This window comes from Marmota flaviventris, chromosome 16, assembly GCF_047511675.1.
Source record: "Marmota flaviventris isolate mMarFla1 chromosome 16, mMarFla1.hap1, whole genome shotgun sequence".
Classification (NCBI taxonomy): Eukaryota; Metazoa; Chordata; class Mammalia; order Rodentia; family Sciuridae; genus Marmota; species Marmota flaviventris.
The window spans coordinates 58,668,335-58,740,423 of NC_092513.1; the positions used below are offsets into that span (position 1 = coordinate 58,668,335).

At 46.6% G+C, this 72,089-nt stretch overlaps 1 pseudogene; it reads right to left on the reverse strand.

The window, feature by feature from the left end:
• Positions 1–10,645: 10,645 nt before the first annotated feature.
• LOC139702161 (E3 ubiquitin-protein ligase RNF213-like) lies at positions 10,646–49,513 on the reverse strand (annotated as a pseudogene).
• Between the last annotated feature and the right edge of the window lie 22,576 nt (positions 49,514–72,089).

A 72,089-nucleotide genomic window follows, 5' to 3' on the forward strand; every position in this document is an offset into this window, starting at 1 on the left:
TGGCCCTGCCTAGGTACCCACTTATGCTTCTTCCAAAGGCTGCATGAGAATGACCCTCCAAGTTCCTCTTAGCGTAGAACAGCACTAAGGTGACAAGGACCTCATCTGTTCTCTGCCTGGCTTGCAGGGCAAAGTCAGTATTAATCAGAGTGTCCTTTTTGCTGCTGACAGACAAAGTAGATGCATTCATAACCAAGAACTTCTCACCAAACCCTCAGGGCTTTAAACCTTTTTCAAATAAACTGCAATTTGTAAAGAAACCCCTGAATTAATGTTATGCAAAGAAGTTAAAGTGGCCAGAGAAGGATGGAGTAACATTTCACCATCTGCCTGTGATAATAATACTGCCTCCACCTTACAAACGTCTAATTGATTGGGTGACAGAAGTGCAAAGATCCTACCACAATCTAACAAACAAAGATTATTTCTAAATTGTACCTTCACATAGGAAGTCTGCCAAGGTCGTGCTCAGAAGGACCAATTTTGAGCATATGAACTTTCTAGTAGCAGAATGATAGGAGTCCTGGGACACAGTTGGGCATGATTGAACCATGCTTTATTATAGTTGCTTAGAGAAATGTTGAGCTAGGGCCACAAAGAGAGCAAATAGATACAAAATGACTTCAAGACAGTGTTTCCCACTGGCAGTATGGAAAATGCCTTAAAGCATTATGAATGGACATCTGTCTGTGTCACCTGTAAAGGAAGTCTGTGCTCTGGGCCACTTTACTCTCTCAAGTGTTGAGGCAGCAGACTTTTTTCTGGTGGAGTCACATTAAACATAGTGAGTTGGAAAACAGATGCCCATGCTTAGGTCTAATGCTAGACTTTATGGGGTGCCATGGTTTTCTATAGTGGCAGAGCTCACGCCTGAACTGAAGGGCTTGAGAACAGTGAACTGGCAGAAAAGAGAAGCAGTTTTGATTACACAAATTTCTTAAACTTCCTTTCCCTGCAGAGATGGCCCCAAAAAACATTCTGATCCAATCCAAATAGAAATGTGACTTAGCTTATTGTGTCTTATCCAGGTCCCCATGATTGAACAATCAGGGACCACTGTTAAGTAGCTAAATTACAATCCAGCTTTTAAAAATTACTGTATTTTTCCTATAGGTATCATATATTTATATCTATATATATTTATATATATTCCATATGTACCACATATTTGTATAGATAAATATATTTGCATAAATGTTGAGATTCTTGGAACTGATTAATATTAAAACTGGGGGAAAAAAGTCATCATTTCATCTTTTTCTTTAAACAAAGTGTTAAGGAGCTAAATATCCCTTTATTGGTAAATGAATATAAAAAGTTCTACTCTGCTCACAGGAATCCTATTTTCCAGCATGTATTTCTGTAAAATCAATTAGATTTATACTTTATTATTTATTTTTATTCTTTAAAACATGAAGTAACTTCTTTATTTTCACTATATACATTATTACTTTCTATTTAAAGCAAATGATATTGGTCTTGCATTCAAAGTGGGGATTCACAAATTCTGTTCTTTTTTGGGAGGGGAAGGTATTGGGGATTGAATTCAGGGGCACTCAACCACATCCCCAATCCTATTTTGTATTTTAGTTAGAGACAGGGTCTCACTGAGTTGCTTAGGGCCTCACTGAGTTGCTTAAGGCCTTGCTAAGTTGCTGAGGCTGGCTTTGAACTCATGATCCACCTGCCTTATCCTCCTGAGCCACGGGTATTACAGACACAAATTCTGTTTTAATAAATGAATTTAAGTAAATAAAAGCAAGCAAGTTTAAAAATTCATTAAAATATTTTTATTGAGATAATAATAAAAGTGGTCTGTAGACTTAGTCCAATGCCACACAGTCTGGGAACAGCTCCCTATTAGCCTTATTTCTTACCACTCCAACCAGTTTTTTTTTTTTTTTTTGTATCAGGGATTGAATCCAGGAGCACTTAACCACTGAGCCACATCCCCAGCCCTTTTTAATATATATATTTTTAAAGATAGAGTCTCACTAAATTGCTTAGGGACTCTCTAATTTGCTGAGGCTGGCTTTGAACTTGAGAACTTCCTGCCTCAGCCTCCCAAGATGCTGGGACTAGAGGTGTGCACCATAATGCCTGGCCAGCTATTTTTCCTTCAAAGCATGGATTTAGTGTGAAGGTTCAGATAATAACCCTTCTAATTACTTAGAAGATCCTTTGCAATCACTTTGTCAACATATTTGGAAAAGGTTATCTATGCAGAAAAGGTCTGGTTTTCTTTACTGGAGAATAGCAGAATAAACAAAAAAAAATTGGTTTTTTTATCAACAGCAAAAAGGCAGGCAATCTTCCCACTTTCCCATAAGTTTGTTCTTTCTGCTCTTTCCAATGGTTGTGCGTGTCTACAAAACAATGACCTGGTTTAGCAGAAAAAAGGCCAAGGTTCCTATGTGGAGACATTTTAGTGTGTTTTGTTTTGTTTTTCAATCTGTGAAACCCTTGTTTATTAGCATTGTATTCTTGAGCAAATGACCCTGAACCTGAATATCTATACTTCACAAATGAGATAATGAACGTCAGACATTCAGCACAAAGCCTAAGATCAGACACACATAAGTGCTCAAGAAGAGGTATTATGATTATTGTTGATGCTGTTATTATTTTGTTTGTTTTGATAAATGTATGCATTGTGAAATGATTACCACAATCATATATTCATCCCTTAACACAGTTATTTTCATGTGTGTAGTGAGAACATTTCAGGCCTATTGTTTTAACAACTTCCAAGTATATAACATATTAATATTAACCGTGATCACCATGCTAAACAAAATATTGCCAGAATTTATTCCTCCTATGTAAAACTTTGCCCCTTTCATCATCCGTTCTCCATTTCCCAATCCATTCTCAGCCCTTGGCAAAAACCATTCTACTCCCTGCCCCCTCCCATAAATTGTTCTTTTCCTTTCTTTCAAAAATTTTATTTTAAGCCAGCTACAGTGGCACATGCCTATAATACCAGAAGCTTGGGAGGCTGAGGCAGGAGGATGGCGAGTCCAAAGTCAGCCTCAGCAATGGCAAGGTGCTAAACAAATCAGTAAGACCCTGTCTCTAAATAAATTACAAAATATGGCTGGGGAGATGGCTCACTGGTTAAGTGTCCCCTGAATTCAATCCCCAGTACCAAAAAATATTTTTAAATTATAGCTGTATATATTGATCATGTACAATGCTGGGAGCCATTAGCCAAGTAGGTATGACAATTTCCTTGCCAGCGTACCCCATGTTGCTTAGTGGAAGGACTCGTGGAAATAGGACATTTTGCAGAGACATTGCATGTAGGTGACCTTGCTCAAGGACCAGGGCAGATTAGGGTGTTCCCGGTTTAGGATAATCGGGTTTAGGGTGTTCCAGTTTAGGTTCCAGGTTTAAGGTTTCAGATTATTCCTGCTGGGAATAGGGCGTATCCTGCTGCCTGAGTTCCCCTTGAGTTCTCACGGGATTCAGACAGTATTTTTTGGGAGACAGAAGCCCAGTGGGTGTGGATTTGGGCAGAGAACGTGGATTTCCCCAGAACATGATTGTAAACAGCTGGTGTGAGTTCGGGAATAAAGAGTTGCTGTTTGAATCTACAAGCTGTGTGGTGGCTTGTGATTTTGTGCCCAGCCAGACTGCGGCATTTGTGCCCAGCCAGACTGCGGCAGTACAACATGTCTTGAAATACGTTTACACTGTTAAAAGACTACATTGAGCATAGGCATAGCCTCACATGCTTTACTTTTTGTGGTAAGACACTTAAAATCTATTTCTATAGCAACTTTCAGAATAATACATCATTAGTAACTAAAGTCATTATATTGTACAATAGATTTAATTTATTCTTCCCACTTAAAATTTTGTATCCTTGAACTAATACCTCCATAGATGCTTCCCTCATACTCATCCTAAAACCCTGATACTCTGCTTCTGTGTTCAACTTTTTAAGAGTCCAAGTATTCGTGAGATCATGCAGTATGTTTTTCTATGCCTGGCTCATTTCACATAACATACTGTCCTTAAAGTTCATCTGTATTGACTTAAATATCAGGATTCCTTATGGCTTGAGAGTAAATAATATTCTCTCTGTGTGTATATGTGTCACATTTTCTTTGTCTGTTCCTCTGTCGATATTGACACTCAGGTTGATTCCTTATCTTGGCTACTCTGAATAATGTTACAATGAACATGGAAATGTAGATATCTCTGTGATATTGTAATTTAACTTCCTTTGTCTATATTGCAGTGGTAGAATTGCTGGGTATATGGTAGATCTATTTTTAATTTTTAAGGAACCTCCATATTACTTTCTATACTGGTAATACAAGTTTACATCCCCATCAACAGTTCATAAGACTTGCCTTTTCTCCACACCTCACTAACACTCATCTATCTTTTGGTAATGTAAGGGTAAAAGAAATTGAAGTTAAAGTGTAAAAGTTAAAGGGTAAAAGACCGGGTGTTGTAAAGTTTCTAAGCTGCAAGGTCTGAGTTAAAATGTAAAGGATTAGGTATTGTTAGGTTTCTATGCTACCTGCAAAACCTGAAATTTCTGTAGCTGTTAAGACAATGCTTGGATCTGCCCAGTAAATATTTCCCCTGACTATTTGGATTGTTTAATAAGGGCTCTGTGTGGTCACACATAGGCATTGCAGGGCCTGGACCAATCAGTTTAAATGTAACCCCCTCCTTAGGAATGACCTATCACTCCAGCCTGACCTGTTCCCGCCAATGAATGAACCAATCATGTTTAGGAGTTGTTATTCAATTTTCCCGCGCCTCATGATGATTTGTTCTGATGTATACAAGGCCCTCCGCCCTCCCCAAAAAGTGTACTTAAGCAGTGCTCAGCCCCTGCTCGGGGCTCTGGGCTGCTTTCCCTTCTTGAGTGGGCACAGAGCCCCAGCATGCTGGTTCAATAAATCCCCTTTTGCCAATTGCATGAGTGGTCACTTGGTGGTCTCTTTCTCCGACGTTTCACGGGACCCTTACAAAATAAAATACAAAATAGGGCTCGGGATGTGGCTCAGTGGTCAAGTGCCCCTGAGTTCAATCCCCAGTATGCAAAAACAACAACAACAAAAAAACAACAACAAAAGTTTGGTCCTTGTCCCTGATGCCAAACCAATATTAAGGACACCATTTTGATAAAAAAGGAAAAAGAAGTTTTACTGCTTTGTTAGCAAAGGAGAAACACAGGGTACTGAATCTTGTCCCAGAGGCTATGATTCTGCCTATCATGGGGAACAGAGGGGTTTTAAGAGATGAATCAAAGGCTACCCTCCCCGTGTTCTCGTCAAAATAGTAATTCACTTGTTAATTTGGGAGACAGTCATTTCTGAGATCTTCTGGTGCCGTCCCAAGTCTGAATTACTTCATTCCCATGGTGAGTGTGCAAACAGGTAACTCTTCCTAGGATGGGGAAGAAAGGTAATCCTGTTTTCCCAAGATGGGGGAAGAGGAAAGGAAGAGAAAGAAACAGGTCCATTTTAAAAATAAGTCACAGTGGCAGACCAGGAAGGGCTATATTCAAAGCACAATGTGGACCACTGTTACAGGGTGACTGGATGATGTACAGAGGAAGGTTTCTCTGAGGAACTGACGTTCGATCTGAGATGCGAATAAGAAAGATCCATTAGAGATGATGTGGACCCAGGCATGGTGGAGCACGCCTGTCATTCAGCACCTCGGGAGGCTGAGAGGAGGACTGCATGTCAAGGCCAGCCTCAGCAACTCAGTGAGGCCCTGTTTCAAAGTAAAATACAGATAGGCTGGGGATGTGGCTCAGTGGTTAAGGGCCCCTGGGTTCAATCCCTACTACAAACAAACAAACAAACAAACAAAACCAGAGATGATATAAAACCAAAGCACAAGGTGTAGCAGGTTCAGAAGAGACTCTGGGTGGGAATGACCTTGGCTGGGAAGGAAAGACCATTCAAGACAAGGTCAGAGACAAGCCACACCCAGATCATGTTAAAAAGAATAATTTTAATCTAAATGTACTCCTTTTGTAATTATTGCACAGCTGCCTTCTAAATGAGGAGAGAAGACCCCCAGGGCAGGGGTTTTACTGCTTTTGTTCTCTAGGTCTGGTCCAAATTGCAGAGAATCGGTATTCAATAGGTGTTTTGGAATAAGAACTGCAGAAAGAAACCCTTTAGGAATTGTGTCATTTTGGACAGATGTTTCCTAATAAGTTCATTTTGATGGATTTATTTTTAACATCTTCTTCTTGCCCTCCATCATCAACTTTAATCATCCATCCGTGCTCCGTGGGCACAAGCTATCACAGATAGATGGCAGTGGGATTAGAAAGGATCCCTGATAAAATGTTTGTACTGGAATTTGGCTGAAGTAAAGAAGTATGTGGTACCTTCTCCAGATGAGGTGTTCAGCATCTGATAAATATTCTGTCGTGTGGGGTAATGGAAACTAGATTAATAAAGCCCCAACTCTGGTGACTTCTTTAACTTGAAGAATGGATTATTGAACTAACTAGAACTAACTTCAATGAAGCTGCTTTGTGGTGATTATGAGGGTTACCTGGGGTAGGTTTTTTTTGTTGTTGTTTGTTTGTTTTCCCCAGTGCTGAGTATCAAATCCAGGGCCTTACACATGCCAAGCAAGATCTCTACCACTGAGCCACATCCCAAAGCTCTTGCTTGGTTTTTGTTGTTGTTGTTGTTGTTTTAATAAAAAGACTTAAGACAGATTTAGAAACTATTGTTGGATATATAACCTTATGGAATCCAAGAGTCAGATTATTTGTAAACAAACCTTTGAAAAGACCATTTTAGAAAGCAATTCAGGGCTTTCCTGTCAGCAGGGCAGACACTAGATAAACAAAACTGCTGAACAAAACAAGTAAAAAAGCTGGATTAGAAACATAAAATTGTCTGCTTAAGTGCTTCACTGGATTGGGAGGGAAAGAAGGATTCCCCAGAGGCCAAGAACAGAAAAGCAAAGTTCCTGGGAAACATTCTTCTGAGATGAGAGACCTTGAACTTGGGCACACAGCTGCTCAGAGTGGGCACCTGAGCTGTAGGGGTGCAGAGGGTGCTCATTGGACATCCCCACACAAAGTTGAGACTCTCTGTGCAAGAAGCAAGGAGAAATAAATCTAGAGTATTGACAGAAACCAAAAGAAAAGAGCTCTGGGCAAAGATAGGGAGTAAAAAAACCTTCCCCTGAGCATTTGTAACAAGGCAACCTTCACCTTCCTGGGTGTGCAGTCTGCATTCTACCTGTAGGATCCGAAAATATTTTCAAAATAAGATTTAATATAAAGTAGGATGAGAGTGTTTAAGGTTGTGCCTTTTTAAAATTGAAATGCAATTCTTTAAAATCCTTTCTTTTCTTTATTATACTGGTGCATTTAATTATAATATATGAAAAAAACAGAAAATGTAGAAAAGAAAAAAAACAGGAGCAGATTTCAACAAACTCTACATATTCTGAATTAATAAGAAATTGGAGAGTTTTAAGAACTGCAGGCAAGGAGTGCCATGGTAGCAAAATGCTTAAAGTTCACACAATCTAAAGAGTGACTTGTTTTAATTATTGGCCTGTTTTTTTAAATCTTTTTTTTTTTTTTTTTTTACTTTCATATGAGAAAAAGGAAATGAAGCTATAGGGGGATACATTGGAACCAGGTGATGGGATTAACCTCATTAGTTTGCTAAATTAATAACAATCAATAGTTTTTAAAAATGATATCAATATTAAAGCTCAGCGGGACTGATACTAGACTTTCCCTGGACTTTAGTCAAACATTGAACACTGGGGCCTGGCACAGTGGCACACACTGGTAATCCCAGTGGCTCAGGAGGCTGAGGCAGGGGGAAATCAAGTTCAAAGCCAATCACAGCATAAGTGAGGTGGTAAGCAACTCAGTGAGACCCTGTCTCTAAATAAAATACAAATAAGGGTTGGGGATGTGGCTCTGTGGTCGAGTGCCCCTGAGACCAATCCCTGGTACCCTGCCAAAAAAAAGACAAAAAAACACATTTGACATGGAAGATCTAAAAAGCTACTAGATAAATGGGCTAACACATCAGATCCTGGTACGCACTGAGGACACTAGGGGAGAAGTAACATAAAGGGAACAATTATCTTGACATATCAGTGTTTTCCTCTGACAGTTAACCTCAGCCTTCCAGATGTTCAAATTTGCTTTATTTGTCCAAAGGGAACCAAGGAAGTCCACAAAGCATATTGTTTAAATAGGCTCCATATTTTATCCAAATTGATTTGTCCCCTATCCCATTCTTTGCCTGATCTATATTTCTTCTTGGAAACATCCCTCCTATATAGTATATCAAGTGATTCAAGCACTGCCATAAATTTAGCTATTGAGAGACAAGGAGATGAGACTGATACTTACCAATGCCTAAATAATTAGTAGCTCGATGATGGGAACAGGGCTTGGTAGTGAGACTGGAACTATTTTAAGTTTCTAATCAAGATGTCTCAGCATGACTCCTTTCAAACTATGAAAATAGGTCTCTATAGTATTTTGTTAACCATAAAGGCACTTCTTCCACAAGTAAAAATGAATCTCATTTTTTCTGAAGGATGCCTTCAATAGAAAGAGTTAGAGCTCATCTTCTTATTTCTAAGCCAGCCTGTAATAAGTGGGAGTATGATTATTCCTCTAACTCAAGTTACACTCACCAAAAACTGGTAAAAAATATATACTGCATTGAAATTTAGGAAATAACATAAAAGGAGTATATCTTAAATTATAAACATTTTTGAGAGAATAGTTATTGGCTGCCTCCCCTGAATAAGTTCTCAACCTTGTTCCTTTTTAACAGGAACCCAAATTTCTAAGTCAAAAGGTCTGGCTGGAATTGAACTCTCCCAAAAATCCAAGGGTAGGATTATTATCAAGGATTATTAATCAATGCTTATTGACATAAGCCTTGACTGGCTTATGTCAATACATCCTTCTCCCAGCCAGTGTGAATGGCCTTTTGGAGGAATTCTGGGGAAAAAAGTATCTTCTCTTTTCTGTGGAAGCTGACAAAAGAATACATTCTCCAATCTGCTGAAACAGAAAATAAATGGAGCTTCTGTTTCTACCACCAGCCTTTTGAAGTCATGAAGAATTCCAACCTTTAAATGGAAGATAATATGGAGAAAAGCAAAAAGCACCCTAGTGACATGGGTAGGAATGTAGATGGCACCTGACAACCCTTCTTAGCTCATTCTTAATGACATGGCAGTGTCTTTCAACTCCACATCTGCTTCCACCATTTTCTAGTGCAGCAGCCAAGACAGAACTTGCAGCTGTGTATATAGGTGGGGAACCACAGAGTGCTGTTGAGTGCTGCATGCCCCTGCCCATGGTCACCTGTCTTCCCCTCTAGAACAAACTGTGCATACACTAACCAACTGATATTAGTGCATGATAAATCTAAAGAGAAATTTGTAAAATAATTGAAGTTTGGAGCCAAGAAAATTGGAAGAGTGAAATTGGATGCCATAAAGAGTGCCACGGACAGGAAGCCACTGCCTTCCCATGCTAGCTACCAGGCTACCATTAGGAGACCAGATGGACTGAGCTGTTCACTGGGTCAGCATGAACTCGTTCCAGGGTCACTCTGTTGTGGTTCCCAGACTACAGGCCTGGAAATAGCTCTTTATCTCTAACACACAATAGAGAGAATGTAAAGCCTTCAAGTAATGTAGGTTAATTTCCTAGGAGTAAACTTAGCAAGTCTGCACCTGCAAATCTTTGCCTCTTAAATTTCACAACAGATGACTGGACATTTGGTGGAGTACCTAGGACTAGGGAACTCTGGCTGTGACTCAGTCTGGGGACTTTTACACATACACATGGCCTTAGCACTGCTTCCATAAACAAAGTGGATATCTAAAAGGGTCAAGGTCATGGCACAGGGTTTCAAAGCAGTTCTCTCCAGGCTTCTAGAATTTGCTTGTCCAGAGACAAATGGGTGAAGTGATGATCTGACAGAATTTGTATACACAAAGGAAAGTAACCTGTCCAATATGTAGGAGCTGACTAGGCTTGAAGGAGATAAATATTGGTCTCTGCTGGGCATCACTCTTCTTCCAATAGAGGTTTCCTCTTTCAGGGTTCATCCATACAGAAAACCAGGATGGCTGTAAAACAGTGAGAGGAGTGATCATTTATCTGGGATATTCCATACAATTCCACATGCATATTTGGGGTGGGCAACAGGCACACATATAGGGGTCTTATTTTTTTCCCTGTTGGAGAGTCCTGTGCCAGGAGATGCCAGCAAGGAACAGAATACATAGGTCCTGTCCCCATATATGTTAGGACCCTGAATGTGAGACCAGGAGGTACGTTGGAGTATGGTTCAAAAGACCTCTGCTAAACCAAGTCCTGTCTCTCCTGATAACCATTGTAGCATCTAGGGTGGACCCAGCAACAACAGTGGAGAAATGAGAAAGGATGGGGTGGGGGAAGTGAGGGGAAAGCAATAGATGACAATGACACAGACAGCCCATGGTTCTGAAGACTCAGATTTCACATCCAAGGATGGAACTGGGGAGAGCCAGGGCTAAGCCAAGTGCTTTCCCAGAACAGGAGCCCTTGCAGGAAGTGTCTTCCCCACAGTTACTCTCAGAAAGAAAGCAAAGCCAGTGGTTGCAGCTACATTTCAGGAGGGAAGAATGTGGAGAACTCAGCTACTGCTTCAGCAGTGGGTACCAGCAGTGGGTACAGAGCCTTCAGGGGTATTTTGGGGGAATCTTCTGCCAAGCCAACCTCATCCAACACCACCACAGACACGTACTTCTGCAGGTCCTTCCCCTGCTGGAAGCGAGCACACTGCTTAAAGGTGTTTATGATGCCCTGTGGGGTGCAGTGGGGGCTACACTGGAATGACACCAGGTGGACTTGCTTCAGGCTGCGGAAGAGAGTGGAGTGTGCGGCCTGGCCCTGCATGGCATCTGCCACTATGGTCTTGGTGAGAGATTTGGAGGTTCTGGGCTTTCCCACCAAGAGGGGTATCTTCAGCTCAATGCAGATGATCATCATGAAGACGTTCTCCTTCAGAGCCAAGTTCCTGGCTATGGTTTTCCTCAGAGGCACCCCACTCAGGAAAAGATCCTGTGCGTGTGTGATCTCGTCCAGGATGACCCTGTGTTGTCATATGGTTCTGGAAAATACCGGCAAATGGCTCTGCGGTAGGACTCCTTCTCCTTTAGGGAGGTGTGGTAACAGACCCCCACAGCCATCACCAGGGACCAGAGGACGGAGTCTCTCCTGAAATTATTTTTGCTGACACTGGTCTCACAGAGAAAGGTGTTTAGCTTCACCAAGAGCATCTCGCTGCGGCCATGAAACCATGTGAACACCTTCACACAGCGCTCCACATCCCGGAGGCTGACGAAACTGCACTCACTTTTAGTGTTCCTCATGAACCTCTGGGAGGCAGAGAGCACTTCCGTGATCACACGAGTCTCCTCCTTGTTGATCCTGACGTGGTCCACCAGTCTCTGAACAATCTGCTGGATGTAGAGCTTTTCAGCAGTGTCATTCAGTTGCCCAAAGTCCCACACCAGAGGAATCAGGCTCGGGGGCAGGGCATGGACACGGTACACCAGCTGCCTGAGGGGAATGGAGCCCAGCCTGTCTGCTGTTTCCTCTGCACTGACCCTGTACCCCAAACCAGCTGACTCCAAACGGCAGATGGTCTCCTGAGAGTGCTTCCTGTAAGGGTTGCAGGCAGCTATGATGTGCAAGCCTGAGCCCTCCTCCAGTGGCTGGCCATCCACGGTCTGGTCACACAAGACTTCCTTAATATAGCTTATGGCTTCTGTTGTGTTGGCTTCGTCAAAGAACAAGATAGTGTCCAACTGGTGTTGGTCCTTATTGGATAAGGCAGTTTTCTCAGCCTCCACGACTTTGGAGTGGATCATGGCTGCAATTGTTCCTCCATGAACCTTGACCAACTTCATGGTCTTAGCCTGGGCACCACAACGCCGCAGATCACTAAGGAATTTAATGAGCCTGGTTTTCCCGCAGCCTGTTTCTCCCATGATGATAACTGGGATCCCACAGCGGAACCGCATCTCAATGGCCAGAATCTTGAGCATGTTGTCTGTTGTAAGCTCATATGTTTCATCAGGGTCCAGGGCCCAAGAAATTCCTAATGGCTGGAAGAGTCTCAAGATTTTCTCGTGTCTGGGCAGGTTATCAAAGTCAACATTGAAGGGCACACCTTGAAGCAACAGCCTTATGTACAGTTCTTCTGTCATGACATCTTTCTTGATTATCTTCCCATTGAGATGGTTGATGGCATCAACGCTGCCATTCTCATTGGGCCGGAGATGGAAGCCTATGAATGTCATGGTCTCGTGGTCACCATTGAAGAACACATATGGGTGAGGCTCTGACTCCCACCTCCTCCGGAGAGTGAAGGGGGCGACCTCTTCTTCATCTTCACCATCTGTGGTGACCGTGTGCTTCCCAGGGCTCTGGTCAGAGGTATGAAGTGTTGGTGTGGCAAAGTCTCTTGCCATGAAGATCATGAAGGTGACCACAAAGTTCTTGAAGCCCCGTAGAGCATCTTCAGTACATCCTGGATTGCAGAATGGAGAAGCCTCACAGTCCTTGAGCTGACAGTTGAGGAACCGAGCAAAATTCCAGAGTTCTGACCAGGAGGGGTTGATGACCCCGCAGTATATGAGTAGGTGCTGGATGCATTCCCCTGGGGTACCTTCAACAGAGCCTTCTTGATAGTGAAATGTGTCTAGGTTTTCTTTTTGATGGAATCATTTTAAATATTGGTAAGGTCTTTGGAAAGTGGCACTTTGGAACTCTCTCTCATCCATTCCAGGCTCTATGACGCTCCTCTCAGGGCTCAGCTCCATGGCTATCACTTCACTGGGAGGTCTGCAGGTGACTTTGGGGAAGATATCAAGAAAACTGAACTGGGGGACATGTGGATTCTGCAAAGGAGAGACATAAGTAGAAGTTAGAACTTGATTTCCTGGCAGACACCTTCCATGCAGTCTACCCTGGATGGGACTTTATGAAAAAAAAAATCACTTGAATACATGTGGCTTTCTGCAGTCTATTGTTCACAGAGGCTGGCATCTGCACGTTAGGGTACTACAAAAGCTCAACTATGGCAGCTGTATTATGAACCAGGAAGCCATTTCCAATCCTGCGGCTCCATCTCTCCACTAAGCACAAACAGTGTGTGACAATAGAACTCCCACCAGCTAATGGGTTTCTATGAGCGAAGTGTCCCTGCCATGTTCACTGGCAGTGAACATAGGAGACAGTGTCTGTCAACAGAGGAATCTCCCATCACTCAGCATGGCTGGGACTCAACCCAGACACACAGCACCAATCTGACAGATCCAGACAAATCCAAGATGCTGCCAATCAACACAAGAGCATTCTCATTCCAGACATCATTGAATTCTAAGCCCAAGCATGCATTTCCCCTGACACTGTACATGCTGCTCCTCTAAGGCAAAAGTGGGAAACAACTAAGATGTGTCACCCCAAGCCACAGGCCACAGAATCAAAAGTGTACCATGACCACCTGCAAATGCCCTTGTACATACCTGCTTTGAAGACCTCCTTGACTGCACTAAATTTCTTTCTGTAATTTCAATGATATATAAATGGCACGGATTCCGAAGCCACATTTTCCCACTTGTATCCATTAGGTATTGTAAAATGAGGAGTTTGAAAAGAAAGACCCAAGTTCCAGACTGTACCTAAAGACAGAGAACCATGGGTTTAAAAATAAACAATTGCCAATCATCTCTCCCAACCCCCAGGACCCTCCTGTCTTGTTCCTTGAGAGAAGGGTATCGACCACAGGTAGGTGTAGAAAGAAGAGACTCTTCATACAGGGAGAAGCAGGTGGGGCCCTTGGAATTACACCTTCTGATGTGGCCATTTGGTTGCCATATGGGAACTTACCGAAGCAGTCACATCAAAGTGGAATATCATGGGCTTTTTCCCATACTGAGAATCCCAGAAAGACAGGAGGGAGCCCAGGACGTGGCCCTCATCCACCCGAGTGTCAGTCAACTGAACAATCTTTAAAGGGACCTTTTCACTGTTTAACTTCTTTTTCAGTTTTTCATGCAATCTCTTCACATAGAGAGATTTCCCTGTAATGTTAAAATAAGGAAATGAGATCCCAAGGCTATGGACCAAAAGGAAGAGAATCCAGAGAGATTAGAAATTACATCTCAGGCAAGAGCAGTGGCACCTGCGTGTAATCCCACCTACTTGGGAGGCTGTGGCAAGAGGATTGCAAGTTCAAGACCAGCGTCAGCAATTTACTGAGGCCCTAAACAACTTAGTGAGACCATGTCTCAAAATAAAAAATAAAAAAGTTTGGGGATGTGGCTCAGTGGTTGGGCACCCCTGGGGCAAATCCAGTTTAAAAATAATAAAAACAGTTACTTCTCTGTGTAAAATTCAAAAGTGATGCAAGGGAATATCAGAATAGAGCACAACTCCACCATGAAGCCAGAGTCCCCAGCTGTCACCCACTCAGCATCCTGGCATTCTCCATGATGACAGCAGTGGAAGTGTAATAATGTAAAAGCAGAGGTATGTCCCGAGCAGGGAGGGGAGGGCAGGTTTTGTCCTGACAGGGCACAGTGATGTTCATGGGATGAAATCAACAGAATGGAAGTCACCACTTCTTTCCAAGGACACATGTCAGTGACTGAAGGGAGGGTGCGAAGCACTCTTCTCCTGGAGCCAGAGCAGCTGTGCCTCCTCTGCTCACACTAATGCGACCCAGAAAAGGTCAAGGGTTTACACAAGAAAAAAGTGACCTGCAGAGAAGTCCATCCAAGGAGGAGCTGGGCTCCCAGGAACTGCAACCTGGGTGGAAAGGGGGCCCCTTCTAGAGGAAGTACTGACTGTAGGCAGTCAGACCCTCCTGAGACTCACTTTCCCACCTGCAGAGGGGTGTCATCTGAGGTGCCCACTGCTGCAGAGGCAGGGGTCATTGGGAAACCCTGAGAGACTGCCTGCCCACCCCAGTGTTCTCATTACCAACTCCGGCTCTCTCCGAGGCCACGATCCCCACACACATCTGGTCTCTGAACACAGCTGCTGCGGACAGGGTCTGTGCTGGGACCTGGTAGTGATGTGCCAGGTAGTCCTGGATGGCATGGAGGGGTGCCTGGGGGATGAGGTGGACTTTGTGCTGGCTGAAGGCTGAGGGCAGGTAGCAGCATTCCCGTGCCGCATCACAGACCAGCACCAGCTGGTAGTCCTCCCGGGGACACTGTGTGCACAGGCTGCGGAAGAGGGCCTCTGCCTGGCAGGCCACCTCATAGCTCAGCTGATCTGCGAACAGCAGGCTGTAGACCTTGTGCCCCTGGGAAACCGGGGCCAGGCAGCGATGCAGGAACAGGGCCACCTCCTCAAATGTGGTCCCCGGGGTACAGAGTAGCACCTCATCGAAGGTGGGCAGGGGCTGGCCTGGGGCCTGCATGTAGATGGCCAAGGTAGCCAACAACACCTCAGAGTGGCCACATAAGACCAGGTTGGGCTGGCCAGCCTGCAGGCCCAAGGGGAGTGACCGTTCCACAGGAGGCCTGCCCATCCTGGCCAGGCAAGCCAGACAATGGCCCAGGGCCTCCAGGTCCAGGCAGCCAGGCAGAAAGACACTCATGCTCTCCAGGGACTGTTCCATGATGGCCCTCAGCTTGGTCACCAGGCTGATCTCAGCAGATTGCAATGGAGGTAATTTTTCCATCATTGTCCTCACGTGGTGTCTGGGGGCCTCATTGAACCCCTCGGTGGCCCTTAAGACGTCAGCTGGGGTGCAGTTGTCTTTGATGAAGGACAGCATCATGAGGGCAGCTTTGCTGGGACTCTGCTTCCTGAGCTCGGTGCTCAGGAGGACCAGCTGCTCGGCCGTGTAGAAGTTGAGGTAAAAGTGCTCCCTGCGTTTTCTGCTCACCAGCTCCTTCCAGTCATCCAGGAAGTGCTCCATCTGCCTGCAGAGGGCTTCCAGGAGCTGGGTGACGTCCCCACTCTCTGCCAGTTGGCTTACCAACTCCAAGTGGAAGTCCATGCAGATGGAGATGCCATTCCCGGGGCAGCAGTAGACCTTGGCAGTCCAGGTCCGGAACAGCATGTTTCCTGCAGAGTACAGGTTCAGGAAGGCTTGTATGAGCCGCTGCACATGGCAGAATAACTGCGGGAAACAGGGGCATGAGGCAGAAGTCACAGTGAGCTAGTGAAGAAGGACGTGCCAATCTAGACACACATGGGTTCTAAGTCAAGGGGCTTGGGTTCACTCCTCCCACAGGGTCACTGGGAAACACAAAAAGCCTAGGGAGAGGGCAGCCACCTTCAGGAAGAGATCAGGTTGCAGATAAGAATGTTGATGTGGGCTGGACTGTGCTCAGTGGTAGAGCACTTACTTAGTATGTGCCAGGACCTGGCTCTATGGCTGCACTGGAGGAAAAAATGTCAATTGTGAAGTACAAACAAACTGTAAGGAAAGAACCTATAACAGGAGATATCTATATGTATATGTATATCTATATCTATCTATCTATATCTATATCTATCTATCTATATATATATATATATATATATATATATATATATATAGAGAGAGAGAGAGAGAGAGAGAGAGAGAGAGAGAGAGAGAGAGAGAGATTTTTACAAAAACCAACAACCTGTGTCAACAATTATTTCAGGTTTTTTTTTTTTTTTGGTACTAGGGATTGAACTCAGGGTGTTCTACCATTGAGCTATGTCCACAGCCCTTTTTTATTTTAAGACAGAATCTCACTAGGTTGCTGAGGCTGGCCTCTAACTTGCAATCTTCCTGACTCCCTCCTGAGTCACTGCTGTTACAGGCATGTGCCACCACACCTGGCTTGATTACTTTAGTTTTGAAGAAGAGTGCCCATTAGAATCTTGACGTGTTTGACTTTACCAATTTACAGAGTAAACAAAGACATTTGTGCTTCCTTTTAAGATCTATCTACTTGGTCACCTCCTGCTAAATGCAGCTGATTAACCACCAATGGTGACAGAACCTTCTGAAGTTCTTAAGGAGGAGCTGATGCCTCCAAGGCCTGTCCCACCTCAGATGTGGCTCCAGGCAAGGTGCACCCTGCAGACCCACAAGCTCCACTCTCTGGAGCCAGTCTGTCCACCGGAGGCCAACCCCTGCCCCTTCCCCTTTGCAAGCAGCAGGGCAGTGAGTATGCCCAGCCTGAGGCAACAGGGCATCTGCTCACCTCAGAAAACCTCTCCACTTCCATACTCTTGTGGTCTTTCTTGCCAGACATCAGCATCAGCTTGTTTAAAAGATCCCTCAGCTCTTCCAAAGTGTAAGAGCGATCTGGCTCCAGGTCACTGTGACCCCCAGGGAGGATCAGGCTCAGGATGGCATCTGGGGAGATCTGGGAGGCACAACATGTTTAAAGGCCATTTTCTGGTGGCTGAAACCCTGACTCTGCAGCAGGCCAACGCATGCCACCAACACTGCACCTGGAATCTGGGAGAGCTCACCTTCTGGTCACCTGTGGATGCCCTGATCTCATAGATGCCTCTGCTGTTGATTGCTGTGGCCAGGGACAGGGACGAGAGCTCAATGGATCCGTGGCTTTCCTTCACTGTCTTCAGCCACTCCAAGTTCCTGGCAGAATCTCGCTGTTGGGATAAAAGCAGAGAACATGGACCAGGGTTCGAATGACTATCTTCCTGGATGTCCTCCTCCTGCCTCTGCCCTTGCTGGGCAAACTCCAGCCACTCTCCTCCAGGGCTCTGGGTGTAGCTGCTCATCCAGTGCCTGAGGCTGTCTCAGGTGCCTCTGACTGGTCCTCAGGACCCTGCCTGGTCCCCAAGGACCCTGGCCACTCAGTGTAGCTGCACTGGTGCCTGGTTCCTAGCTGACACTTGGAGTGCACGTGGCCTGCACTTATGGATGATTGGGTGGATGGCCACAGGCCACACTCCCAAGTGAAATGCCACCATCCTGTTAGGTTCCCAGAATAAAGGCCCTCTGAGGAGAGATGCTTGACTGAACAGGAGCCCTAAAATCTTAATGTCCTGCCATGGTCCCTGAGCATGACCCGAAGAACTTGAAAAATTGCAACAGAACGTCAGCTTCTAGCAGAAAAATGAAACTGCAAATTGCTCTCTCTGTCCATCTCCCCACCCTCCAACCACACACAGGATTGTCCCAAGGCTGATGCAGGCTTCTGGACATCTCTTCTCGTTGGGCAAGTTATGAGTGTACGTTTACTCAGATGCTGGTACAGGCAGTTAACTTAAGTGTTTTTTTTTTTCTGATAAAAAAATCAATATTAATTGTGAAAAATACTCAAAAGTAACCAAACAAATGGAAAATTACTACCATTCAGAGAAAACTGCTGCACACCCTTTTGCACACTTCCTACCATGCTCTTTCCACACTTGTCCTGTAGGGTGGAGACTGCTCTTGACATGCAATTCTGTAGCTCCCGTTCCAACCCAAGACAAAGAAAGCATTTCCATATGTGAAGAAAAGCTGGTTTTAAACATCAGTTTAAATGGCTGCCTCCATGCCTCCATGCCCATGTGCCCTCCAAGCACAGCTGCTCCCCAGGGCTGCAGGACCTCCATGCCTTGGAACCGGGAACAAGACTCACCAATTTACGGGGCAGATGGGGGTCGTTTTGCAGAGCCTTCCAGAGTTCTCTCAACTGTTCCATGAACTCGCTGAAGCCTGCCTTCTGGTCCAGCTTATACAGCAGGGACGCATAGCCCTGCACAGCATCATGGAAGCAGGCCACCCGGTCCACGTCAATGTCACTCTCTCCAGCTGAGATGGAGGCCAGGTCCACAAACACCTGGAGCTCGGTGATGCCTGGGGCAGAGGACAGGTCAGCACAGGACCACTCCAGGATTCTGCACAAGTCTCACCTGGAGCATGATCCTTCGTGAAGCCATCAACAGACACTAAGTAAACACCTAGGATGTGTGATACTTCCTGCCTTCAGTTAGGACACCAGGGAACCTTTTCTTTTGCAGCATATGATGACACCACTGACCAACATCTAACCTTTACCAAACAATGTCTCAGGCACTGTTCTAGGCTTGTGTGTAACTTATTTCCTTTAATCCACAAACATCATCACTTAAACAATTCAGATTCAGTTGGTTAATAATATGTGGACAATTACTTATTTAAAAAACTGAGATAATTCCCCCAGGGTTAATTACTAATCAAAGAATGTACATCAAAGCAGACTCAGGAGTACAAGGTGGAAGCAGCATAGCTCTGGATGAGAGCTGGAGCCAGCACAGCCTTAGTGGCAGCAGGAGGTGGTCTTCTAGGCCTCTGCCCCTGCTCCACCTCTTTGAACTTTCTTTCTTACCTCTCCTCCCCTGCCTCTATCTAGTCCACACAACCATGCAGGCTGCCTAGCGCTAGGCTGGAAGAGAAATGCACATTTTCTACAAGCTTAGAGCAGCAATGCCCCCCTGCCTGCAGGAGCTTACCTAGGCCTCTGGCAGAATGAGTTAGAAGGAGCAAAGGAAATCCAGATGCTTACGAACACAGATGGAGAGAGCAGCAAAGTAAACAGTTTTAACCAGAACCCTGAGAAGCCATCCTGATGCAGACTCCACTGTGAGCCTGGAAGCAGACACTATCCCCCACTTAAAGCACACACACAGGAATGAGTCAGAGTGCCCTCAAGCTCAGGAACCCCACTTGGCAAACAACTGAAGTCAAGTGCCCCCCATACCTCCCAGGGCCTCGTGCAGCCAGCTGACCAGCTCCTTCTGCAGGGCCAGCTCCTCCAGACACTGGCAGCAGGGCTCGCTGATGTCCTGCAGCAGCTTCTTAGCCCAGATATGCTGTGGGCTGATCTGGTCCAGTGTCTCAAGGAGGGTGGCCTCGAAGTCATCAATCTGCAAGATGAAGCTCTGCTGTGGGCTGCATCAGAGACTACCCATGCCTGGCCCGCCCCCACATGCCTGGACCAGCAGCTGCTATGGCAACAGCATGACACTCTCTTGCACCAAGGATAGCATAACCTCCACAGCCCTCCTTGCTGGGCAGCAGTAGCTACTGTCACCGGTACCCAAGGTCCTATGGGGAAGCTTACTTGGACTTTGAAACCTGCTCCTCACAATAGCCCTGCCAGGTCCATGTCGTTGGCTTCTCTGTTTTTGGGAGTTACTCACAGATGTACCGAAGGGTTCAAGTTTAGGTATGGACACTTCCATACTCTGTGCTAAATTCTAAGCATTATCACACCTGTCTCTAATGAAAAATGGGCTACACATGTCTTAGAAACCTGAGGCTAAGAAATAGGAAGAAGAGACTCAGGCCTGAGTTACAACAGGAACAAGGTACCATTTGGCATTTCCACCAGAACTAGGGAGAGGTACCTGGACAGCTGACAAAATATTTCCTTTTGTGCTTTTACAATCTAAAGAGATGAGATTCCTTTAGAAAAGGGATGGTTTCTCTATCCCGAATTTTGGGTTTTCATATCAACTCAAGAAAATTTACTAGCTAAGGAACAGTCACACTGTCTCAAGCAAAGGTAAAAACCCAGGGCTTGGAATATTCCAGACTTAGTGCAACCTAGATGAGAGTCCTTGAAGGGTGCTGCCACACTGACCTTCCCAGAAGCCCTGGGGCTTCCAAGGAGTCTGAGGTAGGCCCCTACCTCTCAGGAGTCCCCAGAAAATAACTTACAAAGTTTATTAAAGTGTAAATAACACTGAAGTCACCGATCAATCCAAAATTGTTTTTGACTTGCAAGATGACCTTGGCCGAGCTGATTGCCTGGTGCAGGCTATGGTACTCCTTGATCTGTTCAACACGCTCTGAGATCCAGCCCCTCTGGGCCTGGGGGTCTACTTTACACATGATCTGGAGGTCGAAAGTCAGGTCATTGTATTTATCTACAAAGTCCTTGAAGATGACATTGATTTCTCCAATGGTGACCTCTCCTGACTTCAGATCCTGATACAATTTCATGAACTTTTGGTAACAAGGCGAGTACAAGTACTCATAGGCCTCTATAAGCACAAGGGTTCGTCTTTCAGATTCTCCTTGGGGATAGCTTAATGACTCTGCAGCTTCTTCCCAGAAGATCTGGAAGATGTGGCTGTCCATCAGCGAGTCTATCCTTGCAGCCATTTCCTGGACCTCACAGTCTAGGTTGTAGTGCGTCATCTGCTTGCAGGCTGAGGATGCCGGCTGGCTCACCCTCATGGCTTCATTCAGTCTTTTGTGGTTCAGATCTTCTGAGTGTCTTGCTTCAATCTCTCCAAAGTCCACTTGGGAAACCATAGGAAATATGGAAGTTAAACTGCTAGTCATCTTATTTTACTTTCGTAGAATTTCTAATCATTTCTTTAAGAAAACCATTTCTTTAAGCGAATATCATTGCTGGGATTTTTGTTTCAGTAAGAATTCATCCCTCCTCCCCTCCATCTTGCCTTGGGCTTGCTCATCAGTTTTAATAATTAAAAATAGACTGTAAGCTCTTGTATGGAGGGGACAGTTGGAAACACACATTTATCCCCCCCCCCCCAAATCCCACTCCAGTGGCAGATTAGAAATTACTTTTGAAAGATCAGAATCAGCAGGAACGAGGAGAGTAGAAAAGGAGCCCGATAGCAATACAAGCTGGGAAGTGGAAAGACAGCCACACCAGTGGCAAAAGACACTTGGGGCCTGAGAATACGGAACCTTAGGCCACAGCAGACATAAGCTCAGCCAGGCCTAGCTCCCTAGACTGGGAGAGGCAGAGAGGGAACTGGAATTGGGTTCCAAGTCTGTTTAAGAAGCAGTTGGTGAGAGTCCACTTCCAACATGGAGGCAGATGGGGGCTGCTCTCTACCTGGCAAGGGGCAGAAAGGACCACCTGCAGGGCTCTTAGGCCTGGAGGCTACTTCTAAACACACACCTGTCTTGGGCAGCTCCAGAGGACAGGGATTATTCAATCTAAGAACCAAGAGGACGACATAGCCACCAAGGCAGGAAAGCAGAAGTAAAGCAGAGACTCCTCCTCCTCCTCTCCCTCTTGGCTCCAGAAACCTGGCTGCAGGCAGGGGCTGCAAATATGATCAGCCCTCAAGAGAAGCCCTCAAGGACCAGGTCAATTTAGGGGCAGCCACAGAACCCCAAGGGCCTTGGCCCAGAAGCACTCAACCTATCAATCCATTTGTGGAGACTGCCTTCATAGACACAGACAAACAAAAATCTCCAACTAGAATAGGAAAAGCTTTAAAGCGGGAAGTAGATACCAAAAACCTCAACAGGGCTGGTGTAGCTCAGTGGCAGAGTGCTTACCTGGCAAGCACAGAGCCTAGGTTTGGGCTGGGATTGTAGCTCACTGGTGACTGCTTGCTTAGCACATGTGAGGCACTGGGTTTGATCCTCAGCACCACGTAAAAAAAAGAAAAGGAAAGCCTTCGTTCTATCCCAAGCATACAAAAAAGAAAAGAAAAGAAAGAAAGAAAAACAAACTAACAGAAAAAAGCAACTTGGATGAAACTGGAAAATATGCAAGGAAAAGAAAAAGAAAACCTTTAAAAATACCAATAATCTCTGAAATAAAACATACTGTAATCATGAACCATGAGAACAGCATAGTACATAAATGGACAGATCTTTCAAGGAAAAAGGGAGTGCCTTTAAATTCAGTGTATGCGGGAGCTGACATGAAAAGTTAATGTCCAGACTGCAGGAGGAGGTTAGGAGGCTTAGGAAGCGAAGCCCAAGCAGGAGAGATATCATGGGAGTCAGGCAACCATGCCAGGAGGCCCAGAAGCTGTTGATGTGCACCCTGCAAGAGGGAAAGCACAATGAACCAATTCAGGAGAACGCCCTAGAGCTCTAAGACTAAATCTCCGGCTGAGACCTGTCAGTGCCCCATCTTAGAGATGGAAAAGAGACCCAAGGCCAGGCACAGATTAATGTCAACCTCAGAACACGAGGGCCACACAGCTCTCAAGAGCATCCAGAGAAGGACAACAAGCTCCATACAGAGACTCAGTAGTGACGCTGCATCTGATGTCCCAATGCAGCACTCAGGCAGCACTCTGAAGGAAACTCTGCCCCTGGCCCAATGATCAACCTACATCAGGGGCACAGTTCTGTATCTGGCCTCCTATGTCCCCGTCCCAGCAAGCAGTAGATGCCACTCTCTGTCAAACAGGAGTCAAGCACAGGCCAGAGCCAAGGAAACCTGGGAGACGAGGGGAGATTGAGGGCCACCTCCCCACTAGGGGAAATAAGCCCTCTGTCCTGGGAGACTCTTCAGAGACATCCACTCAGATAGCTGGTACAGTTTTGGGTTGAATTTGAAATAAACACAATGAAAAAGGGGAAAAGGAAGTACCAAGGCAAGAAATGCAATTCCACCAGCTACAGAAACTTTGTGCCAGAATCGTGGAGTGGCCATGGTCCACCACACGGCTTGCCTGTGAATCCTGTGTTCACACCATGGTGAAGGCCCTACCCTGAAGAAGGTACCAGTAACTCAGGACACCACTGGGAGTGACAAAGCAGCAAGCAGCCTCATGTTCAGGGCACAGACTGGAGAAAGATCTACACCTCCCCTCCTTGGGAAGCCAGCATAGGACACTGACACTGGGAAATCAGGGACATTGAAGGGTATGGAGGCACACAAACAAGAATGTACAAGGGAAGGTGTTTCCCCAGGCAAACACATTGAAAACTGGGTCAAGAATGTTTTTTTAAAAGCTTCTCCCTGAAAAAAAGGCCCCACTATTTGTGGCCTGCTTCGTCCCTGTGACAGCTCTCAAGGGTGTCCAGCGTGACTGCGGGAGCAGTACCTTGGACGAGGTGCTTCACTTTCCCACACAGCCTCAGGAGGCTGTCCACCTGTCTCTTCTCTCTCTTCAGAAACACGACTTCATCCATCCTCCAGTTCAGTGTCTCTTCCATGTCACAATTTTTCTCTTGGAATGAAGAACTTTCTGTCTCTGGAAAACAATGACAAAGTTTGTTTGTTTCCTTTGGCTAAAGGAAACAAACTTCACGGCATCCCTTTCTCTCCCTGGGAGTGCCCCACAGTCACCACCAGAAGCACAAGAAGCCCTCCACTTGGTGGCATAGAGGAGGACAGCCAGCACACATGTGAACACAGTCTTCTTACCAGCCTGGCCACAGCTCACCTAACTGCCACAGGTCCAGAAACTGACTTTTGTGCTTCAGGATCAGCTCCAAACGTCTGAACAATATGGGCCCATCCAGGATGTCACCAGTAACCTTCATGAAGACAGAGCTGGCGGCAGCCATCAACCTCTTGGCGTCCTCTGTGATGTTGGCTAACAGCTTCTCCTCCATTCCTAATCAGGTAAGGAGAGCAGTGAGTCCCTGCCCCTCCCACCTCTTTGCAGCTAGAACCTCACACCAGCCCCATGCCCACAGGGTGCCTGCAGCAGTCAGTGGTGTTTCCAGATGTGCTGACGCCCCACTCAGCTATGCCTATACCTGTGAGGTTAAAGTTTTACCCTAGTGCATCTCCTGACTGAGAGGAGGAGACCCTTCCAATGGACAGAATCAGCCAGGAGAACCACAGTGCTCAGGGTTGAAGGCCTGAGCCCACGTTACAGTGAACATAGTTCTTGGACTACACATGATATCTTTTGAAATTCACCTGTCCTGAGAAACCCTGCAGTAGTACAAAAATAAACTGCAACAGGACAAGCTCACATCAGAGGCCACTAGATGGGTGCAGGGAAGCATCTGCACAGCACCCAGGAAAAAGGCAGATCCATGCTGCAGCTTCATGCTCTGCCTATCTTGTCTGTGGATCAAAACCTGGAACATGAGCTTTTGGAGCGACTAGAGGATGATATTTTAAAACATGACTATTTTAACTGCCAGATTATTTATCTCACAGTAATATGAGGCTCGTATAGTATTATAAGAAGACAAAGTTTATCTTTACCATTAAAAACAAAGATAGCAGGGGGCTGGGGTGCATCTTGGTGGTAGTGTGCTAGGCTAGCAAGCACGAGACCCTGGTTCATCCCCAGCATCACACACACACACAGTGCAGCTGAGATGACCTTCAGTGGGAGAATTAACCAACCCAAGAACATCCAGACAAGGGGACTTTGCTCAGTGATAAAAGGAACAGAGCCATGAACCAGGAAAAGACAAGGAGGAGCCTTAACTGCGTGCTGCCGAGTATGCAGAGTGTAATACAGTGTACTCTTCCCCAGCAGGCTGCTGTGGCCCGTTCAGGACCACACACTACTCCTGCCTATGTCCTGGTGTAGAACAGAGCAGCTGGTTTGGCTGAGACAATCATTGGCCCTGGGTTTTTATTGCCACACCCAGTGCTTTCCCACTACAGGATCTGAATCTAGCAATTTACACATAAACCTGCACCATCATTTCCAGGGCAATGCATGACACTTGGGAAGATGATGGCTGAAGAGTCACTTCATGTTTTGTTAGTTATCAATATTGGTCTCAAAATGTGAGCTTCACAGGGAGGCAAGCTGGGCTTGGACTTGATTTCTAATCATTTGTTATCTTGGAGACAGTAAGTCTTCAACACCCTGGGTAAGCAACGTGTCCTGGGCACTTCTATTCTCTCATCTGGAAATCAAGGGGCTTGGGGACTTTAAGAGGGGCTGCTTCAAGTGTGTCCCCCCAGGAGCACATGTCCAGCAGGCATTCAGCAGACTCTGGTTCTGCTGTTAGATGTTCTTAATTACACCAGATGCCTAGCACCTGCCTGGGCACCTCTGTCCATCCTGCCTTTACCAAATCTCAGCACATGCAGGCTGAGGATCAGGTCAAGTACCTTGCCCTGTTCTGCCTGAGGAAGGACAGCAACCCCAACCAGCCGTATACGCACTGTACAACTTGAAGAGCTGCTTCACATCTGGCCCCGTGAGCAGATGTTCAAGAATCTCATCCAGGCCTTCCATGGCCACTCTGTTGTTCCTGGGCCAGGACTTGGTGATCATAGCAGACATGAGGCTGCCAAATTTCTGCAAATCATGACAAGAGACTCCCTCCAGGACACTAGTCTGAGACTAAAAGAAAATGAATTGAAAAGAGAGGACTTTAGAAGATTTTACTGATTTGTTTTTTAATGACACAAGTTAGCACCCAAGAGCATTTCAGAAATCTACTGAAGCTAGTTTTATAGTGCCTCAAAAAAATAATAATACAGAAGAGAGGTTGGGCTACCCCCTAGTAAGTGGGGAGCTTAGCCTATTGGATTCTCTGGATTTCATCCCCAGTACTGCAAAAAGAAAAGAAAGAAAAAACATAAAATGCTTAAAATTTCCTAGAGTGATTCCATTTCCTTGTGGCCTGGCTTCTTATGTGAGGTGCCAGAGATTTGAAGATGCTTGCACACGCATGAACACACCCCCACAACCCCAAGTCATACACCATCTCAGCTCACTGACAACATCTGCATTTCTCTTAGACTTGCCTGTCATTAAAAATACCAAAAACAAGATGAGGAAAACTTTTAAAACTAGAGAGCAACATTTTAAAACATGACTATTTTAAATGTATCATGTATCATTTTTACTATATCATGTATTTTATGTCCTGAGCTGTGATTCTCATAAAGACTACCCTCAAGCACCATAGACAATCCAATTCTCCTTCTGATGCTTCACCAAGAAACAAAATGCATTTCTTCTTTGGGTTCACAATTTTGCAAAAAAATGTTCAGTAGTCAGAAAAAAACACAGGGTAAACTAACAACAAGATACTTTTTTGACATGAAAGGATAGAAAAATCATTAACTAGCCACACATAAAAAGTTATGAAGCAGATTTATCCCATGTATAAAAAGGATGTTTTAAAATAAAAAATCAGTTAATAAGCTGGGTGTGGTGGCACATGCTTATAATCCCAGCAACTTGTGAGGCTGAGGCAGGAGGATCACAGGTTGGAGACCTGATTCAACAACTTAGTGAGCTCTGTCTCAAAATGAAAAATAAAAAGGGCTGGGATAAAGAGATAAAGTACACATAGGTTTAATCTCCAGTACCACATACACACACAAAAATGTTAACACATCCTACCAGTAGAACAAAATAATAGCCATTTTAATACACACAGAATAAGTATCAGACAAAACTCCAAGAACAACACAGGATGGCCAATTTCACCACTTTCACAGTCCCAGAGTTGCTATCCAGGGTAATTATGTTGGAAAATGAAAAAAAAAAAAGGTGTTGGGATTGAAAAGGAAGTACTATCCTCGTAGGAAGATAACACAGTCATCTTATATAGAAAACTCAAAGAAGACGCACTCTCCCATGTATGCCCCACTAGAGTCATCAAACAAGCCTGAAAAGTTGCAGGACACGGAGATGAGGTACAGCCCTATTTCCATATGCTAGTGATGAACAATCCAACAACAGAATTGAGAAAATAATTTGTTACAATAGCAAAGGAATAAAGCACTTATGAGTAAACTTCACAAAAGAAATGCAAACCTTACATTTAAAAACTGCAAACCTTTCAGTTAACTCACTCAAGAGAACAGAACTGGAAACATAAAACATAAGTGAAATTCTCTCAGTACATGATGCAAAAAAGAGTAGCAAGAATTTTGAAAATGGCCTTACATTTGGAGGAATATTTTATAGACTACTTGAATTTTTTAACCTGGAGAAGAATAATCTTGGATTAGCCAAATTCTTGCTATTAGAATTACTCCAAAGTGTTTGGAAACTTACTTTGCCTAAAAATTTGGTGACATATATCAGTATATTTATGTCATAGATCTGTATAGACCATATATGTATATATGGTTACATATATAAGTATGCTAAATATTTTTTTGATGGAACATCACAGTCTTGTGCCAAACTAAATAAAAGGCAATTTGAGTGATGTATAGTTTACCTCCTTCTATGCAACATCTCCCAATTTAGGGATCTCCACATGTTTTCTTATCTCCTTTTTTGGTCTGTTCATAAGGTCTCTGGAGGCCTAGGTTTGGAATTCACAGACATTTCCTCCTCATTCAGTCAAATCAAAGTGTTAATGTCAATCCAGATTCAAGGGTTGGGGAAAGCAATTCATCCTCTTAGTGAAAAGAGTTGCAAAGAATTTGTGGCCATTCTAAAGCTGTCATAGTGATTTAGTTTTGTAATTTTAACCTAATTATAAAATGAAATAAGAGAGAAATAAGAAATTAAAAGGGTTGATCTTTTGAAAAATAGGAGAATATTAGAAGAAAAGGAATGAGAGGGGAGAATAGGAAGGATAGGAAAGGGGAAGAACAACATTAAATTAACCAAACTCTGTCCTGTGCACATCTGAATATATCACAATGAATTCCACTTTTATGTACAACTATAATGTACCAAATAAAAATAAATCAATAAAAAAGAAAAAAAATAAATAAAAACTGCAAACCATTGTTGAAAAGAATTAAAAACCAAAATAAATGGGAAGACATTCCAGGTTCAGAGACCATGAGATGTGACATTGTTAAGAGGTCAACACTCCCCAAACTAACCTATAGATTCAAAGCCATCCCTGTCAGAATCCCAGATGTTTTCCTTGTAGAAATTGACAAACTGATTCTAAAATACATATGGAATCCCAAGAGATCCAGAAGAGCAAACAATGCCAAAAGAGGAGAAAAAATCAGGAGAACTCATGTTTCTTGATTTTATGACCTACTGGAAAGAAATGGCAGTGGAGATACGGATGGATGTGAGGTGAACCCTCAGGACTGCGTCAACTGATTTTTGACAAGAGTGCCAAGATCCCTCTAGGGGTGAAGTATAGTGCCTTCCTCAAATGGCCTGGGACACGCTGGATCTCCATATGCAAGAGAATGTACCTGGACTCCTACCTCCTATCATGGAGAAGAGGGGACTAATGTTAAGAGCTAACATTCTAGAGCTTTCAGAAGGGGTCTCTCTCTGATAGAGCACTTGTTTAGCATATGGTCCTAGGTTTAACACCCAGTGCCCAAAACAAAACAAAACAAAAACCTTTTAGAGGAAGACACAGGTAAAACTTCACGACCCAGGATTTAATACAAGATTCTTTGATGTCAAAAGTATTAGCAACAAAGAAAAAAAATAGAAACATTGAATTTCACTAAAAGTAAAAACCTTCCCAGAAGTGGTGGGGCACACCTGTAATCCCAGCTACTCAGGAAGCTGGGGCAGGAAGATTGCAAGTTTGAGGTCAACCTGGACAACTTTGTGAGACTGTGTCTCAAAATAAAAAAAAAAAAAAGGATTAGGGATATAGTTCAGTGGTAGAGCATCCCTGGTTTTAATCCCTACTACCACAAAAGGAGAGAGAGAAAAAAAAGAAGTTAAAAACCTCTGTGCTTTTAAAGAAATCACCAAGAGTGAAAAAAATCCAGAGAACAGGAGAAAATACTGGTAGATAACATATCTGACCAGAGATTTGCATCTGATTAGCCAAAGAATTCTCATAAGCCACAATCAAGGGAGGACATAGAGCCCAAATGAACAAAATGGGCCAAAGATCTAAACAGACATTTCTCCAAAGACATAGAAAGCAGAAATAACCAATAAACATAGGAAAAGGTGCCCAAGGTCATAGCCACCAGAGTCACCTGAGAAACTATCCTATACCTAAGACTGTACTTCCCAGGTCTGAGAGCACAGGCTGTGGGGGTGTGGAGAAGTCAGGACCCTCCGAGGCTGGCAGCTGACATGGAAATGGTCCAGCCACTGTGGGAATGGGCCAGACAGTCCTTCAAATCTCACAGGTACCAAGTGATCCAGCCACTCCACCATAGGCGTAGAGAGTGTGAACAGCACATCCACACAAACCCATGTGTGGAGGATCACAGCAGCAGACTGATAACAGCCATCAGTCAGGGAGAGCCCAGATGTCCACCAGAGGACAAATGGAACATAAAAGCACACTGCATCCATATGATGAGCAACATGTAGCCATGAAAAGGGACAAAGTACTGACAGATGCTCCAGAATGGATGGCCTTGAACACACACTCAAAAGAAGCCAGGCACCCACGGCCACAGCCTGTGTGATTTCATTCCTGAGATGCCTGAGTAGTCTGTGGAGGAGGAAGGGAGATTAGGTGCTGCTAGGGAGGGGCCTGGGGCCAGCATGGTGGAGGGCAGACACAGCAGATAAAGGGCTGTGTTTTCTTTCTGAGCTGATGAGAATGTTGTCAGGTAGACTGTGGTAATAGCACCCACACCTGAAACACACCATTCCCCCAAGCCTGGCTTCCAGGGATGAGTTTCAGGACATGTGGCTACCATGTTACTAAAGCACTGAGCAAAAAACGAATGATAGCCTTAGAAAGTATTAGTTATGTAAAAAGATGAGAGCCTGTTTCCCTGGAAGAAGGGACCTCTAATTCTCAGGAATCTACTGGCCAGTAATGAAGCTGAGGTCTGTACAGAGTGTGAACTGTCCACTAGGAAATAGAGCAGGACCATGGGAGCCTCATGGGTACTGTATGGGGACTGCTATTGACATGCACTGAGGCAGAACATCTTCACACTTTGCAGAACAAAAGCTTAGTGAACCAATAGAAACATTTACCCCTTTTGTTGGGAACAGAACCCAGGGCTCTGCACATGCCAGGCAAGTGCTCTACCCCAACAAGGATGGAGTCTATTGAACTTCATAAGCCTCCCTAGATGTCTTGTCAATCTTTGGAGTCTTTTCCTGCATATCTACTGGGAAATATTGAACAGGTCATAAACAAACCAGCAGCAAGGATCACAATGGGCAGATGGAGGCCCAGCCCACCAGATCATCTGCACCAAGGCTTGTAACACCGCTGTGGTTACACAGGGTGTGTGGCTGCCTCTATAGAAGGAAGCCAAATTGCATGTCAAGGAGTGGGTAGAGAACACTGGATCACAGCATGAGGTCCAAGCCAGGGAGGGGGCACCAAGGACCCAATCCTGGTCAGCACAGGCCTTGGAACTGGCAAGCAATTAGGGCCTGGAGCTAGCCATGTCAGCAAGCAGCTATGAACCCAAGCATGTTTCTCAAGAAGAGATTGGTCACCTGGCAGGCAGAGCTCACAGCTTTGATGACACACTTCTCAAAGCTCTTGGCCACACTGTCCTTGAGGCCAGCGGCGTCCCACTGAGGGCTGCAGAAGGCAGAGATCTGGGAAAGGGGCCTCTCCTGCAAACACAGAGGCAGGTGGGTGTATGAACACCTGGTTGTTCTGACTCCCCTCCTCCCTGCCTTACACTAAGCATGTCCTCCCTGCCCTTCACAGAGGAGCATAGATGAAACCAAGTTAGACTCTTCCCATGCTGCAAAAAAAAAAAAAAAAAAAAAAAAAAGCAGCCAGAAAAGCAGCTTGCAAAAACATGCAAATTTTGAAAAATGAGCCATTTTTCCTTGCTTCCGTTTTGCTAAAATGTCCATTTGACCAGGTCCATATAAAACACTCAGAGAGAAATCAGTTTTCCTCGGTTACAAGGCTTCATTCAAAATGAAGGGCATTTTTTTGTGTGTGTTTTCTCCATGTCATTGTGTTTAATAAGGCCCCTGCCACCAGCAGGTCCCTTGGAACACCTGTATATGGAGGGCTTGAGGACACATATGTCTAGGGCCCCAGTGACTGAACAATCCCATTCCCCAGCTCTTCTCAGGAATGTCACATTTTGTAGTCAAACTGCAAAGTCCTGATCAGAAACAGAAATACAAAGCTGGCGTAGATTCCAGGGCCTGCACACGCTGTGCACTGCTCATAGCCCTGGGTGCTGCCAGTGATCTGGGCTTATCCATCACCATGCTAATATGTCCTGATGTCTGGTACCTGCTTGAGCCTCCCTTCCAAGTCCCCCAGCAGTGACTCCTTCCAGCCACGTTCCGCAGAAAAGTTTATTTCCACCAGCCGCCGCCAGACCTGCAAAATCCACATGTTAAGTGACAGCCACAGGGACAAGTAAACACCACACAGGGATATCCTGCAGATAAGAGAGCAACAGTCAGGCATGGGGGCACCTGTGGTCCCAGCTGCTCAGGAGGCCAAGGCAGGAGGATCACGAGTTCAAAGCCAGCCTCAACAACTTAGTGAGGCCCTAAGCAATTCAGCAAGACCCTGTCTTTAAATAAAAAAATAAAGAAGAAAAGGGCTGGGGATGTGGCTCAGTGGTTGAATGCTCCTGGGTTAATCCCCAGTACAAAAAAAAAGAAGCAGGATTTTGTTAAAGCACTTGAAGGCAGCATTCTAACAAGTCTCCAAGCCCAGGTAGACATCTGTCCACATACCATGTCTGCTCAGGACAGGCAATGTTAGGAGGACAGGGGCCTGGATCATCTGCTCCTGCCCACATGCCTCCATATGTCCACCTGACACCTGGATCCAGGGTCCACTTGGGACACACAATGCATTTACTGGTCATGTCTCTTTCCTAGAGAAGTTCCCTGGCCTTATCTTTTCTGATGCTGACAATTTTGAAAAGTTCAGGTCATTCTGTAGACTGTCTCTTGATCCAGGTGGCTCACAGTTTTCCCATGATTACAATGGTTTGGTTGGGACACTACTAAGCCAAGCCACGTAAAAATGTACTCAGTGTAGGTCACGTGTGGCCAAACATCTGCACTTGCCACAGCTGCCCAGCCAAACACCTTGAGCCTGACCAAGTGGCCCATGAGACCTGTTGGTTCCACCAGGGCTGACAGAGAGGTTGGCCCTTGGTTAAGGCTTATCTGCCAGATTTCTTCACTGTGAAAGTCATCTTTCCTCCTCTATAAAGGCTTCTGCAGTGGGACACTGGAAATCCTGTGCCCTCCTGGCACCCCCACCAATCTCAGGATTCCTGGGTGATACCTGCCTGCATCAGCTATTATACCTTGGTTACAGAGTGACAGTTTTCTATTGCAATTATTTCTTCTATATTTATTAGCTCCATTCTTCAAAAGAAAAATAAGAAGTGCATTATTTATCTTTTTCTTCTTTGTTTATCAATGAATTTTAATCCATTCCTATCATTTTGCCTTTTAATAATCAAATCGTACCAGATTTGGCTAACATGAGCATCTTCAACATTTTTCTTAAAAAATACAGAATAACTTTAGACTTACAAAAATTCTGCAGAGGTAGCCCAGATGGTTTCTATGTTCTCTTGACCCTGTTTCTGCCATCATAAACGTGACTACCACTCAGTTGTCAAAAGTTAAAAGCTAGCAACAGCAGATCACCATGGCAACCCCAGACTTCACATGGAGTCCTCTTGCCTTCCCAGGAGGAGTCTGGATCACCACATGCATTTAACTCTATCCCTGTGATGGGCCTGCAGCCTCAGCACTTCCTGAAATTCCAGCACAAGGAATTCTTGGCCCACCTGTGCATCTCCCACTGACCCATGGAGGTGGCTGTTCTTCCAGGAACAGAATTGTGTGGTGGGAATGGGAGTTAGAAGGCATGATTGGGCCATGTGGGGTTGTGCACACCTGTATTCCCTGCTACTCAGGAAGCTGAGGCAGAAGGGTCACAAGTTCCAGACCATCCTGGGAAACTTAGCAAGACCCTGCCTCAAAATAAAAAATAAAAAGGGCTAGGGATGTAGCTCAGTGGTAAAGTGCTCCTGGATCAGCCCCCAGTACAAAAAAAAAAAAAAAAGGCATGATGGCATGTGGGTGTGCTCAGGTCCCAGGGCATCATTATTTCTGTAGGTGCTCATGGTCCCAGGGTGCCTTTGCCACAGGACTCTTGATGGACTGAGCTGGCAACTGTCTAAATCATGAGTTCCTACTGCTATTTCTAGCTCTTTCTATACCACAGAGCTCTTCTCCCTCTTATTCCTTAACTCCCTTATCCTGACTTCCAACAATACCAACAGCACATTCATCTCCTCAGACCTTGGTAAATTTATTTGAAAAACAGGAATAACCACAGCAACCACCTCAGAGTAGATGTTTAATAAATTTCATGTTTTTATCATTACTACTGCACTTAGAATCATTCTTTCTTGTCAGTGGCTGCTCAGCTACCCATCACTCATGCTTAACACCTGAGGATTATACTACTTAGAATCCTGGAATAATATTTAATAATACAATTGTGTTTTCCTGGGATTTCAGTCTGTTGGTATCAAACTTCACAAAGCAGTTGGGGGAGGATTTTTTTTGTCCTTGATTGAAATGAAAAAACCCTCTGGCCCTTTGGCTACCCTAGTCCATACAGTTGGGGTACCCCTGCCTCATATCACAATAAATCTTGCCACCAACTCTGTGTTAAGACCACAAGCAGGTTCTACAGTCTCCCTGGAAAACTGTGGCTCAAGGGGGACAACCTTCCACTTCCAGGACAGGGAAAAGGCAGCCAGGCTGGAGAGCAAGCCTGGAGTGGGCAGGACCTCCCACTCTACCTCCTTCCCCTGCAGCCCTGTAGGGACTCAGGCTCCTGGATCCCACCATCTCTCAGCTGTTTTCTCCAGCACTGGGGTGACTATTATGGAATCCTCCTCATGTCCCAGGTTTTGAAGGAGGAGTCCGTCTTGTCAAATGACTTCACTCAGCTGCCAGCTAAAGGTGCTTCCTGTCATTTTGGCCTTCTGTTTCCAGTTCCACACAGCTGGCTTGCAGCCTCAGACCTGAAGCAGAGCCTGATGGTCCTACTCACAACCCCTGCCTCAGTGTGACTGCGCCCCATCACAATCTACCAGAGTCAATGACTCCCTTCTGGGCAAAGGGCAATGTCCCTTCCTCAGAGAAGAGACCAGGGCCCAAGGTAAGGTTCAGGATGAGCCCAGGCCTCCAGACCAAGGCATTGTTGGTCCGGTGCTTGGTGACAGGACACAGCTGTGTGACTCCCCACTCTGCTGCCCGTGGAGGCTCTGCAGCCTCAGGCAAAGCTCACCTGGATCTCCTCGGGGTATGTAAACAGTTCAGTTGAACCCTTCCGGAGCATGCTCTTTGCTAACACTGTGCGCAGCCAGGATCTCATGGTGGCCAGGACACTCTGGAAGATGTCTTCCAGTGAGCCCTTCCTGGCTGCGGCTCCCGAGTCCTCTGTCACATCCTGTGGGCACATGAGAGAAGGTTTACCAGCTCTACTCTGCTGCTCCCCACACCTGAGCCACCTTCTAGCTCCATGCTTGTTGGAAGCCCACCTGACATAAGCACTGTCGTTTCCCCAGTACCCTGGGCTCCCATGAAAGGGGCAACATGGGAGAGGAGGGGAGAAGGTATGGGTGTTACAGGTCCCTGAGTAGACTCTGCCTCACCAAGAGCCTCCACCATCGGAGGCACACACAATAGCCCTGTGTTTTCTCCAGATTGGGTGAGAAGAATGCACCCATGAACAGAGAGCTTCCAGAGAACCCTAAACCAGTAGGTCATGCAAACTTCCAGCCCTTAATATGAAGGGAATATGAAGCAGCCACTCTCCTGGCCAGGAAGCCAGACCAGTTCTTTCCCCATAAGTACTCTGTGGGGACAGCCACTGTCTCTCTCTTCCTCACCTCCACCACCATACCCACAGAACCTTTCAGGGGCTCAAGGCCTCTGGTGACCCAACCCTTCCTCAGCCCCTCTCTCTTTGCACTCCAGAGGTGCCAGGGAGCACACACAGCTACAGCATCAGGCCCCACTTTAGAGAGGCCTCTCCTGAGGCCCTGAGGGCTGCACAAAACCTGGGTCTGCCACCTCCTATCTTCCAGGACAATCTGAATGCCTCATCAGGACATGTATGTCCCTTGTACTGGGCCTCAGGCATTCCACCAACTCCAAGAATGGCTCCGGCCACACACTGACCCATCCAGGTGTCATCCAGGGCTGGGCAGAGGTGGTCAATAAATGAACTGCAGGAACAACCCTGAGGCTGAACAAGCAGCAGGGCCCTGAACTGTGCTCTGACCCTCACAGCAGCCACCCAGATGACCACCTGACAGGAGGCTCCCACATGCTCAGGCATGTTTTTGCTTTGGTCAATTTTAGCAAAGCAAAAATTTTGTTTTTGCAGCACAGGTAGAATATTTGTAACTACAGATCTGGGACCCCAACCAACAATGAGGACACTTCCTTCTGCAGAAAAGTAAGCCCTAAATAATTGACAAACTTTCGAAGCACCATTTATTGGGATCTGGCACCAACCTGTGATGGATGAAATAGTACCACTCAGGAGAAAGCAGACACCTTATCAATAAAATACATTCTTAGTACCTGTAATACTAGCAGCTCAGAAGGCCAAGGCAAGAGGATCAAAACCTCAAACCCAACCTCAGAAACTTTGCAAGGCCCTAAGCAACTCAGCAAGACCCTGATTCTAAATAAAATACAAAAGTAGGCTGGGGATGTGGCTCAGTGGTTAAGCACTGCTGGGTTCAACCCCAGTACTGAAAAAAGAAATTCTTAAAGTGTGTCTGTGGTATATTAAAGAAGAAAGGCTGAAAGGAATCAGGTGAAAATGTAGACCTGACCATCTCCATCCCTGATGTCACAGGTCTGAGGTGATGTGCAAAAAGGTTTAAAAAAATGAGTCACCCACAGATGCCATTCTCCATCACCCACAGTGGAAGCTCAGGACCCACAGTAGAGAAGCTGCACAGCAACTCAAAGCTCCTGATGCAGCAGCCCTGAGACACAGGTGAGAGAACAGAGTGTGAGGGCCAGGGGCAGCCGAGCTCCAGTGGCAGGAATCAGAGTGAGGTTCCCTCTGGGACATGAGGTCGAGAATGACTGCACGCTGAGGGGCACAGGGGCCTGAGCAGGGCAGCAGGACATGGGCTCTGCTGCCATGGTGTGTTGCTACATGAAGGGAAGAGTCTGGTGGGGAAGACAAGGCACAGACTTGTGTTTTTTTGGGGGGGGTAAACAGGCTCTAGTTTTCTGTGAATAATAGAATCTAGGAAAATGGAGGGGTTATCTTCTTGGCGAGGCCAGGGGCAAAGTGTGTAGTCTGCATACAATGGAACCCAGCATGTAGGAAATGCCAAATGAAAACCTGACAGTTGACTAGACCACTCTGTCTAATCCAGCCATCCCAGAACTCCCTTAGTTCCCTTCCAAATCGGGCTGCATGGAATCCCAGACCTCTGCTGGGCATGACATTTGGTCCATAAATCCCACTCACCTCCAGAGGTCTAAGTCCAATGACTCTGCAAATGATCTCAGCAGACAAGGTGGGGATCTCGTAAAACCTCAGGTGTTTGGTGATCCTGCAGACAGCTTCATGGAGCTTCAGGCACACAGTCAAGTAGGACTCAAACGAGGTTTTCTCAAGAATCCTACCCACCAGGATCCAGAGAGATCAGTGAAGTCATTGGGAAATGAGAAAACAATACCAATTATCAATTACCAGTCCCTTCCCTTTAAAAGACCTACAAGTATGCCTGTACTCACAGCTTCTCAGGAGGCTGAGGCAGGAGGATGGCCAAATTCAAGGTCAGCCTCAGCAAATTACAAGACCTTATCTCAAAATAAGAAATAAAAAGGGCTGGGGGTATGGCTCAGTGGTAGAGAGCCTCTGGGTTCAATCCCCAGTACTGCAAATAAATTATTTACTTAAAATAAATGACCTACAAGTAAGGCATTTACTTGTTCTCCTCCAGACTATCATTACAATAGGTCTTAAAGCTGTGACTAAGATAAAAATGGAACACAGTTCCTTTATCTTAGCTCAGCAGTTGGAACTCTATCAAAAGCAAGATAAAATATTTGCAAATACATTCCCTTATTCAAAAAACCTCAAGGGATGAATATTTCTAATCATTAAAATATGATATACACTTGGAGAAAAATTCAGAGGGACATGAGAGGGAGGGTGCTAGAAGAAGAATGTGCACTGAGCACAGAATTTCTTCCACCTGGCATGACCAGGTTTCACATTTACTGACTGATAGCCTGGTGATATGAGAAAGGACCCTGCAAAGTCACAGGGGCTTGCCACACAGGGGGACCCTGTGCTATGCCCCATGTCCAGACACACCAGGGGCTTAGAGGGGGGAGCACCAGCAGTGCTGAAAGGCTTCAGGAACACACAGGTCCCTGGTGCACATTCCTGTTCTGTGTTTCCCATGCTGTTCCTCCAGGTGGCAAAGGTTACTCACAGGTGTGGGAGTAAATGATTCTGCAAGGCTACCTTTGATTTTTGTTTTATATTGGCCCAACTTACAAAAAAAGTAGAACTAAATGTTTAAAAAATGCAGGACACATACATTTGTACTATGACAATGATCATTTAAAAATAAGTGACTACACAAAGGCCAAAAGGTCTGATGGGAATGAAGCAAAATCTCAGCACCCAAGAGCTGTTATTTGCTTTTTTGTTTGTTTGTTTGTTTGGTACTGGGGACTGAACCCAGGCCTTGCACATGCTAGGCAAGTGCTCATCCCCTGAACTACATCCACAGCCCTGTTGATTTCCTTTAAGAAAAAGAAGAGGAGGAGGAGGAAGAGGAGGAGGAGGAGGGAGGGGAGGAGGAGGAGGAGAAAACATGGATGGCTGGATTGGCAACTGCAGAAGACACTGGGGCACTTGCTGGTGTACCACCCTCCCACTTTGACAGCAGGTGGCCCACACCATATAGGAGCCCACACGAAGGGGCTGCACCAGCTGCTCTACTTACACATCCTGATAGATGTCCATGAGGTGCATCAGCATTTTGAAAACATTCTCAACATGCTAGGGCAGGAAAAAGAAAGGGAAATATGAAAGGTCCAACTAGGAAACAGATGTCTGTGCCAAGAAGGGAGAAAGGCACAGGGACTCATCCTGTTCTCCCTGTATACAAGCCTTGAAGGGCTCAAGGACCAAACTTCATTTTCAACTAGTGAAATGCACACTATAATTTATGCCATTTTCTTTTTTCCTTTTTTTCTCTCTCTTTTTTTTGGAAGCAGGTATCAAACCCAGGGCTTTGCATCTGCAAGGCAAGTGCTTTGCCATGAGCTACATCTCAGTGCTTATCCCATTTTCTTTACCCCAAAAAGAAAGACAGTAAGCATAAAATGTGTGACATCCAGAGTGCCTTCTAATACTCATATCTAACAAATGGCTACTGTTCTCTTGTGCTCTATTTACTAAACAAGAATCAACTTTGGAAAGTCAAACTTTCACCCTAAGAAATAGTGATTTCTTATTTCAACAATTTTCTTATTATTTCTCAGCACTTCCACCAACCTGCCCTTCAGGACAGAAGACCCATAAGCACTCAATGTTCAGTTTGTAACCTGCTTTTGCTAAGCAAGGACCTGACACCCAATTCCCAACCACAAACCTCCAAGAGATCTTCTGAGATCTTTGAGATCTTCTGAAGCCATTGCAGCCTGTAGTGAGTCCCTAGGAAACAGTCCAGGACCCGAGCAGGCATGAGACTCAAGTATTCGTTGGAGTTTTCCATATAGGGAACCAGGCTTCCCAGAGGCAGCAAACTGAACCAGGATCGAAAGAGATACTCATCCATACTCAGCAACTGCTTCTTCCTCTCCATGAAGTTAAGAAACTGGTTCCTGAATGAAGAAACCAGGACAGAGACCAGGGCAGCAGTGAGAGCACTGAACAGACTCAAGACAAGGAAAAGCAAAGCTGGGAAGGTCCAGAAAGCTCAGATTTTAATGATGATATCAATGCATCATCATGTGGAAATAGACATACAGAGTGAATCAGATGAAAACTGAACAGAATAGCCAAGTGTATGGCACACCTGTGATCCCAGCAACTCAGGAGGCTGAGACAGGGGGATTGAAAGTTCAAGGCCAGCCTGAGCAAATCAGTGAGGCCCTGTCTCAGAATAAAAAAATAAAAAAAGGGCTGTGGATGTGGCTCAGTAGTTAAGCACCCCTGGTTTCAATCCCTGGCATGAATCAATAAATAAATTTAAAAATAACAAAAATAAATAAATTTAAAAAAACAAATAAATTTAAAAAATCATTTCTATTTAGCTCCTAGTGGACGGGGAGGGCAAGGGGATAGGACACTCCACACATGGCAGTTATCTGTGTGTGGAAATGAGTGCAAAGGCTGCTTTCATGTTTAATTCAGATTTATTTTAAGTTTTATATTTCTCTCTTAAATTGGATTTAAATTTTTTTGTGTGTGTGGTATTGAGGGGCAACCTAAGGCCTCGCCCATGCTAGCAGGCCTCTGCCACTGAGTGCAGCCCAGCCCCCTACAATTTTTCTTGTGTAGGTTGTGCTTTCCATGTTTTCTCTGAAAAACCTTTCCTCACTTCGAGATGAGGTAGAAGCAGCATTCCATTAACACATAGGCATGTAAGGATTTTCCAGAGAGCCATCTGCTCAGCTGTGGTTAGGAACCTGCACCCTTGGACTACTACTGAGAGTGGTCCAGCTCAGAATGCAGCCTGTCTTGCTCCATGTGCCACAGGCACACCTGAGAAGGCCGTGTGTCCTGCCATGCGGGGCACTAAAGCCCCTGGGTGACACCTGGGTCTGGTTTCTCTGCAGCTTTCTCCCCAATGTCTGTACCATATTCATTCTCTAGCCATTTGCTCCACCAGGCCCTGGAAAGGAGGCACAGAGCTCCACAGAGGTACAGATTTGCCTGTTCCTCCTCTCAGACTCTTGATTGGTGACTGGATTTGATTCTCCACCTATTCCTCTGTAACTCCCGCTCTGACTTTTTTCTTTTTTGTGGGGCTGGGGTTGGAACCCAGGGCCTCAGCCAGCTTTTTAAATTGGTGGAATGCATATTGCTTAGTATTCCATTTTATCATTTATTTAGCTTGGAGTTTTGCATCTCTGAGTCCCCTTTTCTCCTCTTGAAGCGCAGTTCTCAGTGAGGGAAAGGGTGTTCAAGCCCTTCCCTCCCCCACCCTGGGGCCCTGGCAATACCTGGAGACACATGTGCCTTTAAGAACTGGGGAGGGGGCAAGACCAGCAGCACCTTCCAGGTGGGGGTCAGGCACACTGCTCAACATTCTACAGTGCACAGGATGGCCTCCACCACACAGAATGGCCTGGTCTCAAAAATACAACAGTGCTAAAATCAGGAAATCATGCCTAGAATTACGTTAGACAGTAGATTTTTAAAATTAATTATTATTATGATTTTATTTTTTTGGTAATGGGGAGTGAACCCAGGTACACTCAACCACTGAGCCACATCCATGGCCCTTTTTTAAATCTTATTTTGAGATTTTAAAGTTGCTCAGGCTGGCCTTGAACTTATGATACTCCTGACTTGGCCTCCCAAGTCTCTGGGATTTCAGGCATGTACCACCACACCTGGCTTAAAAGTTAGTTGTTGTTTTTTTTTTTTTTAAATGGTAGTAAACATAACCTAAATTTTAGCATTTCAACCATTTTCCAGTATTTGCAATGTGTCAATGACATCACATTGTCACACAACCAAACTCTAGAACTTTTTTCAATTTGCAAAACTGAAATTCTATCCTCATTAAAGACTAACTCCCCTTCCCTGGCCCCTGGCAAGCCACACTATTCTGAGTGTGAGGACGCTAGGGACCTCATGGGTGGAATCACATGGTAATTGTCCTTTTGTGGTCTGCTTTGGTTCATTAGCTCAATGTCCTCAGCACAGGTCTGTGCTGCAGCATGTGACTGAACCTGTCTCCATGCAAAGGCTTAGCACTCTGTATGAGTGCCACCTCTCCTTCCTCCATTCACCCTTCCACAGTCCCTTGGATTCACTGAGTCTTTTCTCCAGCTGCCTTGGAGAAAGTCTTTCTTTGGTGCCCAGCAGCCATGACTGTGCCGGATGTGAATGGCCTGCCCCTGTCCTCCCTGGAGTCTTTAGGTACTGGGGAGTCTTAGGCAGGACTCTCTGTTCTGGGAAACCCAGCACAATCTTTCCATCTTTCCTCTGGCCTCTTTCTCCTCTTTGCTCACCTGGTTTTCACCCACAGACTTCAGAAGTTCTGTTCTGCATTTCTCCCCTCTGCTCCTTCTCTGTGTGAGCATGACATTTCTACTGCCCAGTCCCCAGTCCTCTGGTTCTTGGGCCCCTTTCCCGCTGCTGTCTCCAGGTGGCTGCTGAGCCATCAAAAATAGTCTCCTTCTGCCCTCCAGGTGTCATCTGTGGCCTTCCGACTTGGCAATTTTCTTAATACCCATGGTTTCCAATGCTCTTCTGAAATTTCCCAACTGTTCAGAACATGTTCCACTTTTTCTGAAGGTCCTTTACTAAATTCCTCATGTTTGGGGCTATCTGTGGGTTTCACCCCCCTATTTCCTCCCTGGCCATGCAGCATGAGGGAGAGGAGCCAGGGCTTTGCTGTAGCTTATCAAGACTCAGATCATGGAAGTTTTCAATCCTTTGACAGAAGGGCCACAGTACCCCTGGCAGAAGCCAGAATCTGAGTGTCCACAGAAACTGGCTCCTATCTCCTTCTTCAGCCTTCAGCAAGCTCTGTGCATCCACATCTCAGGAACAGTGACTTTTCCAATTTTCAGTTCCTCTCCCCACTGGATGGCCACTGTCTTGTACACACTGTAGGGCCCAGTGAGCCCATGGTCATTATCTCTGTACTCTTGCCCACCAAGACTTCCACACTCCAGGAGGCCTGAACCTCCCACCTATAGGACAGCACACCATTCTCACAATTAGAGAGCAGAGAGTGTGGAAGTCCTCTGCTTCTCCTGGCCAGTTCTCTGGCCTAAGCCTTATGGCCAGCAAAAAGAGGATCTTGCTCCAGCCCTGCAAAAATGCAATCACCACCCCTCACCTCAGGTAAAAGGCAAGGTCAGAGGCAAGATCATGAACTAAGGTTTACCATATGTGGGGCTGTGTCCTGGGACACACAGAGGTGCTAAGTGTCTGTCACACAAATGAGTAAACACACATTAATACAGTCATAAGAGAAAGACTGCCCAGCACAGTAGCCACACCTGTGATCCCAGTTGCTCCAGAGACAGGAAGATCATGAGTTCAGGCCAGGCCAGGCAACTTAGCAAGACCTGTCTCAAAAATTGAAAATTTAAGAAAGGACTGGGGATGTAGCTCAGTGGCAAAGTGCTAAAGAATCATTATTCCAAGATGCGCTTATATAAATGCAGCTTTACAACTTACTCATTTAGCCATTTTTCCTGAAACTGAGAGAAGGAGATTCCCTTAAGGGCAGCCCAGATGTCCTCAGGCTGGCTCACAAAGTCCTTTCTTGGAGGAACCAGCTGCATACAGTAGTGCAGGACAGGGAGGATGCCCAGCCAGTCGACGACTCTTGCGTCTATGCACCTTTGGCACAGGTTGACCAAGTACTCTTGCCATCTGGAAGGGAACCAAGACCTAATGTGACCTGTGGTTGGCTGTGTCCGACCTGCCCTGTGGTCCAATGTCTCAGGAGGGCAACCAGCAGAAGTAGCAAGTGGCGTACCTGAACCCAGTTCCCGATCAGGAGACATAGGGTGGCAAGGGGGACAAGTTCCCTGGACCCCATCCCAGTGCACCAGAATGTCATGAATCCCAACAAACTCCCACGGGTGTCATTTCCACATACACAACAGCTGAGGTATTGAGGCCCTTGGTTTCCAGCCAAGAATTTACACAGGGCCTAGGGTTTAAACCAGGCAGTCTGGCAAAGGTGAACCTAAACACAAAGCAAACTTTTTTCTTTGTTTTGAACTGGGAATTGAACCCAGGGACACACTACTACTAAGCTATATTCCCAGCCTTTTTTATTTTGAGACATGGTTTCTTCAGTTTCTGAGACTGGTCTCAAACTTGCAATCCTCCTGCCTCAGCCTCCTGAGTCACTGGGATTACAGGCATGTGCCACTGTGCCCAGCTACAAAGCCACTTTTTAAAAGGAACAACTCATGGTGTGTGTCTCACAGGCACAGAAATAGATGCTTCTTCCTTCTCTCACACCCCCACACAGCTGTTTGTAGATGTCCTAACCAATGTCTCTCTTTCACAGAGGGCACAGCAACTGCCTGGGTCTTTAAAACTTAGGAAACCGACAGGCACTAAGAGCTCAGGAAAGGCTGCCTGATTTTACCCAAGCTCAAACCAAACAGAAGCAGAAGAGACCCTGATTGTCCGAGCACAGCAGCTCAGAAGAGGTCTCCCCAACCACATAAAAGGCCATGGCTGACCCAGCAGGGGCAGTGTGCTTCCAGAGCTACCGACACAGGTGGGACAGCAGGAACAGCATCCCTGCGGGTTCTGCAGCTTTTCGAGGTGACACCTGCAGGCAGGCCTGGGCCCCAGTGCTAAGGCGTGCTGAGCATGAAGAGGAAGGTCCTCCCAGGAGCACTTCTGTCATGTATTTTATATTCATTTATTTTTTCCAGTTGCCCGGGCTGGCTGTAAGCTCTTGGGTTCAAGCAACCCTCCTGCCTCAACTTCCCAAGTAGCCGGGATGACAGTGTTGCCGTGGTGCCTGGCTATTTGAAGTTTTTTGAAGTCAGGGTATTCAGGAGAACACAGAATTTAACAACACTAGTAATGAAACAATGCCAGGAAAATGACAGGTGCAAATGGTGACATGACTGTGGTTTTATTTTTCCCAGTGTGTGCACAGCCTTTCTCTAACAAGCACTTAGCTCTGTAATCAGATAAAAATCATGATAAATGCCTATGAAACCTCTGACAAAAACAAAACAAAACAAAACAAAAACAAAAACATGGGATACCTCTCAGATGTGCCCAGGATGTGGTGGAGTTCACTGTGTAGGACATCTGGAGAGCAGGTGCTGGGGCAGAGGATGGAGCACAGTGAGGTCAGGTCACCCTCAGATAAGCAGAGTTTGGTATCTTCCACCAGGAAAAGGAGGACCAGGCCCATCCTCATTCTGCTCCTCACAGGCCAGCCTTCAGGCAGGGCGTCCCCACTTCTTCCTTCCAGAACCGGTTTAATCTGCTTTTTCAAACACTCCCATAGGTGTTTTCTCACCTGATGCAGGGGAAAAAAGAGGCACCATGGAGTGCATGCCCTAGAGGCTGAAGGATTCTTGGGCTGGGGATCAAAGCCCTGAGGCAGGGGAGCTCTGGGGAGGGTCCCACCTCCCTCGCCTCCCCAACTCCCAGGCACACTGAGGTTCTGGGACAGCAGAAGCACAGGGATGCTCAGTCCCAAACCCTGCAGTGAGGTGGGTCTAGGAAAACCCTGGATGCTCCTGGGAGCTCAATGTTGAACACAGAGAGCATCAGCTCTGTCTCCAAGCCACAGTGTGGCTGAAGGGGCAATGATGGGCTCCACCCTTTCTTTCATCTCTGCCTAGACCTTGAAAGAACTCAAGATCAGTGCTGGGAGTGAGGCTCAGAGGTGCAATCAGGAGAAGGGACATGGGGGCAGGGGATTCCCAAGAGATGGAGCAGGAAAAGAAGGAAAGGAAAGGTCCTCCTGCCCACCCACCTCGGCACCTGCCCCAGTCAGTCACAGGGTCTCCTTACCGGTAGTAGTCAGGGGACCCTGCCCACCCACACGGGAGCTGCTGGTGACGGGGGGGGGGGGGGGGGAAGCCTGATACCTCTTCCTCTTCGAGGCCCAGGCTGTGCCAGGGCTGTGCTTTCCCTTCGTAAATCATAGGCACTTGGACAACAGAATAAAACTGCCGGAAGTAGGTGAAGAATTTCTGCAGGTTGACGAGGTTCCAGGTCTGAAGGTTGCTGAAGATGCGGCCCAGCATGATCTCGGCTGCTATCTTCTTCCCCTTCACCAGCTCCTTCTTCATATTATTAGTGAAGAAGTTCTGAAATTTCTGGAATGTCCCAGGAGGCTTTGTGCAAATTATGTCATCATATTGATGCCAGTCTATGGGTGATAGCAAGAAAAATGTCACACTTAAGATCTCAAAACCCACCAGCCCAAGACACCATCCCAGAAGACAAACACAGGGGCGTAGCTGGGCACAGTGGTACATGTCTATAATGCTAGCATCTAAGGAGGCTAAGGCAGGAGGATCACAGGTTGGAGGTCAACCTCGGCAACTTAGGGAGGCCCTGACTAAAAAATAAACAGACAGGAAACTGGGGAGCACAGTCAGAGGATGAAAGAACGGAAGGAAAACAAGAGGATTCTGATAAATTGAGGCAATCAGAACTCACTCCATCAGCTACCATGGCCATGCCCCTAGAGACAGAAATCCCAGACAACCCACAGTGATGAGCTTAAAACCAAGTCTCTGCTTAGTCATGCAGTTCAGAAAGCCTGGTAAAAGCTTTAAACATGACCACACGCAGGTTAAACATTTATTCCCAAACTACATCTCTCATTAGCAACTGAGTCCTGTTCTGGTAAATGACTTCAGAGTACCTACTGGGAACAGAAACACCCACTCCAAAGAGGACAGTGCAGACTACCCAGCAGACACAGAGATACTAGCAGGTGCCCACTACAGGGCAAGGACTGAATTCAAGTCTGCTCTGAAATCCAGCTTGCAAGAGACACAATTATAGACCTAGAAAATCCAGTGACGTCAACTGTAAAAAATTAGAAAACAAAAGTGGTTAGCCAAGCACCATGATGCATGGCTGTACTCCAGGCAATTTAGGAGGCTGAAGTGGAAGGATCAAAATTTTGAGGGCAGCTGGATAATTTAGCAAAACCTAACTCAAAATTTAAAAGAGCTAGGGATCTAGCTCAGGGGTAGAGGATTTATCCAGCATGCATGAGGCCCAAGCATTGTCAAAAAAAAAAAAAAAAAAGCAAGAAATATAAAGAAAAGAAAGAGAAGAAAAAAGACAGAAAACTTATAAGGTGGTCAGAGGTAGCTGAGCACCATGGTACATTCCTGTAATCCCAGCGACTCTAGAGGCTGAGGCAAAAGGATTGCAAGGTCAAGGCCAACCTCAGCAACTTCAGAGGCCCTAAACTAATTAGGGAGATCCTGTCTGTAAACAAAAAATAAAAAGAGCTGGGGACATGGCTCAGTGGTAAAGTGCCCTTGGGTTTAATCCCTACTACCAAAAAAAAAAAAAAGCCCTATGTGTAGAAAGACACACACAAATAGCAGTGAAATATTAAGACAGGTGCTGAGCAGGACTCCTGAGGCCCAAAGCAGGCACTGTGCACACTACTGTCCCATTGGTTGGCCCAGCCACCCCAGCTCTACCCTGTCCCTGCCAGGTGACAGTTGGCCAGGGTTCATATGCTGATTCAGGCATGGCCTCCTCTGGAGCTTCTCCTGACCCTACTCCAGCTCCTCGCTTTGTGGGACTTGTCAGAGCAGAAACTCCATCTTTGCTTGTGGAATTATCTGATGAAGTCCAGTCTCGCCTAAAAGCTGAAGTCCTCGGAATACACTATTGTTATTAAATATTAAGTACATAGCCAGGAGGCATGGTGCACATATAGCCTCTCAAGAGGATGAGGCAGGAGGACCTCTGGAGCCCAGGTGCTTGAGGTCAGCCGAAAAAACATATATATTTTTTTAAATCCTAGGCCCTGGGGGGAGCTGAGGACAGGGCTGGGTGCCCAGGCAGGCCAGGACAGCCAGTAGCTGCAGAAAGGGTCGCATACAAAGAGCTGCCAGAGGGCCTGAAGTGGTGCAGAGGGCTCTTTCCAAGGATTCAGCAAGTCAAATGTGGAAGCCACCCAAATGCCACCAACAAAACGTGACAAATAGCAGAGACCCACAAGGAAGCTCTCGACACCCTGTCCTGCTTCCAGTCACCACCTAGCTGCCTCCAGGAAGGGCCAACCAGCAGCTCCCTGTTCCCTGCTTTGTCCCAGAGTCTGCCTGGGACCTGGGGCCCACTCTGCCCACTGCCCAAGCCCTTCCTCTGGCTTGTCCTCTCTCCTTCCCATTTCCTCTCTCGCAATAGTTAAACCACAGCAGGGGCAGCGCACAGCAGAGGACCCATGCAGACCAGGCAGTCTGCTCCACACAGCAGCATCCAAGCCAGGACACAGGTGCCACAGGAAAGGCCCTTTACCTCCGGAGCGCAGGAGGGAGGACTTGACATACAGGCAGCGGTTCACATGCTCGCCCGCCTTCTGCGGCTGCTCATAGATGTACTCATACTCCACGGTGCAGTTGGAATCTTGGCAATGCTGAAGGACATACTTGTAAGGGATGGCTCTATCCAGGCTCTGCCTGGGAATGACAATGCTGCCTTCAATGAGGGACCCGTGCTCATGTAAGTCCCTGCAAATCAACAGACACTGGCCAGTTATCCGGAAGTCTTAACTCAGAAGATTGAGGTTTCAAACACCGGGAACATAGACCCAAAGCTATAACGGACACTGACCAAGACAGCATGTCTAGAACAGGGCAGGGCTTTGTTTCCAGTTAGGACAGAAAAAAGAGCCATAGCAAAGTGAAACGAAGACATGTATGCTGGGAATATCAAACACACACTCATCCAGGGAGCAGGGCCACCCTGGGGGCTCACTGATCAACTCTAACACACACTCGGAGGGCTGGGGACCGCGGGACTCACTCAACATAGTACATCTTGCAAGCGTAACTCCACTCAGGCCGTCCGAGCTCTTCTCCTCCCTTGATGAACACCGTGTGGAGCTCGGGGTCGAAGGTGACATGCTTGGGGATGATTGTGGTGAGCCGCTTCTGCCATTTCTGCAGACTATGGTCGCCATTACAAGATGGCGCTGGCTCCGCTGTGGTCTGTGACAAACAACTCCTTATTTGGGAGAGTTGGCACATGATTTTTCATCACCCTATGAGAAAGCTCCACGTGGCAGCTTTGCATTGGGGCTTGAGATGCTTTATTAAGGCTGGGAGGGGCATCCGAGAGAGAGAAGAAGAAATATCAAAGGCCTGAATAAACTGCTGAAAGAAGATTCCTGAGTTGCGTCTTCCTTGCGGGCAAGGGGTCGCGACAGATGATGGCATGGAAGTGCACAGTGATCCCCTCCTCGGGCTTCAGCCAGCTGGAAGAGAGAAGGAAGCACTGTGGTCACCAACTGCTCTTGGCCTGGCCTACCTCCTCTTTCTCTACTGGTAATTTTCACCCCTGGCCGCTGCCCATCACAAGCGGCCAAGAAGTGGAGAGGAGGGTGTGAGTCCCTGGCCTAGGCAGCCCACCTCCCCTGCAACCCCTGGACTGAACTCATCCCAGCGGCCCTCAACAGGCACAGATGGCCTCCCTGTGCCTTGGGCCTGGGCTGGCAACTTGGTACCTTGTGGGGACAGCTTGTGCACTGGCCTTCCGGTTCTTCTGCTCCTTCTCCTTTGTCATTGCAGCCGTGTAATTTTTGTCACTCCCTTCTGGCTTCCTCAGGTCTTTGGGTTCTGAGCTGATTTCACCTGTTTTTTCTCCAGGAGCAGCCAACCTGTCCTTGGTCTCACCCTCCTGAAAAGAGCAACCAAGCCCCAGCCTGAAAGGCTACCCCTAAGCCAAGCATCTCACAGCATGGCCTCTGAGGACCCTTCCCCAACCTTGCCTGGCCCCTCCTCCCTCCCTTACTCCTGGGCACACTAGTTCCTTCCACTGCACCTGTGCTGCTGACATGAAGGGCTCACTTTGAGCTGGGCAAGTCCAACCTGATTTGACATGGCTATGCCCACCAACACCACAGCAGGGAGCTGTTGGTCCACCCATGCCCCTGGAGGAAGGTCCACACCAGGCACCTTGTCTCCAAACTCACCAGGGCCCAGCCCAACCCACATGTGAAATAGTGTGCGACCATGGTACTCAGGAACAGCCATAGCCCTTTGTGAGTGACAGCATCCCTCTACAGGGATGAAGCGGCCCTGCTTTCCTCATGTTCACAGCACCTTCATTACACGAGCAAGCTTCTCTACTCGTATTATAGTGAACCTGGAACACACCCAACCAATGCTCTGGAAAGTGAACCTCAAAAAGCAGACACTAAGCTGCCCACCACACCACTAGTGTCTCAAGAACAGCCTGCTGATGGGCACAGACCCAACTTGGATGCCACTTGCCTGGTGAGAAGAACCCTGGGTGGCCTGTGGATGTCAATAGAGAGACTTTCACAGGAAATAAAAGCTGGGAGTCAGGGTGGGCAGGCAGGATGTGCAGCACAGAACAGAAAGACTGTGCCCCCCCAAATGACCTGCCACAAGGCCCAAAACCTGAGTGGGTGCTGCCACCTCACAAATGGCCCAGCTCAGTCCCTTCAGCAGAAGCATGAGGGCAACCAGCTGATCCAGGGCTAGAGGGAGGCTCTGCAGCCAGGCACACAGACTACCTCCTCAGCGACACCTGTGATTTGATGGCTTTTATTGCAGCCATCCTAATGTGTGTCGAGGAGGTCTTGCATTGCCCAGGAGGAAGCCTGGGAGCAGGCACCACACTCTGGGTGTCTGTGAGCTGGAACTGAGCCAGGGAGTCCCCTCTCCCCCGCCGCCCTGTGCTCCTGAACACTGGCAAGGAGCTCCCTCCCACAGCTCTCCCTGGGCTCCAGTGGGAGTCCCTGATCAAAGAATAATTCCTCTATGTCTAATGCCTCCCAGAGGCTGATGGGGCCTCACTTCCAAGGAAGAGCACCTGAAAGCACCTGCCAGCCAACAAGCGCCCACACATGGGTCTTGCGGCACAGTGGAGGAGCACCCAGCCCCGCACATCAACACAGAGACCCCGAGGAGAGTGGGACCCACACCTGGCCCGGCCACAGCTCCTGAGACACATGCATATTGGGTCTAGGGCAGGGAAAGGAAGGTGGAGACCAGGGACCTGGAGCCTGTAGACTTCTATGGGGACAGACCAGACCCATGCCAGGGGCTTGGCTGAAACCCACCGACCCTGGGCCCAAGAGGCAAGGCTGCTCTTCCTGCAAGGAACGCCCACCATCCAGGCTCCAAGCTGCACACTCCCAGCCTCCCAGGAGCCCTGATGCTCTGGAGACTCTGAACTTATTTCCTCCATTGTAGAAACACACATCCTCCAGGAAAACATAGAAGAAAAAGGAAGCACGCTGCCTGGACCTTGGTGCCTCCTCCAGGAACCTCCCAGCATTCCGGGCAGGAGGCCCGCCTGGGTCCCTGGGGGACCTAGGGCAGAGATGGGTGGTCCACAGCTCTCAAAGCCCTCACCCAACGACCTGTCTGTGCAGAGACCCCAGCCTCTCCCCCATGCCTTCATCCATGGGACCTCCAGGCCTGGGTTCCTGGCAGAGCACACAGTGACCTTGCTGGCCCCATGGATTCCTGGGATTCCTACCCTGGTCCTGCAGCAGGTGGAACCACCTGGAGAACTTCCAAATGGCTGAAAGGAGAGGCCTCTCTCTGCTGGGAAGCCAAGTCCCTTGTGTCCTGTTTCAGTTTCTAAAAAAGTTCCCGAGGCTCTGATTCTCCTGCTTCTTGTCTGATTCCCAGCAACAGTAGGAATCAGTGGCGTTTGGTAAAAAGGCCTCATGCCTGTGTTGTGTTCTCAGGCAGATCCTGGTTCTGCTGGCAAGTGGTTCTGTTGCTCTCGGCCAGTCCCAGCCCCTCACCAAAAATGAAAAGAGGGGCAGGGGGCAGTGGCCTTTCAGGGAGGCCCTGCAGCAGGATGAAAGTGGGTTGCCACTTCCCAAAGGTTTGGGGACTAAATGAAGCCCCTAAGGGTGCTGTGTCTGTCCTACCTGCCCTTTCCTGGCCACTGTCAGGGACCACCCTGTCTTGTCTCATAATTAATTTAATTTTTTTTTTTTACTTTTTAATATTTATTGTTTTTTAGTTTTTGGCGGACAAACATCTTTGTTTGTATGTGGTGCTGAGGATCGAACCCGGGCCGCACGCATGCCAGGCGAGCGCGCTACCGCTTGAGCCACATCCCCAGCCCCATCCATAATTAATTTTAATGCTGGCCTCACAGCAAGCCTGTGAAGACAGGCTGGTGCTGCTCATCACTCAGATCCCTTTTCTCGCCTCAAACCAGACCAGCAAGACCTCAACCACAGTTCAACCTGCACTTGGGTTCCAGAGGGTTCAAATCCTGTCTCTTCTTGCCACTAGCTGTGAGGCTGTGGGCAAGTTACTTAACCTCTCTGTGCTTCACTCTCAGCATCTGAAGGACAGGGATTTATGATAATGTCGTGTTTAGCACAATGCTGGGCACATCACAGCTTAGCAGCTTGGCTTTTTTAAACCCCTGGGACTGTAAACCTTCCCCTCCCAAGGCTCCAGCTGGCAGTTGTTCTTCCTGGTACCCAGGGGTGGGGAGCCCTGGCAGGTGGCTCCACCATTCCACAACTCCATCTTCACAAGGCAAGGAATCGACAGCCACTCAGGGTCCACAAGTCCCAGATGCTCAGGGCATCCTTGGGGCTGGGGGAAAGCAGTGCTGCCCTCTGGGAGCACTGTGCCCCATGGGCTCTAGGGCAGCAAGACAGGAGCATGGGAGGCACTTGCTCTATTCTGACTATCAGCAGGGAAGGCCCATATGATAGCTTACCCCCTCTTGTTCCTCTACAGCCTGGGCAGGCTGCGGGGACCTCTCCCAGGGCATTGCAAACCCACAGAGCCCTCCACCTCCAGCAGCCTCAGACACCTCTCCAGACATCCTCTGGAATGTCCAGGGCCCTTCAGCTCAGCCAGAGGCTTCTCATCCCCAAGAGGGACTAAATCCCAGTTCCCTCAAAGAAAAGAGACTGGAAACTTTAAGCAGGAGCTGGGCCCCTGCTGAGTCTGCAAGCTGGCCTTGCTCCCATCTGCCTAGAAGGCATTCCCCACTTGACCCCAGCACTCCTTGCAACTTGCCTGGTCCTGGGACTGCAGGAGGCAGCCTCTCTCCACACTGGCTGCAGAACTTGGGGGCCTCCTCACAGGAGAAGTGCTGTCTCTAGCTGGGGGAATCCTCCAGCCCAGTGGCCCTTCCCGTGCAGGTCTCAAAGGATGAGCAAAACTCCCCAAGGCAGCTGTTATAAACTGTGCCTCCTTCTCAGGTGACTACAGTCCCATTTCAGTTTCAGTTTCTAAAAAAGTGAGATTGCTGTAACCAGAAAGTTCCCCTGGTCAATTGACACCCAGCAGCAGTGGGTCTCCTGTGACTGCCCATGGCCACTGGCCCATCCCAAGTCCCATTCTGCCCTGGATCCCCCTCCATGCAGAAGACACTCCCTTCTCTGTCTCTGCCACCATCCAGCAAGCTAAAACTGTAGCTCAGACTGCCAGCTAGGCCAGCTTTACCAGACAACCACTGAGAACTTGGGGGAGGTGGGCAGGGGGACTTGGGTGGAGTTGCAGCAAGGGCAGAACCTTGGCCTAACACAAGTGGCCCCCAGAAGTGTGTAGAGCTGCTTGAAAAGCAAGGTTGGAGCTGGGTGTCACTGCCTAATATGGGTGTCTTAGTATCTCACCCTGCTCTCCTGAGAGAGAGGACAAGACAGCTGCCCCATAGGTAACCCTAAGCACAGGTGAGAGTTGGATGAGTCTTATAGGGACAGCTTTACAGCACTAGAGAGGTGCGAGTGGACATGATCACCTCTGGCTGAGCACCGCTTCTGGCAGAGGCCAGCCTGTGCTAACGGGTTGGGTTTGGAGTTCCCAATATCTGGCGGGACACTGCCATCTACGGAGGACCACTCCTTTCCTTGACCACGTGGCATCCAACTAGGGAGAGAGTCATGGCCACTCCAGGTTGAGGTCAATATGGCAGGCCTTGGCTCTTCCCTAACCCATGAATCCCAAAGCACACCTACCCAGCCACCACCCTCTTCTGCTGGTTATGCACCTGAATTGCAATGGGTATGATATCAGTCCAGTACCTCCTTGCTCAGGACTTAAAGAGGTGTGCATAACTCCTGTTCAGGCCAGTCCCTGACACCCTACTGTACAGGAGACTGCTTCAGAGAGGTCAGAAATAATCCAAGAGGGCATGATTCCTGTGGGTGTTTGGTATTCTGGGCTGGGCACATATCTCTGCCCTGCCTGGAAATTCAAACACCCACAAGAAAACTGGGAAGGGACTATCCATAAAAGGTAAGGAAACCTTTAGGAACAACTCCCAGGAGCTCCCCCTCCTTAATGCTGGCACTCGGCAGGTGCTGGAGGCACATGCTACAAGTCTAAGAGTGAGGCACAGGTGGGGCCTACCCCTCAGGGTCCTCAAGCATGTTAATATCTTGAAGATGAGGAACTCTGAGGCTTCACCACCTCCACAGCCTGCCCTTCCCTCTTCAGCCTCTTATGGCTTCAGGGCTGACCCCAATGCCCATGATGCCAAGGTCCTGGGAAAAACCACCCAGATAGGTTCAGGACTGAAGAAGGTAGCACAAACTCCAGTTCCCACCCTGAAGAGTCCTCTCTCTGGCCCCTATTTTGAGTCCCTGAGTAGAAGTTCATCTTGTGAAATGCTCCTTCAACTGCATAAGAAGGCAGCTTGCCCTCTCAGCCCCACACTTATATTTTTGTGGGCAAAACCTGGCACAGTGATGCTGTCATGAGAGCTGGAAGAGAGCCTGGAACCAAATCTAAACCTAGAAACGGGAAGATGTGAGTCACTGGGGAGTGGAGGTATGAGCTTACAAGACTCATGACACAGCATTTCATCACTTTGTGTAGGGTCCCAATTTTGAAAAGGTGAAGAAATCAGAGAGAGAGGGGATGATGAGAAGTCTTCTGACTGGGGAATCACCATGGAAATCAGGAAGATGTCAAACTTCCAAAATGTACATATTAATCCAGGGAACTTAGAATCTCTGGGGACCAGTAAAAACTCCTTCCCCTATAGAAGTTCTAATCCCCAGAGCCAAAGATACTCATACCCTAAAACACAGACTGATCCAGAGAACCAGCTTCAAGATATGGCTAAGGGCATCATCCTACAGGACTGCCCCTGAGGTGCTCTTGGCTACAGATATCCTAGCTTTCCAGGAGAGATTTTCAAGCTCTCTAAGCATGTCCAGCAGCAGTGCATCAACTTCTTGGGGGCTGCATGGACTCTTAACTAGTGAAGACAGCAGCAAGGACCTGCAGGAGCCCAAGATCCTTGAACTCCAGGATCCATGGAAGAGCAACAGAAATAAGTGCAGGTCAACTGCCAAGATAGAGGACAGAGTTGAGCCAGGTCAGAATTCAAACATAGGAAAAAATGTTTGCAGGAGAAGGCCCTCCTGTGCTGGGGAATTGGGCGCCTCTGCCCTGGTCATGGAGGTAGGAGACACTGTGCAGGACAAGTTCTCCCAGGCTCCTTCAAAGAAGCACATTGGGACAGGATAAAGAAATTTCCACAGTATATTTCCCCCAGTAAAGGCAAGGGGCAGACAAACTCCCCACCGAAAATCATGACTCCCATCAACTTCTACCTAAAGCTGAGGGTCAGTCTCAGGCTGACTGTTTACAGACAACAGGGCATTGGAAGCCCAGCCACTGATGACCTCTGTTGGATGAATCATAGAGCAGAAAATGAGGTTTCATCATGATCATTCTGCCTCAAAGAAAAACATGGTCAAAGAGGTATCCCAGGCCCCTGTGGGGTAGGCAAGCCCATTATTTCAGGGGTCCCTCCTCCATGGAACAAAGGAGAGTTATGGGACATAAGACTTATGGTCACCAGGCCAGCCTCAGTGGTGACAGACATCCTGTGGATCAGAAACAAGGAAAACAACCAGGCCTTCCTGCCCAAGGAATCTGCACCTCTGCCCAGCCCCTGCCAGCATAGGCCCTGGGTGGCAAGCATATCAGGCCATAATGTCCACTGTCCAAGGCACTGTGCTCTTCAGAGACCTATGTTGTCTGGTCAACATCAATATGCTTCTCACTCCTGTCCTTCTGAGAAGAAATTTTTCCCATAATTCAGACCATACTGAGAAAAACTGTCCCCATATGAGCCTAATCTTTGTTTAATAAAGGCTTTTTTCCTAATGAGGTGACAATTGCTTAATGATACTGTTTTGTTGTTGTTATTGTTTAATCAGACAGGCTTCTGTCTGTGTTGTGCTGGGTCATAGGGAAGGTGGTTGTGACTTTTATTCATTACAAGAGACTGTATATGCATGGAGGTGACATTGAGTACCCACCCTTATGCCAGATCCCATCAATATACCGTAAGAATGCATGACTTGATCATTATAGAAATAATAGAGTGCCTTTGGGACTCATCAAGATGGGGCAACCCCACAAGGACCCCACTCTAAGGTCTGAGTCAGCCTTTCCCTCCATCCTGTGTTTTGTGAGGCAGTAGAGATTGGTGTACAGGGTTCCCATGGGACTTAGTAGCTTCCTATGCCAAAAATGGGCTCAGGAAAGTTGGGGAAAGGGGTTGTTTCCTGGCCCTGAGTTCAGAGGTAGTCAGAGTCCTGGCTGTTGGATGTTTTGGTGGGGAACAGGGGAGACCTGCCCTTAGAACCCCCGCCTTATGGAGGCTAACATGGAAATGGGTCTTGTCAACTCCTTTTAGCTCTGGCTCCATGATGTGGCCATGTCACCTCTTTCTGCTCCTGCCATCATCACTCTCTAGAGCCTTAATCAGGATGGAAATTTTAGGTCCAGGTGGGAGTACCTTGGCAGGAACTGCAGGTTGGCTGCTAAGGGCTGTGTCATTTACAGCACCCTCCCAATGCCCCCAGCCTGCACAAATATGCACGCAATAACCATTTGACAGTGGGGCACTGTGGGCAGAGAGTGGGACATGGAGGATTGAAATGGAGACAAAGAAAGAGGCAGAGGAACACGCCCTCCCAGTACCAGCCACCAACCTGGGGGGAGGAGACATCACAGACTCACCCTGGTTGTGCCCCTGTGCACCCTGCTCTGGCTCCCAGACCACAGGCCTGGGGAAGCCTTTTTAGCAATGACACAGGCTAGAGAGGAAGCAAGCCCTTTGATAGAGAAGATTCATTTCCTGACATTATACTGAATGAGGCTGGGTGACTTTTTCTATTTATAGAAGGGATGAGTTAACAACTGGCAGAATAGCCAGGACCAAGGAACTCTAGCTGTGACTCCCAGTTTGGTGACCTTTAGACACATACATGGTTCTAGCACTTCCTCTGCAGTGGAAAGATGGGGACCTAAAAAGACCACAGGGGGTAGCCTGGGGTCACAAAGCAAGTTTTTCTAGGTTTCTAGAACTTGTCCATAGACTGGAGAAGAGATGGTTCAGTTAGAACTTGTCACATCAGAGCAATGACTTGTCCAAAACGTGGGAGCAAGCTGGATGGTGGGGGTGGGGGGGGCAACCAGGAAGGAGTCTTCCTCCATCTCACTCCGCTTCCAGTACAAGCTGCTTCTTCCCAGGGTGGGTCCACATGGGAAAGCAGGCAGGCCCCACAGAAGGAAGAGGAGAAGCCATGCCTGCAGAGTGTTTGATGCTATGGCCCACCTGGGAAGACAGCAGCACCACTCCAGCATCCTCTGCCCTGTTTGTTCCCTGATGGAGAGTCCCATACTAGGAGGTGCCACCAATGCAGATGATATAGGCGTGGTCCTTCTCTTATGCCTGAAAGTACTCCATAGGTAAAACCTGGCAGTCCCTCACAGTGTAACCCCTGAGCTAGGTCCTGTCACTTCATTGATCATAATCAACCCCAGGATGGGCCTAGCCTCAAGAACAGACCCAGACGAAGAATGGGCTAGAACAGAGACAGGTCATTAACTCTGATCCTGCTGGGTCCTATCTGAGCCCAGAGAGGCAGGTTCTCCACACAGAGGACTAGACAGGGACCCCAGGAATCCAGAGTGGATAATGCCACAGACAGTGACACTGTTGGACAGCAAGAAACATGAGGGAGAAAGTCTTGTACCCTGCATTGCTGCCAGCTTTCTCATCTATGAGAAGCAGTAATGCCAACAATCAGGAGACTCTACAGAGACCCATGAAGAGCATGAAGAGACTCTTCACAGAAACTTTTCACAGAATTTTGTTAGACACAAAACCCACAGACACATAGCCCTTCAGAGACCCAACTAAAAGATTCCCCACAGAGACCACCACAGAACCTCCAACACAGCAGTCACAGAAACCCAAGAACCTCCCTCAGAAATAACACCAACTTCAGGGTCCTCACATTGAGATCTCACAGAACTCCTCGCACAGACCTTCCAGGGGGACCTCTGACAGAGACTTGTACAAAGAGAAACCTCAGAGACATAACACAGAGATCTTCCACTACAACCTTTCACTGCCACATGGTCCTCATGCAGTGATCTTTCACAGAGACCTCCCACAGAGTTTCAGACCTTGGAGAAACATCTCCACAGAGATGTCCTACACATTTTCTCAGTGAGAAATTATCACAGAGACCACAAAGAAATACACTATGAAAATATCTCAGAGAAACATGTGACTTCATAGAGGGTACTCACACAGAGACTTTATACATACTTTACCGATTTTGAGAGATCCACACAAAGATGTCACACAGGCACCTCACAGAGTTCCCACAGGGACTGAACACAGAGACATTTCACAGAATCCCCACATCCACTCTTCCTTCCTCTGAAACTACTTGGTCAACTGGAAGCACAAGAGGGACACCGCCAGCCTTTTGCTGCCCCCAGAATACCAAGACACTGAGACACTGTAAATATGGTCTCCCAAATGGTGTTCTCTCCTTGGGAAAAATCTTTGGGAAATTCTGTTCCTTTCTAATGCCATTGCCTCTGAACAAAACTACAGATTCCAAATGTAAACCTGCAAAATTTCTACTTCTACACATTTTCACTAGCTTCAACTGTAACCCACAGTTTAGAGAATCACAAATTTTAAACATGAATAAAACACTGCCAGCCTCCAGTGACAGATATTTCCTTATTTGCCCAGTTTTAGTTAACTTTTCAAATGTATAAATGCCATTTCTTTATCTCATGTGAGACAAGAACTGAATTCAGGATAGTTGATTAGTTTGGAAATACAATAAATACCTACAGCAAAAGGACTCTAGAAATGTAATAAGCCAGGGCTGGGGTTGTGGCTCAGCAGTAGAGTACTCGCCTAGCACATGCAAGGCCTTGGGTTCAATCCTCAGCACCACATAAAACTAATTAAAGAAAATAAAGGTATTGTGTACAACTAAAAATAAATATTTTTTTTTTTTTTAAAAAAGAAATGTAATGAACCTGCAAAGAGGCATCTGGACAAACGCCACCTCCCAGGGGCTGGGCACCCACACATTTTTCTAGCCATCCACACAAACACAAAATATGCAGAAAAGATGGAGAAGACTTTATGGAGTTACAAAGGAAAGTGAGAAAGTAGGAAAGAAAAAGAGAAGTTTCCACTAACAGAAAGTGTGCAGTCTCTCTCTCTCTGTCCCTCTCTCTCTCTTCCACACACACACACACACCCCACACGTTGAGGAAGTGCTACACACTAGGCACTGTAGTTAAAGTGAAATAAGTTGTGAATTAAAAGAGAAAAATTTTCTGCTGCTATGAATTATATAGTGCAGGGCAGAAAACACAAAAATAGGCATAGCCTCACAGCCATCCAGCTGCAACTACAACAAGGGCCATAACCACTGGCTTCAGCAAGGGAACTGTCAGACCCTCTCTGCACTGAGACTTCACCCTCTGCCCTCATCCTTCAGAACAGTGCCCCACAGGTGCAGCCCTGGAGCACATCACAGTCTTCTGAGGAGACAGAGGGCATGGCTCAATCTCCCATACCTGGAAACAGATTAGAATGTCAGAAATACAACTGGGAGAGAGAGACCCCCCTGGATCCTCTGCAATATCCTCCTCATCAATAGGCAGCATCCTTCCCTTCCCTCCTCCTTCCTTTCTTTCCTGTCCAGAACCCCAAAATCCCTACATAGAAAGCCAAAATCCTCCCATGGTTCTCACCTAGTACCTCAAAGTCCTGCAGGGTGTGGCCCCTGGGGGCCTCTGTGGCTTCTCTCATCATGCCCCTCCCCCATGGCACTGCACTCATGCTAGGATTTTCCCTGAACCAATCTGGATGTTGTTTCTTTCTGAAACCCTCCTTGATTTCCCTGTGCCTGGAATGCCCACCCCTCCCCCAATGCTACAGCACTCCTTCCCTTCTCAATGGGCTTATTCCTGAGTGCCCATCCCACAGATCTCCCATGGTCCCCAGGAGGGCCAGGTCTATTCTTCCTAGTCCATGCCCTTGCCTGGCCCACTGCTATCTACAGTATTTATGTATTTATTCATTGTTACACCCCTGTCCCCCAAATACAGGATCATGGAAATGTGTGTGTCAGAAACAGGCACTTGGAATATGACCACAAGAGACTGATGAGTGCATGAATGGATTCCATGGGAAGTGGGAACTTGGGGCTAGAGATGACCTGAATTTGACCTTTGAAACCAGGTAGAGCCACTCTAATAAGTCATTTCCCTGAACCCAGAAACCTTCTATCAGCCTGGCCTGGTGCTGGTTTCTGGAGGCAGGAGATTTTGTGAGGCATTGTGCAGAGGCTGCTGAATTTGTGGGATACTGTATTACTCCATTGAGTAGCTGTAGAGTGTGGGAAGAGAGGCTTGGGGAGCTGAAGGAATTGTGCATCCAGTTTGTCATCAAGATCAGTGGGGCTTGGTCCTAGTGTCCTGGAAGAGCCCAGCTGTGCTGACAGATCTATCTGCCATTCTCTGTCTCCATCCTCTAGGTCCTCGGAGGCTGTGGTGACCATTCTTGCTTTCTGTGCCCAGTGAGCCCATGAAGATCCCAGCTAGTCCCATGAGGTCTTAGTCATCCCTTTGCAGGATGATCAGGGTGGCTGAGTCCAAGTGCAGAGAACCTGCAGGCAGTGGGCGTAGCTGGGAGTCACTGTATTGAGGCTTCAGAGGTCAGGGTAAAGTGGGGTAATCAGCCCCTGGCACAGGCCTTTAATGCATCCCCAAAGTCAAGTCCTGACAGGAAATGCCCTAGGCCACCCCTTCTGCCTTGAACTGCTCAGCTCATGGGACAAAGGAATGGTGATGACCTGGATTTATCTGTGCCCCAAGTCCTCTTGCTCCGAGCCCAGCTCTTTCATAGCACACAAGCTACTGGGGGCTCAGTATGTTCTAACTGCACTGTTCTCTCCACAGGAGCCCTACAGTCAAAAGTTGGCCCCAGAGGGATTGTGAACTGAGGACCCAGATCCAGATGTGGAAGGGTGGCTCTGCAGGGCTCCTGGTCACGAAGACAAGGACACCATGGAGGCCTGGCAGACTCCTTCTGTGGGGAAGGTTGTGCATGGTTTCCTTGAGTTTATTTTTAGTTCCCTATAGAGAGTTCCTGACTCTTCAGGGTTTTTGATATACCTCTGCATCTTCTGCAAATTAACTTTATCCTATTCCTTATTGTCATTTGATTTTATTTCCAATCCATTTTTACAGTTTGAGAAATCCAGTTCCTTCAGAGATTCACCCTCAATGACTCTACAGAATGCCTGTGCAGCTATTGTTTTTCCTATTATTTACTCAGCATCTTCCCCAGACTCTGCCCTTGACTGCTGGGCCATGTACAGTGAGGACCTGAGTGTGTGACCATGAGGCATGAGTGTTCAGCTGACCCAGAACCACCACAGAGAGCCTCAGGCCCTAGGTGCAGAGGCCTCTGCTAGAGGATTTTTCCCTGGAGTATGCATCTTGGTGCATCAAATAGACCTATAGAATAAACTGAAATTAAGTAACTACCAGCAGTAACGTGTGCTCCATTAAGCTTTTTTTCTGTTCCCTTCTATCTAAAGGAGTATTTCAAGGAAATCACTTCAGAGTCACAGCTGCAGCAGGTGCTGGCCTTCCCGGCAAAGGCATCATTTCAAAGGAAGGTCTTAGGCAATGGAGATCAGCTATGATTCATGACCAGGACAGCTGCTTTAAAATGTCAGCAAACTTGCTCTACTGGAACTGAGCACAGCTATCACAAGATGGGAAGTTCATGTTGCAAGTAATTTTTTGGATTTTAGCAACCCAAACTATGAGCACAGTTTAACATGTATAATAATCATGAACTTTATATGTTGTGGACAGTGTCTATTTTATTTAATATCAGAAACAAATACTATACCTATTCCTGTTTATTTCCTTGCTGTCCTTTCAAATATGAAGGAAAGTCATTTCCATGGAATTATGGATAGGTTAATGAGACTGAGATAATCAGTCAAGAACTAATTTAAAAAATGCTGAACTAATTGAAGACTTAACTAGAAGCTTTTAAAATATTTTTATCATTACCAAAAGTTCTCTATAGGTTTAATGCAATGCCAATCAAAATCCCAACGGCATTTCTTGTAGAAATAGAGAAAGCAATCATGAAATTCATATGGAAAAATAAAAGACCCAGAATAGCAAAAACAATGCTAAGCAGGAAGTGTGAATCAGGCGGTATAGCGATACCAGACTTCAAACTATACTACAGAGCAATAGTAACAAAAACAGCATGGTACTGGTACCAAAACAGGTGGGTGGACCAATGGTAGAGAATAGAGGACACAGAAACCAATCCACAAAACTACAACTATCTTATATTTGATAAAGGGGCTAAAAGCATGCAATGGAGGAAGGATAGCATCTTCAACAAATGGTGCTGGGAAAACTGGAAATCCATATGCAACAAAATGAAACTGAATCCCTTTCTCTCGCCATGCACAAAAGTGAATTCAAAATGGATCAAGGAGCTTGATATCAAATCAGAGATGCACCGTCTGATAGAAGAAAAAGTTGGCTACGATCTACAGTCGGTGGGGTCGGGCTCCAAATTCCTCAATAGGACACCCATAGCACAAAAGTTAATAACTAGAATCAACAAATGGGACTTAATCAAACTAAAAAGTTTTTTCTCAGCAAAAGAAACAATAAGAGAGGTAAATAGGGAGCCTACACCCTGGGAACAAATCTTTACTCCTCACACTTCAGATAGAGCCCTAATATCCAGAGTATACAAAGAACTCAAAAAATTAGACAATAAGAGAACAAACAACCCAATCAACAAATGGGCCAAGGACCTGAACAGACACTTCTCAGAGGAGGACATACAGTCAATCAACAAGTACATGAAAAAATGCTCAACATCTCTAGCTGTCAGAGAAATGCAAATCAAAACCACCCTAAGATACCATCTCACTCCAGTAAGATTGGCAGCCATTAGGAAGTCAAACAACAACAAGTGCTGGCGAGGATGTGGGGAAAAGGGTACACTTGTACATTGCTGGTGGGACTGCAGATTGGTGCAGCCAATTTGGAAAGCAGTATGGAGATTTCTTGGAAAGCTGGGAATGGAACCACCATTTGACCCAGCTATTCCCCTTCTTGGTCTATTCCCTAAAGACCTAAAAAGAGCATGCTACAGGGACACTGCTACATCGATGTTCATAGCAGCACAGTTCACAATAGCAAGACTGTGGAACCAACCTAGATGCCCTTCAATAGACGAATGGATAAAAAAAATGTGGCATTTATACACAATGGAGTATTACTCTGCATTAAAAAATGACAAAATCATAGAATTTACAGGGAAATGGATGGCATTAGAGCAGATTATGCTAAGTGAAGCTAGCCAATCCCTAAAAAACAAATGCCAAATGTCTTCTTTGATATAAGGAGAGTAACTAAGATCAGAGTAGGGACGAAGAGCAGGAGAAGAAGATTAACATTTAACAGGGATGAGAGGTGGGAGGGAAAGGGAGAGAGAAGGGAAATTGCATGGTAATGGAAGGAGACCCTCAGGGTTATACAGTGGAGGGGGTAGAGAGAGAGGAGGGGAGGGGAGGGGAGAGGTGGGGAGGGGGGAGGGGGGAGGATGGGAAAGGCAGCGGAGCACAACAGACACTAGTATGGCAATATGTAAATCAATGGATGTGTAACTGATGTGATTCTGCAATCTGTGTATGGGGTGAAGGTGGGAGTTCATAACCCACTTGAATCAAAGTGTGGAATATGATATGTCAAGAAATTTGTAATGTTTTGAACAACCCACAATAAAAAATTAAAAAAAAAAATTATCATTTTTCTGGTAGTCTCTAAATTGCAGGTTTGTTGAGGAATACTCCCAAATCCAATGAGAAAGATCTCAGTCGTGAAATTTCAGGAACAGAGAAGCAACATTTTACTCATCGAGGTTACTTACCATCTCCTAAGATGTTTGTTACCTTGTCTACTGAGTCACCTCTCTCAACTCAGCCCACCCCAGGCCGGCACTCTCCTGCTGCAGGGGAGAGAGAATTTCTGCCTTTGGCTCTGCACAGAGCCCTGCTATAACCAGCAACCTCCAGGCATCCCAAGTCTCCACTCTGGTTTCCACACTGGCCCCTTTAAGCTCTGTTCTCACACTAAGTTGTCAAATTTAGGGATGGGAATTTGATTCACTGGTAGAACATTTGCAGGAGCACCTGGGTTCCATTTCCAGCACTGCCAAAAAAAAAAAAAAGGCAAATTTACTTCCTAAATCAACCAAATCCAACACACTTACAAATGGGGACAGTCCAATTAGCAAGTGTGTGCTAAACAGTTGTAATAGTACTAACAGAGACAAAAGAAGGTTGGGGCATTGCCTCAAGACCTTGCAGATATATGTAGTCCATGCAGGAGGCCCAATAGCTAGAGATTTAAAAAATAATAAAATACAAAAAGGCTTTCAGTACATATCATGTATACCATAGGAATTCAGAGAAGGAGAGACACTTTATAAATTAAAGAAATCAGAAAAGGTTGAACTTGAAAGTTTTTTTTTAAGAAAAAAGTATGAAAACATTATGTGCAAGTTCCTAGCACATAAAGTTACACCTTAAACAGTATCCACACAACTGATATTTCTGGAAGGAAGAAGAAAAGAAGAGAGAGAGAAAGAGAAATAAGGAGGGAGAGAGAAATTTGGACTGGTAGAAAAGGGGAGACAGTGTTCATATAAGAAGAGAGGATGGAGTGGGAAATGGGATGAGGCAATAAAAAGTAGGGGCAGTAAAAAAGATGGTTTTGACCTTGTTTCAGTTTGATTGAGCATTAGGAGGAGATAAATGTTAGATGCAAGATAAAGCCAGATGCTTGGAGAGAAAAGGAAGTTTATAACCTGTACAGTTTCCCTGCTGTTTCTCTTCATGGCTGTAGCAGGATCCCAGTTTGAGCTCCAGCTCCTGAATTCCATATCTCTAGGCTGCCTCATTATGTCTGGAGAGATCAGGGCCTGGAAGGATCCCAGGAAGCTCTTTAGGAAGACTACTCCAGGCACATTCCTAAGGGAGGAAGGGCAGGAAAGGTAGAAGGGAGGACAGCGTAGGGAGCTGTACACACTCACCTTAGACCACAGGCTGGAGACCCAGAACCTGGCAACTGCAGGACACTGGGATTACCAGCAGGGCCAGAGGGGCTGACGCTAAATTGGGGGCAAGGGGACTATACAAAAATGTTAATCCAGTCTAAGGTGATGTCTCTCTGGGAGAAAAGCACTCACAGTATGGGCACCACCATTTATAAGCTAGAGAGATGCCCTCTGCTGAAATAGCTCCCTCAGGGGCACCAGCATTGACGGGGAAGCAGGATGTATTTTCTACCCAGCCTCCCCGAGGAGACATCAGACTCAAAAATGGAGTTGCTGGTGAGTGATAGGGATAGTGTAGCCATGTATAGTTTCCCAGGAAACAGGAACACACACACACACACAAAAATATTTTTATCAAACATGAGGCTTTCTGTTTTAATTATCTTTTTTCACACTAAAGGACTCAACCAGAACTATTGTAAAGAAGAAAAAGTTTATTTGACAGATAACAGTTTTAGAGGGCTAAGTTCATAGGAGGCTGGCTCCATTCCTTGGGGCTCGAGGTGGGGCAGAAAATAATGACTGAATCATGTGGCAGAGGGAAGCATCTCATATGGTGATCCTGAAGTAGAGAGATAGTCACTCTCAGAATACAAAATATATACCCCATAGCTATGCCCCCAATGAACCACTTTCTCCAACCATACCTTACCACTTTAGTTACCACTCAATCAATCTCAATCAGGAGATTAACTCATTGATTGGGTTAAGAATCTGACAACGCAATAATTTCTCCTCTGAACCTTCTTGTATTGTATTACACATGAGCTTTTGGGGGGACACCTCACATCCAAAACATAACACTTTCCTATTGCCATTTCTTATTCCATTGCCTTCTCCTGTCCCATAGCCTGCTCCTCTCCCATCAAAATCTATTGTCTTATTACCTTCTTCTATTCCATTGCCATCTTCTGTGCCATTGCTTTCTCCTGTTTCAGCAATCTCAGTCCATGTTCTCTCCATGTGATCCATGTCATCCCTCTCCTGGTGGCAAATGGCTGCCAGAATCTCATGCCTCTCCAACTCTTCACACAGGGAATTCCAGAAACACCATGTTTGCCACCCACCAGATGACTCATTCTGTGCAAACAACCCACTCTTACAAGTAGAGGCCAAAGGTATCTCTTTCATTATCTCTTATGTACAGAAACTGCAGGAGATACTGGTAAGCAAGAAAGCATAACTAAAAATTTGTAACTTGAGAACAAAAAAGGAATTAGATGACCTCCTTCATTCTCTGAGGAGCACAGTAAAGTCATTGGGCAATGAGCAGGACACTACCACCTCACAATCCTTCTCAAACACAAAAGGCAAGCCACAGCAGCTTTCTGTTCCTTAGCAGCTTGTTTATTCCAAGGTCTTGGGAGAACACTCACAGTAGAAATGCAGCCAGCTTTTGTGGGGCCTTCTAAACAGCAAGGCTCTGGTGCCTACGATAAGGACCTCTGCTAGGCTTTCCTCCATGTTATTCAATGAACTCTCTAATTCCATACCAGTACAAATTTATACTAAAGTATCTGCATGACACTTTTCTCCCGGCCCTTGCTCCACCGTATTTGTCAAACCTTAAACATTAAAATAAGATCTTGGGTAAAAAAAAAAAAAAAAAAAAAAAAAAAAAAAAAAAAAAAAAAAAAAAAAAAAAACTTGCTGAGAAACAGAAGGTTGCTCTGGCTTGCTTTTTGTGTTTGAGAAGAGTTGTGGGGTGGTAGTGTCCTGCTCATTGCCTAATGATTTTACTTTGCTCCAAACTTATCCTTGTCTGAGTCCCCACCACTAGCTCAGATTCAGAACCAGGGTCATCTAACATTGTCTCTCCAAATCCTGCCAGCCACTCACCTCTGAATAGTACCTGTTGCATTTCCTGCCCTACAACCCAAGATGGGGATGCAATGTCCTGTTCTAATTGCTATTTAACACTTAGAACATCACCTTTGAAAGAAGCAACTAAAAAGTTCATGAGGGCTTTACCTTATGTGAGCAAAACATCTCAGGAATTATTTAGATAACTCACAGACAGCACATTTCCTCCCAGAGGCACAAGGCCATAGCCAGATTCCCAAGTTATTTTATCAGCAATGAATACCAGAAGAAACTGGAATAACACCATTTTTTCTTTTTTCTTTTTTGGATGTGTGTGGTGCTGAGGATTGAACCCGGAACCTTGTACATGAGGGGCAGGTACTCTACCAACTAAGCTATATCTTCAGACCCTCAAGTAACACCTTTGAGGAGAGGTTTACTCAGCACTGGCGTGGAGTATTCCACAAGATCCAGCTATCTTCAGACACAACGGAGCCCAGGGTAAAGTTGCCAAGCACAGATATGCCAAAGGACAATTATGGATCTTTCTGGAGCTTCATGATTCTAGATGATACCAGCCAGAATGGCAGGGAACCCAGAAATGGTACAGGTGGGGAAGTACTCAGGCAATTATCTGGAACATAGTCTGAGGATGATCTAAAAAGTTAGGAAGGGACTTGATGAAATCCTAAAGAAGTAACTCAAAATTATTCACAAAAAGACCCAGATACGAAGCATACAGATAGCTTGCAAGTACATTCGAGAAGGAGGCTGGAGCAAATCAAAGAAGGCATGATTCCTGTGGGTGGTTATCATTCCAGGCTTGCCACATATTATATCTCTGCCTTGCCTGAAAATTCACACATTTGGGACCTGGGGATGGGCAATCATTGAAAGTTTGGGAAACCTGAGGGAATCTTTCCCAGGAGCTATCCTTCCTGGATGCTGGCACTCAGCAGGTGCTGGAAGCACACAATAAAAGTCTCCCTGTGAGGCACAGGTGGGGCCTACCCCTCAAAGTCCTCAAGCACATAAATTTCTCCAAGTTGAGAAAGTCTCAAGCCTCAGCCCTTCCATAGTCTGCCCTTCTCTCATTAGCCTCTTATGATTCCAGAGCTGACTCCTTTGTGCACAATGCCAGGGTACTGGGAAAACACACTCAGAAAGGTCCCACCCTACAGAATCCTCTCCCTTGCCCCCTCACTTGATTCCCTGAGCAGGACTCCATTTGGTGACAACTGTGGGCCCTCAGAGGCCCTCTAACTGAGGGGTAGCCTGCCCTCTCAGTGCCCCTACTTAGATTCTTGTGGTCCGAGCCTGGTACAGAAATACTGTCCTGGGATCTGGGAAGAGAGCCTGGAACCAAGCCCAAGCCCAGAATAGGGCAGACATGAGCCACAGGACAGTAAGGTGTGGACTCAAAAGACCCATGCCACAGCATATCAATACTAGATCAATGGCGAGTCCTAAACTTCAAAGGTCAAATGCATCAGGTAGATAGAGAAGGCTGAGGATAGGCCCTCTGAAGAGGTAGTCACCATGAGAACCAGAAAGATGTCCAACTCCCAAATTGTTCGTTTGTATCTGAGGAGTTCTGGGATCAGTAAAGTTACCTGCTCCTCTTGAAGTTCTATTTCCTAAGAGCCAGAAGATTCCTGCAAGAGAACAGAGCTGAGCCAGCCTCAAGGTCTGACCACTGGCATCATCCTTGAAGACTGTGCCACTGATGTGTTCCTTTGGGACCATACCCATGGCATCTGTCTTCCTGGAAAACTCTGTTCACCTTCCTGAAGATATCCAGCAGCAGTGTGTCAACATCCAGGGGATGTGTGATCTCTTAACCATCAAGAAAAGCAGCCAGGACTTGTAGGATCTCAAGATCCCAAACTTGCAGGATCCATGGAAGAACAAGAGGAACATGGTTGGTCCCACTGACAAGAGAGAGGGCTGTGTGTGGTCCAGGTCAGGCATGCAGGAAGAAAGGTCTTGAAGGGAAGCCCTCCCATGCTGGTGTATGTGCTCCCTGCTCAGGTCAGGGAAATAGAGGGCACTCAGTGTGGACAAGTCCTCTGAGTCTCCCTCCAGAGAAGGAACAAGCCCCTTCAGAGAGGCACTTCAGGAACAGGATACAAAAATTTCTGAAGCACATATTCTCCAATAAATGTAAAGGGAAGGCACATTTCTTGAAAAAAGGTAAATCTCCATCAGCCATTTTGCAATCCTCATGTCAGTAGCAAGCACAAACTTTATAGACAGGGGGGCAGCTGATGCCCAGATACTGATAACCATTGTTGCATAGATCCTAGAGGAGAAAATGGGGTTTCAGCATAAGCTTTCTACCTCAAAGAATAGCCTGCACAAAGAGGTACTCCAGACCCTGCTTGGTAGATACTCCTGTTACCACAAGGGACTGTCCCCCAAGAGCAAAGTGAAGTGATGTGTAATTTGGCTGGTGTTCACCAAGGTGGCACCAAGGGCCACAGCCTTCCTATCAAGAAGAGATGGATAAGAGACAATGAAAACAATCAGGGTTTCTGCACCACTCACCAGCCCTTGCCAGCAAAGGCCTAGAGCACCAGGAGTCTTGGGCCACCATGTCCACTGTCACAGGCACCATTGTCTACAGAGAAGTTTGATGATGTTCTGGTGAATATCATTATGCTTCTCTCTTCTTTCCTGTTGGAAAATCTTTCCCCCAAGGAACAGCTCATTTCATGTGGAGGAAAAACTGTTTTGTCATGAAGACATCCTCTGTGTGTGAAGGGTGTCTTCCCACTGAGATGTCTATTGCTTTTAACACTTGTTCTTTCTCATCTGAGGTAGTGTCTTCTGTCTGTGATGTGGTGGGGTGAAGGGAAAGGGTCAAAATGTGCTCTTCCACTCCTAGGGAGAGGACATGTAGGGAGATCAAAGTGACATTGAGGACCACCCTTACTCCAGATTCTCTCATTGTATTATGTATTTATCATTTGGTCATTACAGAAACAATAGAAAACTCTTGAAACTTTCCAGTATGAGGCAACCCCACAAAAACCATACTCCACAATCTGGCTCAACCTGTCTCTCCCTTCTCCCCCTGCCCTTGAACTTTGGCAGCTGTGGGGACAGGTGTACACAGGCACCATGGAACTTGGTGGCTTCATATACCACAATGGGTACAGGCAAGTTGGGGAGGGGCTTAGTGTGCTGGCCCTGAGTTTAGAGGTGGGAGAGTCTAACACCCCCCCCCCCATATCTTTGTGTGTGTGTGTGTGTGTGTGTGTGTGTGTGTGTGGTCCTGGGGATTGAACCCATGGCTTTCTACCTCAGAGCTATACCCTCAGCCCTGTTAGTTTTTTTATTTTGAGGCAGGATCTCATTAAGCTGCTGAGAGTGGCCTCAAACTTGGAATCATCCTGTCTCAGCATCCTGAGAAGCTGAGATCACAGATATGCCTAGATCTCTTGAGGGGGACTAGAAGACCCCCTACCTTAGGGACCCTGCTTTGCCTGGTAAAGGTGGGAATGGAGATGGGCCCCACAATCCCCTCTCAGTTCAGCCCTTATAACATGGCCATGTCACCTTTCTCTGCCCCTGCCTTCTCATACTCAAGAGCAGTGGCCAGCCTGGAATGTGGAGGACTATATGTGTGGGTGTGGGAACTGTGAGTTGACTGCTAAGGATCATGTGGGTGTATCCCTCCTGTACATGGCCCATTATATCCCCTTTTGGGCATAACTATGCATGCAGTAATCATCTACAGACTCACACGGTGGTACATGCCTGTAATCCCAGGTGAGGCAGGAGGACTGCAAGTTCAAAGCCATCCTCAGAAACTTAGTGAGGCCCTAAGAGGCTTAGAGAGAGCCCATCTCTAAATAAATAATATATAAAAAAGAGGGGCTAGGGCTGTGTGTGGCTCAGTGGTTAAGCACCCCTGTGTTCAATACCTGGCAATAAATGAATAAATAACTATTTAAAGTGGGGCACAGTGGACAGAGAGTAGGATGTAGAGAATTAGAAAGGATGGAGACAGGAAAGGAGGCAGAGTAACATAAGCTTGGCATACAGGGTGTGATGAATGGGAAGCACATCAGCATGGGAAAGGGACAAAAGTGACATGAGGGGATGTGCCACTCATGCTGGCACCACTCCAGGGCCCTTTTCCCTGTTTGTTCCCTGATGGAGAGTCCTATGCAGGAGGTGCCACCAAGGTAGAATGAAATGGGCATGGCCCTTCTCTCATGCCTGACAGTACTGCATATATGGTTTCAGACAGTACTTTCTGGTGCAGGCACAGGAGCTATAGGCCACTCTGGGTGGGACCAACCTCAAGAATAGACTCAGAATCCAGGTGAACTAGAGGAGAGTTGGGTCCTTGAATCTTGACCTGCTGGGTCCTCTCAGAGCCCAGATAGGCAGAATCCCACTGCAGAGGAGCTGGATATGGACCCCAGGGATCCTGAGGGGATAATGTCACAGACACTGACACTGATGTATGGCCAGAAGCATGAGTGAGAAAGTCACTGTGTCCTCTGCTCTGTCACCTCTGTCATCTATGAGGGGCAATAATTCCAACAGCCAGGAGACTCCAAAGAGAGATACAATGAGAGCCCAACAGAGACTTTTCACAGAATCTTGTCAGATACAAGTAAGACCCTTCCTCATAGCCCTTCACAGACCCAACTAAATGACTGCCTCAGAGATCACCACAGAACCTCTAACACAGCAATCACAGAAACACAGGGAACTCCCTCAGAAATAACACAACTTCAGGGTCCTTGCACAGAGATCTCACAGAACCCCTGACACAGACTTCCCAGAGAGACCTCTGACAGAGACTTGTGCCAAGAGAGACCTAACAGACATACCACAACCTTTCACTGCCACATGGTCCTCATGCAGTGATCTCTCAGAGAGACCTCCCATAGTCCCAGACCTTGGGCAAACATTTCCACGGACATATCCTACAAATTCTTCACAGAAAACTCATCATATAGATCATCAAAACAGTACAGAGACATCTCACAGAAACAGAGAGCTCAAACACTGTCCTCAGAGACCTAACACAGACTTCACACAGATTTTGAGAGACCCACACTGAGATGACACACATGCACCTCACAGTTCCCATGCAGACTTGACCCACAGACACTTCCCACAGAGACCTCACATCCATTCTTCCTTCCCAGTGGATCTGAAACCACTTAGCCAACTGGATGCACAAGAGGGACACCAGCAATCTTGTTCTCCCTCCAGAACCCTGAGACACTGAGACACTGTCAACGTGGCCTCCCAAATGATGTTCTCTGCTTGGGAAAATCCCCAGGAACTTCTGTTCCTTTGTAATGC